General features: G+C 36.0%; 3 protein-coding genes across 7 annotated transcripts; all 3 read left to right on the top strand.

Moving 5' to 3' along the window:
• Positions 1-605: 605 nt before the first annotated feature.
• Positions 606-23,963, top strand: LOC146163267 (serine/threonine-protein kinase 10-like). Of its 5 annotated transcripts, XM_083383092.1 has the most exons (20): positions 606-836; positions 1,721-1,885; positions 2,804-2,852; positions 3,999-4,148; positions 4,755-4,864; positions 5,718-5,875; positions 7,464-7,665; positions 8,453-9,502; positions 10,969-11,112; positions 12,974-13,107; positions 13,785-13,908; positions 14,438-14,577; positions 15,226-15,358; positions 16,228-16,357; positions 17,152-17,276; positions 18,421-18,612; positions 19,235-19,374; positions 20,111-20,210; positions 21,333-21,680; positions 22,978-23,963. In XM_083383092.1, the coding sequence occupies exons 1-20, from the start codon at positions 690-692 to the stop codon at positions 23,149-23,151; spliced, it is 3,915 nt and encodes a 1,304-aa protein (XP_083239218.1). In that variant the 5' UTR covers positions 606-689; the 3' UTR covers positions 23,152-23,963. The 5 variants fall into 5 exon arrangements, with proteins under 5 accessions (XP_083239218.1, XP_083239220.1, XP_083239219.1 ...); XM_083383094.1 differs by lacking the exon at positions 21,333-21,680; XM_083383093.1 differs by lacking the exon at positions 10,969-11,112.
• A 5,976-nt stretch (positions 23,964-29,939) lies between these two features.
• Positions 29,940-44,799, top strand: LOC146163268 (uncharacterized). The gene is made up of 5 exons (XM_083382217.1): positions 29,940-30,294; positions 36,059-36,209; positions 37,688-37,858; positions 41,215-41,361; positions 42,154-44,799. Exons 1-5 carry the CDS (start codon positions 30,086-30,088, stop codon positions 42,856-42,858), a joined length of 1,383 nt encoding a protein of 460 aa, XP_083238343.1. The 5' UTR covers positions 29,940-30,085; the 3' UTR covers positions 42,859-44,799.
• A 3,275-nt stretch (positions 44,800-48,074) lies between these two features.
• Positions 48,075-53,288, top strand: LOC146163269 (C-type mannose receptor 2-like). The gene is made up of 4 exons (XM_083382805.1): positions 48,075-48,395; positions 50,701-50,955; positions 52,341-52,474; positions 52,836-53,288. The coding sequence occupies exons 1-4, from the start codon at positions 48,179-48,181 to the stop codon at positions 52,863-52,865; spliced, it is 636 nt and encodes a 211-aa protein (XP_083238931.1). The 5' UTR covers positions 48,075-48,178; the 3' UTR covers positions 52,866-53,288.
• The last annotated feature ends 11,456 nt before the right edge of the window (positions 53,289-64,744 follow it).

Raw genomic sequence — 64,744 nt, forward strand, 5'->3', positions numbered from 1 at the left:
ATAATTATAACTTTTTAGGTTTCAACAAAATATGTTTTATGCAATAAGATTTATTTTAATACCGATTAAAGGCGGTAATTTAATGTAGTATTTTAGACATTTGGTCCGGATATGTGAAACGATTGGGGTAATTGATAATAATTATTTCGGGGCTCGTCAAACTGGAATGTTCGAGTTCAACTCAATGTATTTGCCAGCGATGCCTTTTGTAAACTTTTATTCGAGCTAAGTGGCATTCAAGTACTATCATGATGGACATTTACGGTCATGTATGATAGTTTGAGGTTGTGATGTGGGTAACCAACTTAAAATCATTGAACTGTTATTAAACAAATTGAGTTGAACTGTTATTAAACTAACTTGTTGTTTTGAAGAATTGATAATATATTTTTTCAAAATTGATTAACGAAAGCATTAGGTTGATAATTAACCTGCTAGCCCTAACATAAACCATATTCAGCTGGGCGTGTCAAACAGTTTAAGTATCACGGTTTTTAAAGTTATTGCAGTGTTTTGTTTTTTAGAAATGGGAAATGTATCTTCAGGAATTATTTTATACCAGGAGTTAAATTAGGTAAAGTATACTTACATTCCTTTAGGTCATGTAGGAATCCAGACTAAGGTTACGCAAAAGTATGTAGATCAAACTAAAAAAATTGTAATTGATCGGATAAAACTGAAAGCGCAAAATGTCGTTTTTCAAGAAAATATTCAAGTTTCCACAAGAAGAAGCGAAGCCCAAAACTTTTTCGAATATTAAACGAGGCGAAAATCCGGAAAATCATTGGGAAAAAATCGGCGAACTTGGCGATGGAGCTTTTGGAATTGTTTACAAGGTAAAACAAAACAACTTTGTGAAAGGTTTCTATATAATTTTTTTTTGTAGGGACTATCAATGTTTTTTTATTGTAAGATTGATTTTGGTTAACCTAACAAGTATAATCACTAATATGTAGTTTACCAGTAAAATTTTGTATAGTTTGGAACCCTGTTTGCTGCGAGTCCATTTAAATCTGATTTACCAAATTGTGATTTAACTATAACTGTTTCCTGGTCTATATACTATTTTTCAATATAGGGTTTTTCAATTTATGATTTTGGCCGAAAATTTGTTGAATATTGTTGGTGGGCTTATGGACTACAGATAGGCATGTAACTTCCTACTAAAACTATATAAAAACAATTTATGGGGACTGTAAGCTTTGAAACATTTTGTTTTGTTGTTGGATTGTTCTGTATGTGTGAAAATAAGTTGCAAAACCGGATTTAGTCTTTTGAAACATATATATATATATATATATATATATATATATAATAGAATTTTTTTTTATTTGTGATACTTGGTATTTTCTTTGCTATAAAACTGATATAATATCATAAAAATATTCTAAGATTATATTTTGCCTTGGCTTTATTTCTGTTTTGTATTTTTTTAATATTCATTAATATTAAAAAAAGGCATACAGACAACCACGGGAGACTAAATTGCACACTAACCATTTAAAATACTTTATTATAGTGTTAACTAATATTGTGGTATGTAGCAACCTTTCGATTATTGTCAAATTTTGAATTTTATTGTATTAAATTTTTGCATATATATAATATATGTTTTTATGTGCGGCAAGCTAACAAAATTGAGAACCTGTTCTTTATGGCAATATGCTCTGTCATGCTGTAAATATCTGTAAGCAAATTAACTTAATGATTGAATGCCCAGGCACGCCACAAGCAAACTGGCCAGCTGGCTGCAGCGAAGATCATTGAATGCAGAACAGAAGAAGACCTTGCTGATTTTGCGGTTGAAATCAGCATCCTGGCTTCATGCGACCATTCCAACATCATAAAGCTTCTGGATGCTTACTACTTTGAAATGAACTTATGGGTGAGCAGTACATTTACAACAGTTATGCATGACCTTTTTACAAAGGTGCCTAGTTAGTAAGAAGTGAGCGGCGATCTTCTGTACTGACGCATCTCTCAGTGTGTCCAGCAAACATCTGTTGTGTGAAGTGAGCTGGAACACGGCGTAGTCGTCCAATGTGATACATGTTGGACCGCAAACATTTGGTTTTCTAAGTTTGCGTGTTTAAATCGCCAATTTATGGCGTAATCCCTAAATATTGCACGCAGACCCTGGCCCACAAGAACCTCAAATAGTTTTCTCTGTGCCCTAAATATTAAATTCAAGCAACTATGGCGATTGGCGACCTAATTTTTGACCATCAACTTTTTAAGCGAACAAAACTTAAGACATTAGCAAGTTTGAATTTAATTATTATTAGCCATGTCTTTGTGTTGCCTCTGCATTTTTTTTTAATTTTGGAGAAATTTTGCCAAGAACTAATTTCAACAAATTTCATGTGAACTATTTCAGTCGGCGACCCAACCAAATAATCTGCAAGTCAATATTTGGTCGGGTCCAAGTTGAGAAACACAGATTTACATTGACCCTTTACCAATACTCTACAATGTTAAGTTTAGTTGTAAATGTATTCATAAATTCCTATGGTTTATTTGTCTATAATATTAAATAAAAAACTTCTTTTTGTTGTATTTTAATGAGTGAATGTGTGCCTTCCGTGTATTGTAAAGCTGCCTAATTGTTCATTCGGTCAAATTATTCTATTGTCATTTGTGGAATCAAAATAGCCTTGTAGTTAAGTGTAGAATTACCTAAGTGTATAATGACATAGATATTTCTTCAATTTTATGTTAAAACTTTTGTTTTTTTGAACATAATCCTGCCTTGAGTCAAAAAAACAAATAGTAAAATCATTAAATACCCAAACCTTGTTTTCAGGTCCTAATTGAGTTTTGTGATGGAGGCGCTCTTGACTCAATAATGGTCGGTAAGTTAAACTACTTAAAAGCCTTGCCACAGAATGTTTTAGAAGGTCAGACATGAACCCTATTTGCTAAGCGCCTGTAGCATGCAAACAATACATTTTACTGCAAGTCACAGTACTGTGCACTTGGGGCTCCCATTGGTCGGATTTTAAACTATCAGAGCTTAATAGTAAACTTTTAAAAAGGCATTTCTTTTGAGTGGAAGTTGTTAATGTGAAACTCTTGTCGTAATACCGTTTGGTTTTCCATTCCACTTTCAAAATATATATTGGCTAAAAGTTGATTTGTTTCAGAAACAGTGTTTAAAATTGTAACTTACGTATTTTAAATATATATATATATATATATCTATATCTATATATATATATATACATACAATATACTGCTTTAAATCACTTTTTTATAAGTCTGTTTTATACATCTGAATATAAATAGCAGTACCTACTCTAAGTATTGGTTTTGGTATAAATCTGTGTTTAAGAACATTGGAATTTTGTGACACATATATATTGGGTTTAATGACATATATACTTAGTTACAATAATGGGGACATCAAGCTATGTATAATATGTTTGTTTATATACATCTCAAATATGTAATACATCTGAAATTTCGAAGTGGTACAATATACTGCTTTAAATCACCTTTTTATACGTCTGTTTTATACAATTGAATATTATAATAGCAGTACCTACCCTAAGTATTAATTTTGGTAGAAATGTATTTTATGACTTGCTTTGTAACATATAGAGAAGTAGGTACCATTTTGAATGCTTCAAATAACTCTTTATTCATTATTCATTTTCAAGATGTACAACATGCCAAACAAGTATTAATTGTTTAACGATTGACATCCCTAATGCAGGAAATAGATTTTATTCTATTGTCATATGGTGCTAACTGAAATGAATTTTCAGTATGTTTTATTAATGTTCAAGATTTGTGAATATCCCATAATAATTTGTTATCTGATACGATGTAATATTTTTGGCCATCCCTAACTCAAACCATGACATTAAATAATCCCCTAAAATAATTAGGTCAAGTCAAATGATACCTAATTTTGTATGGCCTTTGATATTCATACTACGGCCTACAACCATTATGTTCCCAAATATGTAAATTGTAAAATGTATTACATTTTTTAGAATTGGAGCGCGGCCTAAACGAAGAACAGATTAAAATCGTTTGCAAGGAAACGTGCATTGCCCTGCAGTATTTACACCGCAACAAAATCATCCACCGCGATTTGAAGGCAGGAAATATATTGCTCACCATGAGTGGTGGAGTGAAGCTAGGTACGACCCTTTGTATGCTTTGTTGAGTGATGTTATTGATTTTCGGATTTAACTTTCGGATAGATAACGGAGCGATATGTTACACCAATTGTTCATCACATGATGTAGCATATGCAGTGTGAATTATAATTTTAAGTTCGCTATTTATTTTTATAACTACTTTCTGATTCTATGTAGAAATGTTTTCATTATATATATATATATATATATTAAAATTTACAATTCTAATATATTTGTGCATACTTAATAAAGGGACTTTTATTATTAACCTATATATTTCTGTTACTATCATTAATGCATTTAAATATGCGACCTGCAAGTTAAAAATTAAAATAGGCAGCCTTTCATTTTAATTTGGCATTTAAAAATAGGCTCTCCGTTTCAACTAAAGTTAGACTTTTTTATATATAAATATATAATGATTGTATTTATAGAATGGTAACACTTTTTTTTAAGACCCGAATTAATTTTTATAGAATTATTTTTTCTGTGCTAAAATGTGTTGTATAGTTGGCATTAAACCAAACTTTTTGTTCACATATTTTGTCCGTAGTTTATTTCACTGCATATGTAGACATTTCATTAATGTTTTTTTGTTTCTTGCAGCTGACTTTGGGGTGTCAGCTCAAAACGACAAAACTTTTCAAAAGAGAGACACCTTCATTGGAACACCCTACTGGATGGCTCCAGAAGTCATCATGTGCGAAACCTTTAAGGTACATTTAGTCTCGGTAGTAATCAGTGTTGTAGACAAGTCAAAATTGAATTGAAGTCCCAATCAAGTCTTTTTTAAATGACAAGTGGAGTTCCAGTCCAGTTTGTCATTTGCTCAAGTCAAGGCCCAGTCAAGTCAATTTACAAGTCATATTGACATTAAAGTAAACTTTTAAACTATTGGTAAACTTGTCTGATTATGAGCAAAAACTCTTAAAACTAAAAAAATAACAAAAATCCGACATATATCAAGCTAATAGTTTTACTTGCAAATATTGAGATGAATAACCCAATTTTGTAAACAAAATGTAAAATGAAATCACTCAATTTCAATTCAAGTCATTTGACTTGATAACTTAAATCATGTCAAAGTCATTACAACACTGGTAGTAATAGTAGCAAATTTCCAATAGTAGTAATGTCTCTTTGTATAGATTTATATAATGTCTGGAATGTCGATTTATGGCCAAATCAGTATAGCAAATCTCCATATAGAACAGTGATCTCAATGAAACAAAGGTTTTGTTTGATTATGCCAAATATTTGTCTGATCCTAAACCTGTCAATATGTCGTTGCAATCATTTACCAATGAAGGCGATTTGTACTGTACAAGCTGTTTGCCTTATCCAAACACAAAATGGTATCTTAAGTGGCCGTTTTTATATCATAATGAAATGTCTAAATAGTATTTGTGTTAATATTTTTAGATGTAGTCGAATATACTTTAGACAGCTCAATTACTACTTGTTATGTCACCACCATAGTATGTAGAATGATGTAGAATAGTCGTGCCCACTGCCGCTTACACATTGGCTGCTGTTTGTTTATTTACGCATTTGCCTCTTATTTCACAGGATACGCCGTACACCTACGCAGCTGATGTCTGGTCCCTTGGAATAACTTTAATCGAACTGGCACAAATTGAGCCTCCAAACCACGATTTAAATCCAGTTCGTGTACTGCTCAGGATTACCAAGTCAAGTCCACCAACATTGGATGCACCACACCGATGGTATGTCGAAATTCCACAGTGCATTAAACGGTTTTCTGTGAATTTGCGGCTATAGTGTATGCAGTTAATCTTGAGACTTAATTTAAGCCGAAAAAGCCCAAGTGAATTCCACTTCTATCATAGGGAAATAAAATTTGTTTCAAGACCTTTTCTGGAATGACTTTCATTTGGTTTTTGTTCGGTATGAAGATCAACTGCTTGCGATTTGGTCACATATATTTTTAAATGGCATACTGATTTGATTTTGATTACCATATAGCTTGATACACTGCTGGGAGATTTTTGTAATTGTAATATTGAGTTGGCAACACTTGAGCACCAATCAGATATTTTTGTCATGTTAAATGATATTAAATACAAGAATAGTTTTCTAAACCCTCACTGGATTACACGTTTCTAGATTTTTTTAAATTTAACCTTGGAAAACAGCTTTGGTTAATAAGACACTAATGACTTATAAAAGTTACTCAGTTTGCGTTGCACATGGTCATGTAATCATGACAGTTGGATCTCATAAATAGATTGTATTACAGTCTATACGTCACTAAACACAAGTTAATAAATCACTTGTGATTAATATTACTACAGTCTGGCTGTATACTAGACATGGTGTAATGGGATATGGGCCAAAAAAGAGCATTAAATGCAAAATAAACTAAAACCAAACCTATAAATAGGGTATTTTATGTTTGCAAATGTAATACTAATTAATTGGATTATAAATAGGTGCTAATTGGTTCTCACTTCATTAATTAGAATCATTTAATAATTAATTAGCCATGCTTGTTGTCATTTTTCCATGCAATTTAGATACCCTTGATTATACACTTGTTTAAATTGATGTAAATCAGTAGCTACTTTTTGGTGGTAACTTTGTACAACTAAATGATTTTTGTGGCGAACAAGGATTTTTGAATATTCTAAGCAGTTACAATCATTATCTAATCAAACCTACTGAGTAATCAGTATCAGTTCTTGGTATAAAGTAAATGTTTAACTTGACACTTAATTAACAAGGCTGTGCTTGCAATTAGTCTGCTGTGTTAAAGTCAAAACTGCATGATTAGCAATCAGATTGCTTTGCCTATTTGTGTATCACAGAATTAAAAAAAATATTAGTAAAAAAAAACAATAGTTGAAATAAAAAAAATTCTCTAAAACACAAATCTGCATGCTTTTTTGTCTTTTCGCAGTTTTTAACTTTTTTTTACATTTAAAAAAAACAAGTAAAGAGTGATTTATTTATCCGATCACAGCTGTACTTTTTGCACTCCGGTCAAAAAAAGTGTTATGTTTTTTAAAACAAAATAAAAATTAAAAACTTGAAATAAAAAATAGGCCCCTTAAAACAAATTGCATGCTTTTTAGTTTTTATACTGTTTTTGACTTTTTTTTTCACATTTAAAAAAATTAAGTAAAGAGTGATTGTTTATCTGATCACAACTGTATTCTTTAGCAAAATTAAAAAAAGTTCATGTAAAACATGATTTGTATATATACAATCACAACTGTATTATTTAGCAAAATGAAAAAAAAAATGTATGGAGTGATTTGGTTATGCGGTCACAACTTTACTTTTTTCACTCAGGTCGAAAGAATTCAATGATTTTATCAGTCGCTGTTTGGTGAAGTCGCCGGACAAGCGTGCCACTTTAGTGGAGTTGCTTGCCCATCCCTTCATTGCTTCAGTGGACATCAAAGAAGGGACGAGAAAACATCCACTCTCGGTTCTCGCAGCCGAGGCAAAAGCCGATGTAATTGAAGAAGAAGAGGAAGATGAACACAACAGCGTGAGTTTTTTTTGAGTTTTTTCTAATTTTTTTCCAGTTTTTTTTTAAATATATTGTCTTTGTAAGGTTTATCATACAAGGCTAATATTTTGTAAAACAAGTTCGATTCATGTTTTGTTATAAGGATATTTTTGTTGAATGCAAAAAAATCACATTAAGGCGGTTGGTGCTTTATTGCTTAGCTGCGACATGGTTAAGTTAAGGTAAAGAGAGTTAGCACAAGCACAAACACGCAGTTATAAATGTACAATTGCGAAATGGGAAAAAAGGCGATCTGCACCCTTAGATAAAGGTGGATGCACATCGGTAGGTTCGCTACAACATCATGTTTGTTTAATGTTAGCATACTGTAAAAATGCATTGAGACATTTGTTTTAAACAATTTAACTAGTAATTAGTCAATTGTTAGCTTCACGTATATTTGACCAATATTAAAATGTGTTGTTTATTCAGAGCAGATATTTAACTTTATTTTAAGGTATGATGTTCGGCTCACTTCCTCAATCAGAAAAAAACAGGACTTAATAAATTTGTTTTCAAAATTATATTTGAGGATTTTATATTTTTATGAATATATAAATTCAATATAGGTTAAGAGAAACAAACTACTGTTTAAGAATAGAAGAAAAATGTGTATTATCTGTTGTGATAAACTTTATGACTTTGGGATCATACGATTCTACTAAATTTATTGATGTTTTATATAATATGCATTGCTTTGATTAAAGATCATGTATTATGAGATAGTTTGCTTTTAGTAAACCTGAAAACTTGTTTTTTTTTTCAGGATGGAAATCTAACCCCTCTTCTCGATCGTCGTGCATCACCGGCTCCCAGCGAGGAGAGCACCGATTCAAAAGTAAAATCCGACACTGCGTCCATTAAGAGCAACCACATTCAAAGCGACGTATCTTCTGTGAAATCTGAGGAAATAAAACCTACCCCAGTGAAAACTTCAAACGGCAACGCTGTGCAAATCCCAGCAAAATCGAGTTCACCTTTGCTAACAAAAACTACTGTCGAAGAACCTTTCTCCGACGAGGGCATCGGCGAACCGAGCAAAAACGAACCCATCCCCGCAATCATTTCCCCAAAACCGGAAGAGTCGTCTTCGAAGGCGGCAAGCACCGATAGCGGCAATGTTGCCGATGGCGATAACAAATCGCTGTCGGTCGGCGATTTCGATGCGGACAACGTTAGTATGAACAGCGACATCGGGCATGACGAAGAAAAAACTGACCGACTGGGCGAGCTTCCGACTATCGCCGCTGTCTCTCCGGCGCATGTCAGTACTGACACGACTACCACTAGTAACAACCCTGCTTTTGTTCCTTCCGTTAAACCCTTGGTTAACCTTAGCGAGAAAGAGTCCAGCTTAGATCAGATTCCCAGCGGTGTAGTGAAAGAGCGAACAAGCAGTTTTAAAAAGTCCGAGAAAGAGTCAGAAAACACAAACAATAACAGCAGAGAGGCTGAATTAGAGGAAAGCGTTGTCCCCAAAAAGCCAATGCCTAAAGGCACCTCTTTTCACTCCCTTAACAAACTTCCTTCGGAACTCTCCGGAGTGAAGCGCGTTGACAGCAAGTCTGTTTTTAATCGTTCTGTTTCGGCGCCCGCTGTTAGTTCGATGGAGAAAAACGCTCTGCAACACGAAGAGGACGTAGCTCTCGGAATGCTCGATGACGTTTTGAGCTCTCCGCTTGCAGAAGAGGAAGATGAAATAAAACATGTTGCTGTTAGCAACGACGTTCCAAAAATAATGAGAACGTCTGTTTCGTCCGACGGCTCTGAGGATCGTGGCAATGGCACAATCTCAAGAAAATCCGGTGGATCCGAGGTACATAACATGGCACTTCTTGTGTTGAGTGATTGTAGAGCTGTAATTGACACCCATATTTAGAGACCAACTGGTAAATCATTGACAAGTAATTTCACTAGCGTGACGTCAAACCTGACTGGGCGTAAACCCATTGTCAATAGAGCTGACTAAACCATGTTTTATGATGCAGCCATACCAAAATAGCAGTTTGACACACCCATGTTTCCCAGCAAATTTTTACAAAATGTCATAATTTTAGAAGGTTAAATTGCCTGTAACAACTTCTCAAATTATTTTAGCTAAAAACTAAATTTTCTATCTCATTATTTTTGTAAAAGCAAAATACTATTTTTCAATTTTTTTTGTTTTTAGCCATTTCAAATTAAATCAATTAAAAAGTTCTAAAAAAAATCGCTAAAAATATTTAAATTAATAGGCCATGTTATGTTGTTTTGCAATATGTAATATAACACTTGGGCACAAACTGCTACTTTGTATGTCTCTATTTTAGATTAGATAATCAACAAATAATTGTTTCATTTAGCAATCATGTAGCTTAGTGTAGTTGGTATTTAATTGTGTGCTGCAAAAGCGAAACTTTAAATTGTTTTGTTTGGGAACACCAAGCACAATCACATTGCACTGTACAAACTGCGAATCACCTATTGTGAATCTATAATTTGGAAGAAGTTTTAAGCGTTACGCTACTGACGTTTCCATGGTGACGCTCAGCCTACACTTCCTGGTTTTATGTGTGGGATGATGCTCTGTATAATTGAGCGCTCTGGGCAGTTCCACTTCCATTTAAGCCATTGCTGTTTTTGTCTTTTCAAGAATAGATGTCCGGTGATTATAATTGGCCATTTTTAAAGCTTCTTTCCAATGAAGTCATTCTATTTAAGCCATTAAGTGTAATTTGCATAACTTCCTGCCTTCAGTTCTGAAGCCTACTGTACACTAGGATTTTAGTGCCAAGTTGAACAACCTTCAGTTTTTTTTAAGTTTAATCCAAAGGCCTTAAAAGTATTTAATTGGTCTGCTATATTTTGTTTATGCAATATTTTTGGTTATATATATATATATATATAAACATCTGTTTGTTTCACAGCAAATTTCATTTTCACCTATTTTTTAGTTTTATGCCCATATAAAAGTAAAACTATTGTATTTAGTACGGCACTTGTCTTTAAACTTCATCATCAATTTTATGTTTTTTTAGCAATTTTTTATATTTTTTTTGCCATGAAGCTTCCAGTAAAATAAAACTATTAGGTACCTGTCTTAAACCTCACCGGTAGTTTTATATATTCATTTTTTTGCCAAGAAGCTATGATTAAAGTAAAACTATTAGGTACCTGTCTTAAACTTCACCGGCAATTTTATATATTCATTTTTTTTGCCTTGAATCTACCATTAAGATAAAACTATAAGGTACTTAAAGTTTCACCGGCAAATTTTTATATTCGTTCTTTTTTGCCATGAAGCTACCGCCGTCTCCTTCGCTAAATTCGATAATATCGACCTCGTCACAATTTTCCCAAGACCTTAGCTTGCTGTCCCCGTTTGAGCGATCACCGAGCCGTCGCAGCTTCACTGATTCACTGAGAGGAAAATTCAACTCTCTTAGGGTAACGGCCCGGGGCATGGAACGATACCTTCCACACAATTCATGGCTTGAGCTCCCCCTTTGATAAGCTTTTTGCACTCGCCACACATGTCTTGCTTGCAAGTTTCTCGGCAATATTATTACTTCATTTGAGTTTTTTCAAAAGGCCCTTTTTACTAACTCCTGAGTGTATTCTTTTTACTGACTTTTTTTTTTTTGAGTTATGATTATCCATAGTGTTGCTGAAATACATTACAAAAATTCCTAATTAATTTTTTTTGCAAAAGGGAATGTATACGCCACTTATATCTGTGCAAATTTGTGCCAAAAATATATCATTTTTTGACTCTTGTATTGCAAACCAAGGGATATATCCCACATTTATCAAAGGTTATGTAGCGCATTTTGGGTAAATTAAAAGGAATTTCTGTTTCACCCAGTTTATTAATTTTCCGCTTTATTACACTATTTATATAAGTACACAATGTTTGCAAGATTCTTTGTAAGATTAGGCCCATGTGAGTCCTAACTTTTAACCATAGCTTTTCAAGTGCCAACCTTATAAAAATCAGTTTAAAACTACTGATTTTTACAACAAATTCACTTAACAACAAATTGCTCCATCCTCTGGGTGCATTGCCAACATTCTTGCAAGCAAATCATAAAGTTGCATTTGTTTGCCAAATCTCTGACAATAATCGGCTGTTGTGTTCTCCGTGTTGTACCAACTCGCATCTGTTGCATGCGCTGTTCATGCATAATATTTTTTAGGTAAATACAAATTTGTTGTTCGTTTTTTGTGACAAATGCACAATCACTGTTCTTGTAATGTGCTTTATTGAATTGTAATTTGTTATGTGAAGAGAATTATCCCCATTCAATTTTTATACCAAATTTTCTGGTATTTTTTGCCATATCTGATCACATATTCTGGTTTGTTTTTTAAAATGTAACACAAAATCTTCAATTTTTGCACATACGTCTACACTTGTACACTTGCATACATGTATGTTCACTGTGAAAATCTCATTTAAAACATCACATTTATTTACAGGTTCTGTAGCTATTTCTAGCGATTTTAGCACATTGTGATATTTTGTTTACATCCTTTAGAATAGTTTTGTCTTAGGATTACTATTGCAGTGTTCAAATGAGTGCAAGGCAATATAGTTTATTATTGTCAGCTATGAGTCTACAGCTAATTATAAACTGAGATTAGAGTTATTTGAGGTCAGTGAACATTCAAGAAGAAAAATAGCAACTGAGTAAAGCAAGAAAGCCTGTTAGCATTCTTCTGAATTAATTTTCTTTAAACATTTGCCTTTCTTTGAATTTAATTTTCTTTAGTTTGAAAGTTTTGTTAATTATTTATCCGATAACTGCAATTATTTGTCCTTGACGTATCGCAGCCTAACTTGAGTTGAAATAATTGCATGTTTTTTATCACAATTTTACTAACCTACATTTTTCGCATGGCATGTTCAGTAACAAATAGATGGATTATCATTCATTTTAATGTAGAATTCGGAAACAAGTAAGCTAGTGTATATGTATATATGTAAATACCTGTAAATCATAAAGGTTTTAACTTTTTTTTATGTCTTGTATTTTGTACATTTTCTGGATAAAAGTGTCATAAACACAAAATAGCAGAGAATTTGAACCTGTAAATTTAAACAAATCTGTTTCATTAGTACAAGCCTGTGTGGCTAGTTCAGATGGGCGTCGCCTGTAACTTGTTATTATTATTGAACATTCCAAATTTAAATTCTTATAGCAACATTTATAAATGGTTCCAATTTTCAAAAAAGCCGTCTAGACTTTTCAAGAGTTGTTAACTTAATGCCCTTGAATTTGTTGACTAATGGTGTCTTGAAATATAGAAAAACCGGCAAGCGAAAAAAACAATGAAGAAAACACGTCGGTATATTATTGATGGTGTGGAAGTGACCTCTACCACACACAAGGTCATTGACAACTTTGACCTTGAAAACCAGAAGGAGAAAAGGGTGCTGAGGTATGCTTTTACATTTCTCAATTCTATTATATACGAGGAGGTTTTAGGTTTATATATTCAAGAGAAGTATTTGGTAAAACGTATTTTTTATTTTTTTATTTAATGTCACTGGTGGCAGACTTGCTGAGCTCCCCAAGTTTTTGTTGGGGGTTCCCGGAGCCATTGTTGTGATGTTTTAATCAATGACTTGACAAGACTTTACTCTTATAAATGACTTGACTTGACTATTTTAGATAAATTAACTTGGGTTAAAAGAAAGTGTTTTCAAAAGGCAATTTTTATTAAAATCAGGTTATTTATCTCAATTTTTTTACATTTACCAACTTGCTTGCTGTATGTTGCATTTTTGTTTTTTTAATTCTATTTAATGCTCATGATTGGACGAGTTTACAATTAGTTTGATGTTTAATTTAATAGCAATGGTTTGACTTGAAATTGACTTACTCTAATAATGACTAGACTTTTGCAACCGAAAGCCATTGCAGTAGACTTTTGCAACTGATGACTTGGACTGGGACTTGACTTAATTTAAGAAAAGACTTGAGTTGGACTTAAGTTATTTTACAAATGACTTGAATAGGACTTGAGTCATTTCAAAATGACTTATTTACAACACTGCTCAGAACACCCTCAGCCCCCCAAACCCGTTGTTCATAACCTCTGATATGTATTCGCAGGCGTCAGGAGATGCAGGAGTTGCGCAAGCTGCATCAAGATGAGAAGAGACAACTGGGCAACCTCACCACTAAGCTGTCCATGCAGTGGGACCAGATGGTGGTGCGCTTCGAACAGGATATGGCTGTAAGTGTCACTTCACACTGCTCTGCCTTCAATATAATAACCTGTTGCAGCCAACATCTAACCCTTAAGTTTTGTCAGTAATTTCTGACACCAAATTAAAAGATAACGTTAGGTTAAAACTGTGTATTTTTTGAACCTATGTTTTTTTTTCCTGTTTCAAACAGTTTTCTGTTCTGAGATATGTGGCCAAGTTTCTTTTAAGAAACTTTTTCAACCAATTAGCTGGATTTTTAATCTATTAGCTGGTCTGTAAAACTGATGAAAGCTGATTCCAATATATTTTGCTTATTTAGTAAATTTATCGTTTGTATTTTATTATTTTTACAACAACATCAAATTAATTTCAATAAATGTCGTTTTATTTCTCACCCAAAATCAAAATAGTAGATTATATTTGGGTAGTTGTAATTCGTTGATGTTTTGTGTTGTTCCTATTTGATTTCTTACCAATGTTTATAAAGTTGATGTCAATACTTAATGCGTGCAAAGCTGTGGATTTATTTCATGTTGACCTGTTTTTTTTTATCAGGCCCTGAAACGGCGTTACCAGACTGACCTTGAGCAACTGGAAAGGTCGCAGAAGGTCAAGCTTGAGAAAATGGAACAGAAACAGGAAAGTGATCGGAAGGATGTTATTTATACAATGAAGAAAGAGCAGGATAAAGAAAGGTGGAAATTCAATTTGTTACCTTTGAAACTTTTTTGTATGCAATATCTCCATTTACAGTGAACCTACCAAAATAGTTTTATTTAACGTGGGAAATAAAGTTTGGCAGTTAGTCCAAATATTACTGCAAGGGTCTTGCATTAAATTGTTTGTCGATTTTTTGTTAACAAAACAAAGCCATCCCATGATTAGGATGAAAAAAAGTGGAAATTCGTTTAGTTACTTTATAAAAAAACTTATATGCAATATGTCCATTGGACGGTGGCATTAAACCTGCCAAAATTTTTTTTTTAATATCAAAAAGAAAGTTTTGAAATGTGTCCAAATAATACTGCAACAGTCTTGCATTAATTTTTTTTGATTTTTTTGTTAAAATAACAAAGCCACCCCATAAGTGTTATACACACACTTATTACTTAATGCTCAAATTTTCCTAGAAGTGTTATACACTCACTTATTATTTAACGCTCAAATTTTCCTAGAAGTGTTATACACACACTTATTACTTAATGCTCAAATTTTGAAATGCTCAAATTTTGAGTTTTAGACTCTGGTATCATTAGAAAAAAATCCATATGAATATAAGTTGGTTTTGCCTTCTTTATTAGCGCTCTGTTTGTAAGTTTTAACTTCAATTAATTTCCTATTAGGAAACACTTCCTTGAGCACCAGAAGCAGCAGCAGAAAGAACTCAAGTCTCAGCTCGAACAACTTCCAAAACAAAAGAAGAAGGAAATGGCCAAGACCAGGAAAGAGGAGCTTGAAGTCCACCAAAGAGAGGAAGTAAGTACGGGGTTGTGGGTGAAAATAGGGTTTAACTTTTCTTTTTAAGCTTGATTTCGCCATGCGTTTGTGCTTCGTACATAAGGCATCACTCAGTCAATAATTTTATGTGCTAGTGGGGCAAACCTAGAAAAAGGACACGAGTTTGACAATGTTTTGCAAAACCAAAAAGGTCGAGTAGATCGACATCACCTTGATTAAAACGTTTTGATACCAAATTTTGTTTGGTATCGAAACGTCTTAATCAATTTTTTTTTTTTTTACAACAATTGAGTCCCACTTTTTTGTACGTCATGCTTTGTTTTACTTCGCAGTAACATTTACTAAAGATAATGCAATTTTTTATTTCATCACATTAACTGAAGATAATTCAAGCTCATATTTATTAACAATGAAATTATTAAATACTATAAAAGTTGAATATATCTTACTCTTCTAAACTCACATTTTTAGCGGCGGGCATTTATATTTAGCAGAAAAAAAATTGAGAACCCCTGTGAAAAAACAAGTCGACGTCTATGTGTAGCAGAGATAATCTTGCTAGTATGGCAATTATTATTTTTCCTTAAAAAATCAGTAATAATCCTACGCATGTGTTTTATAAAAATGGCTCCAGCTCTGGTTCCAGCGATAATGTTAGTAATGTTATAGCCATGCTGAAATACTGGCCTTTTGAAAGCTTTGAATATCTCTTTATTTATTTTCAACGTGTAGGTCTTGAAAATAAATATGAATAAAGAGATATATTAGAAACGCTCAATATGCCTCCTCCTCCTTCTATATGGATGTCTCTAAAAACTAATTCTGAGCCAAAATGTTTTTGATTAGTAATAAACATCGCATATATAGCAATACTTTTTGCTTCCCAGGAGAGCCGCTTCTACCAGAAGCAAGCGGACACCCTCCACACCGCCATTAAGGACCTCATGGAGAGGCATCGGAGGGATATTGCTGGCACCGAGAAGATGTGTCTGCTCACCAAGCAAGATCTGCAGAGGAGTAAGTTAAAGTTTTTCTATTGCACTTAACGGACTTCCATTTCACTGATACATATTTGTTGTACGACTAAAACGTCTGATATTTTTAAAGTATATAAGAAAGAAAAACGAGGTATCTTTAATTGTTTATTTCTAGTTTTGAGCACGGTAAGGGTGCCAACGGGGCTAAAATACATTTTTAGGACCAGAATAACGTAACATATATTAGACATAAAACAATTACAATCGATGACTGAGGCATCAACAGAAAGATTTTGTATTATCTAGTACTTCTCAGGCTATTTATTCCTAAACTTTTTGTTTGGGTTGGCCAGCCCTTTGTGGACAGTTTTATACTGAAATTTATTTGTTGTCAATTTTAACCTAAAATTTGCAATTAGTCAAACGTGGATGTCTCTTCGATCGAACTGAGAATAAACTGAAACGATTTCTTTCTGTAGGTCGATTCAATTTTAGGTCTTCGAAAAGCCATAAATAAGTATATGAACGTCTTTTAAATTTTTTTGCATAAAAGTTTGTGGCGACTCTATAATCAGCCAAACGGGACCCTTGCAAGTTTTTAATTTACTTTTTTTATTCATAAGGACACAACGAAACAACTGCAACAGAAAATAGGCAAGATAAGCTACGATTTAGCAGAAAGGCATTAGAAGACAGATGGGCATTAGGGCTTACTTGTACTGGGCTTCAAAAGATCCCTGCCGAGAAAGTTGTTCATTTTATGATTCTTAGTTGGGACAAGACGTTCTATTTGGCTATAATAAGGGACACGTTTAAATTCGTGACCTTTTGCAGGTCGAGAATGTGAGATCTGGACGCTTGAAGAGCGCCACCTACAGGAGAGATACCAGACTTGCAAGCAGCAAGTAAAGGACCAGTATCACCTGCAACGACACCAGCTGGTGCTCAGGCACGACAAGGTAAGACCGACATTGCTTGATCTGTGTAGACTCAACAAAGATTTCTCCGTATATATCCGATATTTTAGTTTCACCGGTACATTTTGTATTGGTAAATTTGTACCTCTATTTTACTTTAAACTATTATCAAGCGCTTTTTTTAAACAGCAAATTTCATAATTTTTGAACTTCGTTTTTTTGGCAGACTAATTTAATGATGGGTTTACTATTTTAATCAAGTTAATGTATAAATAAAAGTTAAATAAAATTTGCATTATACGATCATAAAAATAAATTGGTTACACTTATCAGTATAACGTATCGGTTGGCAAAACTGTAAATAGGTTTTCAGTATCGGTCGAAAAAGTGATTTAAGTAAATATCTAGAATTAAAACACATTAAAATCAATCAAAAATGAATATAGGTGAAATAGTGAATCAATATTAGAACAATTGTGAATCAGGCCTTGGATATTTTTCGCACTTAAAACGTGTTTAATTTCATTTACAAAGGCAGCAAAGCGTTGACACAAAGCGGATGAAAAGTGTAATAAAACTACTTTGAGGGACGCGATAACAAGTTAATCTAGCTCAGTGTTTGTTAACTGTTTCAAGTCAAGGCGCACCTGGCGAGCGAAGCGAGCGCGATTTTTTTTGGAAGACCAGTATTTCGTTTAAATTTTTTGTTTTTTATGGCATTGCCGAAAATAGAAAATGTTAAAAAATATATATCCAATATTTTTTAATAGTTTTTCCCATTATGCGAAACGCACTTGCTTGGCAGCCTTCCACGGCGCAACGGTAAAGAATCGCTGATCTAGTTTAAAAGGCATCGTCTATACGTAAACAAACCGGACGTACAATGAACATTCGCGCTAAGCGCGAAATTTTTTCGCAATTACGTAATTAAAATAGTCAAAAAGTATGTCAAATAGACTCGTGTCTAATTTGTCAAAGAGGCAGCGGGCCGGATGAAATAAATCGGCGGGCCGTAGGTTGCCGACCCCTGCACTAGAATAACAACTTCCTAGCTATACATAAATTCAATCAGTATCAAAATTAGCAGCTTATCACTATAATTGTCGTATTAAACACCAAATATTACTTTAGTTGTTTAAATCTGAGTTTTAACTGTTTTGATTCAAAATTCCACTCGATTGTCCAGGAACAAGAGCAGATGTTACGTCACAACAGGCGGCTTGAGGACGAGCTATTGTCGCGTCACAGAGAGGAGAAGATGCGCTTGCCGAAAATCCAGCGTACTGAGGGCAAAGCAAGGATGTCGATGTTTAAGAAAAGTCTGCGCATTCAGACGCCACAAGGGGCGCAAGTGAGCGAGAAGGAAAAGATCAGACAGGTGGGTGTTTGTTATTTTGTGTTTGTTTTTTATTTGTGCTTGTTTTTTTTCTGTTTTTTTAAGGGTGTTTGAAGGGCCTATGTCACCCCCTTTTTTACACAAAACGGTGAAATAATGTTGCTAGTCATCAAACGCGAGACGAATAGCAAGGTTACCGGCGCCTATATGATGCACAAATGTTTAAACACAGGATTGGGATACTGAGTGTTTCTAATTTAATTCCTTATGTATAATTACTAACGGCAGTAGTCGGTAAACTTTTTTTCTGCGGCCCAAAATACTCTTTACATATAGCTAGAAAAGGCCCACTACGTAAAACCACTACGACAACAGAGAAAAATCCAGGATTTTTTAGGCCTGGGGGCATGCAAATTTTTAGTATGACGTCGCAAAGTTACGGCCCACACACTAATTTTTAATTTAGTGAAATAAATGTACGGTTATCAGTTACGCGGGCCACAACTACATAATAAAACTAAACTATTAAAAAATCTCGCGGCCCACCAAAAATGGCTCTGCGGCCCACATTTGGGCCGTGGCCTACAGTTTTCCGACCACTGGCAAAGATGTTGCAAGGCCGCAGCATAAACGACAAGGCGAAGTAAAACTATATGTTTACCAGTTCACGGTGACGGAGACGAAACGTCAGCGCCAGGAAAAGATGAAGTTGCTTTACAAGCATGATGGTCAGATTAAAGAGCTTGAAGCAAGGTGTGAAGCGAACCTGAAGGAACTCACACAACTGCAGAACGAGAAGAGAAGGTCAGATTTGTTTTCATTCAAAATTTTTATTTTTCGATTGTTTTTGCCTGTTTTTTCTCTTCTACTGCACCAGAAGGCTAATTAAAGTACTAACCAAAATCATATCAATTATTCAGTTTATATTCACACTTATTTTTTCTTTAAAAGCTTGAAAACTGTGCTGTCCAAAATAAAGGGTAGAGCGTATGCTTGACCAGATCAAATGTGTGGTTTAATTTTATTCTAACTGAGCAGTAAGTCTAAAACATTTCAGAAAAAAAAATTGGACAATATTTCTACGAAAAAAAAACAATCATAGCTCGGCAATGACCCTTAATGCACTGTCGTAGAATAAAAAATACAAAGAAAAACCGGAAATGAATAGTGTGTATTTAAGTCTACCGTGCTCGCCCACATGGCGTTATGTATTGTATTTGTTTTCTTTTCAAATTACGAAAAGTTAGACTTGAATCTCTCGCTGCACTCTCCCAACTAGACAGGATAATTGTCAAGAGCTGTCAAACAAAAAATTATACTACAGCGCATGTCGGAATAGGGACTTAGGCATAGTCTTATGTATAGTCTTACAATTGCATGAGTCCTGAGTCCGACACCTACTCTACAGCCCTGGTTGTGATATCACCGTTACTTGCTGTATAACAACTGACCTGTGGCGAGGTTGAACTAGCGACTAAGCCACATTGTTCAACCAACTGAGCTTATCGGATATCTCTCTAACCGCATTCTCACATCACAGGTTGGTGGTCGAGCGTGAATCGGAGAAAATCAAGACCTTAGATGACGATTACAACGAGGAGCACAAAGTGTGGAAGGAGCATCTCAAACCAAGGAAGAAGGTGAGTTGTTACGTCACTATACGTTGTGCCTACTGTGACGTCATAGCACATTTTCGGTGACGCGGGTGGTTTTGTTGAAATAGACAATAACGCTTATTAGCATTTATTTTTTTTACTCCTTTAAGTAGCTTTAACTATAGCGGTTTCATTTTGTTTTTTCCTTAGAAAAGCTGTTTTATTTCTTCTGCTGTATGACAGATGTTGTATTTAGCGTTTCAGTCGGTATTAACAAACCCCCTTCGCTATGTTTGCCCCATATTTTAACGTATTATATTTTTTGTCGTGTTTTTTCATGGAAACCAACCTCCTTTTCACTTTGTAACCCACGCAGACGTATATATTCCAAATGTCAAGAACTTAAGTGAGTTTGAATCTTACTCAAACACTCTTTATGAGCGTTTGCTCAATTGCTCGACAGTCCTTATTGCCAAGGTGTCCCTTATAGTGTTATGTAGCTGCATAAGGCCCTAGGTGTATTTCGGTGACAGACAAAACAATTTAGGATTATGTTGATCTTGCGTGCTGCAAATAGAATATGTCGTAATTAATATTATAACCCTTTGACGAAATAAACCAGTTTAGTATTTCAATTTTTCTTTACATAAAATAAGCCGTAATGCAAATAGGGAAAACAAACTATTGTGATTCCTCGTTAATTGACTAAGATTAAAAACTTAAGTACAAAACTTAAAAATTGAAAATCTTTTAACCGGTAGTAACTCATAAAATTTAACTACATTTGCCTTGCGTATTTCTCGCTTATACATTTTGTTTTATCTTCAATACGAATCAGTCTTTAATAGATATGAAATTTTTTATCGTTTAAAATTTTGAAAACAAAACTGATTTTTAAAGTTTTTAAGTTTTGTACTTATTTTGAGTTAAATTTCTTTTTTTCTTTGTCGGGATATCATGTTAACTTCGAGAAAGCAAAAGCCCTCATTTATTAAATAAATATATTTTAGCAAATAAATGTCCTTACATAAAAACGAAACTGTTAAGTATTCCAGTTTTGTACTTACTTTAAGTTAAAAAATTTTTTCGCGGTTTGGATATTATATAAACTCCGAGCACGCAAAGGCCCCCATTTAGCAAATAAATATCCCCATATACGCCATCTAGCGGCTCGAGGAGGATCTGAAACGCGAATCGGACGAACTGTCTATGTCCTCGTCCGCCATCACGCGGCCGGCGAAAACTTTCGCTCCGGCCACTGGGGGGCAGTTTATCGATCCCGACTCTCCCGATGGCTCGGACAACGACGAAACCAACGACGATGCGAGCGTGGCTAGCTCGCCGGGGCGCACGTTATTCAAAATGACGTCATCGATGCCAGATTTGAATGCCAGCGTTCCGCGAATGAGATCGGGCGTGAAATCGGCGTCGGATTTGATCGAAGAAGGCTCGCCTAAAGAATCGTCCTTCTCCTCCAAACACAGACGTCAAGCCTCGGAGCCAGTTTCGACTAAGGTGGAGTCCCCTGGCCAGTGTGTGTCTGAAACCCATAATTTTCACCACGATTCGATCGAAATCCTTGGTTGGGCGGCGCCGGTCCGCGTGAGAATGTTTTCGGTCTAATTTGCACCGGTATTTTGAACGCAACAAATCGGTTGCCGGAGCTTTCACTTAGTTTTGAAACTTAATTTGTTGCCGCCGAGTTATTTTGAAGCTCACCCTGGGGATTCCCCTAGAATCTCGTGTTGGAATCGTGGAGGAATGAGATTTTTTGTTGGAATTCTTGGTCTCTGTCAAGAACGTTGAGTTTTGTTTTCAGTTCTATAGACCAATCGTCCCATTTTGCATGCCGCGATTTTTGCAATTGATATTTACTTTGTTAACTTTATTATTTGAGTGCTGCCTAATTATTTTTAGCAGGTAAGTTGAGAAATATAATTGCAAAAAATTGTTTGAAATATGATTTAGTTTTGGGCTGCTGTTTTACTTTAACTAAAGCTTTATAAAGCCTTTGGTGCAAAAGGTTTTATTCAGCATTTTAGTTTTGTATATGATTACAAATGTTTTATCAGAAAAAATGTAAATGCTTTTTACGTCTGTTTTTAGCATATTTTTTTATCAACCGTTTGCATCCTAATTATGATTTATAGTGCCAACAATGATTTTATGTTGGAGATTTAATCTGGTTTTAAACAAACACGCTCTAGCCATGCTATTCCACGCTTACACTATCTGCCGTAGAGTATGCAACGTCCGTAGCTGCAATTACCTAATGTAGAGCGCTTTAAATTACCTTATTTGATATAAAACACAGGCGCCATTTCATAACGTTTAGAAATAGTTGGAAAGTTCTTTTTCAGTAAACTACTTCAAAACGTGCTGTCTAATTAGGATTTTAAAGCATACCACTCACACGTCAATTAAATATTTAAAGAAGTAATAAGCTGATATTTCTTTGTCGGTCAATAATCTGCCAAAAAACTATTATATTCCCTTTATCTTGATAAACAATGTTTGGAATTTTTTGGTCAGAGAAAGAAAGGTTGTGTTACCAACTAACATTATTCACATGTTAATTGAATATTTAAGTAAGTAATAATATTTTTAGTCAAACTTCTGCCCAAAAAAGTGTTGTTGTCCCTTTGGGTGATAATCACCCAAGCTTAAAAAAACACTACCCCTCTAGAAAACCAAACTCAGCATTATCTCGATAAACAATGTTTGTAGTTTTTCAACCACAGGCGAAAAGCTGGGTTCATAATATCCCTTATATTTCTTAATTTTATATCCCTTATATTTCTCAATGTAATAGGCCTTGGAAGACTCCTTCAGTCGTACGATCGAACAGCACAGCCAGTTCTACAGGGGCTCGCTGGAGGCGCCAGAGAGCGGCGAGCACCCGCCTTCCCATAGCGACAACGAATCGCTAACGAGCGGGAGTGAAATTTCCGCCGGGAACAGCACGACGAAAATTTACAAGTTGTGAAAAAAATTGGATTTTTCTTTTATTTTTGCATTGGCTTTTTTCGAACGAAAAATTTACCGAGTTTTTTGCTAATTTTTTAATTTACCAAGTTTTTTTGCTAATTTTTTTAATAGAAGTAAGCCACATTAAATGTTGTGTGTTATTTAAGCCAGACAAACGTTAATTTAAATGACCGTTACTTTATTCCTCCCTAAACGCGTCAATTTCTATTTTATTTTCTCAGCTTTTGGTTCTCACTTTTTAAAATTGCGATAAAAAACTCTATTAATGGTTTCTGTATCCCCGAATTGTTTGTAATGCCGCGACTTTTTCCCGCGCTAGGTTTTCCGCTACCCCCTTTTATTCTGTACATATAGCCAAAATAGCACCTGCCTTTATCTGCGTAGTTAATGTTTGTGTCTCAGAACCTTAGTTAGTTTTGTTGAATTTTGTTAAGGGCCGAAACATAACCGCGATCTTAGAATTTTACTTAAATTCGTTCACCAATCGGAATCTAAAGACTGACAAAACACAACCCACATAAAAGTATGTTTAATTGGGATTTCCGTAATCCTTTAAATTTTGAATTTAGGACTCTTTAGACAATGTCAAACCTTTATGGCTAACGCAATGACCCAATGATCTTCAAACTGCCACCATGAGCTGACACTTGACAGTTGATTTTTTTTAATTTTTCGGGCTAGAACATCGGTAATATCCTTCGCTGGAAGCATGAAGGCATGATTTCTGTATGCCGCTTCAAAATCGCATAACCGGATAGTTAACGCCAATGCAAGGATAGCAATAAATTACCAATTAAAGGTGACATGTTTGTCAGTGCGTCTAGCAATTATTGTGTATCGCCCTTTCATTTAGGTTTACTGATAAACATAATCTAGTTCCCTGTACAAAAATAATGCCATAAACGAAATAAAACTGCTAATAAGGCCTCACCAACTAAGCCGCCCCCCATCCTGTGTAGTTAACTAGATAATTCGTTGACCGCCAACTCCTAATAAACCATTTATTTTGCTGCTAAGCCTGTGCAATAATTTGCTCAAGGTAAGCCAACAAGCGAATCGCAATTGAATTCTCACTTTTGTGAAACTTAGTTTGTCACTTTTGCTGATGTTGTAGCATTTGAAAGTCAGTAGTTCATTAGTTTGTTGGTTGTGGTAGCGAATATCACATTTACGTTTTCGTGTGTATTCTCTGTTCCACGCATATTTTTACTAATTTATTAAAGACTTGTGTGGTTTATTTTATGGCGAGGCATCAAGAAAGTTGTATTTGTAACACTCAAACACCTTGCTTTTGCTTTTTTTTTAACTCGATTGATTTTTATTTTTGTTTAAATCAATATCATTATGACGTCACACCACTGTATTCATTTGTTGACCTATATACCGACTATTATACGCCCAAATTATATCTCAAACCTTTCCTACGCGTCGCTTCTGCTTCGTGTGACGTCATTTTTTGTTGGTGACGTCATTGTCACGCGCTGGTGATCTAAGTTGTTGTTTTATTTGCTACTGTGTAGTTTTATTTCATATCGCGAAGATAGTTCTTTCATATTTTCATCTCTTAAGCTGTAATTTCATTCTTAACTCTTTCGAGAAACAATCGAGGTTATTACTATTATTATCGAACAAGTGTGCGCTTGTGACGTCGATCGCGTCATCTTTTTTTCTCGCTTAGCTTACTTTTTTTGTGTTGACGTCATGTAATTTGGCTTAATTTGACCGTGATTTCGTCCGTCCTTTTGATTTGAACCGTTGTGAATAATCTTGGCGTTTTGCAAATAGTAAAACATCTATTAATTGAACAAATATTTCCTGCTGTTTAGTTATATCCAGCAATATGGATTTTCGTTTTTATCTATTCAGCGCTACGTAAAATGTATATCAATGGTTAGGGTAAGTAAAAAAATAACTGTCATGCTTTTAAATGTGGTTTCCCTAACTTTTCATAAAATTAAAGAATTTTTATATTTTTAAACGTGCAACGGAAATTACTGCTGCTAGAAACATCCTTAAAACAGTGTTGATTTGGTTAAATGTTTTGGCTTTTATTTATTTACTTTTTCATTGGAGAGAAAACCGGGGTATTATTTTTTGTTCAATTCAAAAAGTGGGTGTGTTTTAAATTTTATTCAGTGTTGGTCTTGACGTTGACAAACTCGATTTACATGACAATTTTTGTCATAGCAAAAGCTCCTGTTATTTATCCGTTTTAAAACCACACTTTAAGTATTTCACCAGATTAGAACAAGTTATTACGATACAGGGGTCAACCAACTTTTTTCACAAAGTGCCAGACAGTACTGAAGACTCGATCGCGGGTCGAATAACTCTTAAAGATAAATGATTGCAGACCGGAAATAGAATTGTGTATTGACTTGATTATTAATATACGAAGCGAGCATATCAAACTTATTTATTGAAAAATAGGAAGTTTGTTTTAAGTTGTTGTTTGGTTTAAAATTGCATCAAAATATAGTTTAGATTTTTCGAGGACATAGCCTACGTCCCGTTATTAACGTTGGATTGACACTGTATTTCGGATTTTCTTCAAGGAAATACACCGCGTCAGGAACAATTAAGCTGGCGGGCCGATTCTGGTCCTGGACGAGCAGTTGTTACTGGCAAATTGTCTCAAAGGGGCGCTTTCGTGCAACTGTTGAAACAATGCTTTTGCAGATTCGTACAACAGCGGGGCGATATCGTATCTCCGTGTTTTTATGCATTCAAAATAATTCGCAGTAAGCACTTAATGTTTTTTGTGTGATCCTTGACACTCTCATGGTTTCCAATGAAAACACAGTATAGCCTGAACAAAAGTATTTAGGGCGGTGAAATTGTAAAAGTTAGAGACGTGGTGTGCGCGATTGCTAGATTCCTAAATTAAAGGTTTTGCAATGCAATATGTCCCTAACTACAGTACTCTCAATTCATTCCCTTAGAATTAACTAGTTCGTTAACTACTTTGCTATTTTTTTATTGCCTTGTATTACACGAGGCCTAGTTTTTAAGCCCATATACTCAACCTAATTCTAAGTGCAGCCCTACATGCGAAACCAATAAGCCTAGGTATGGTAAGCGGCTTATTTGGCAGAAGTACACCCCCTTAGCTAAAAACTTAAAGCCTGCTTGCATTTAAATCCTCAGCCGGAATTAATTCGACTACCCCCAAACGTCTCACGGATGTAGCTATCTATGCGTGTGTCACTATCATTGGTCTGCAATTTCATTGGGACAACTTGGAGTAGGTCGCCTGTACGTATACCAATTAAAGTTTTTATCAAAGCAGTTTGTAAAAAAAGTCAGATGCTTTGGCTCTAATCCAAGATTGTGTATCATGAAATCTTTTATGGAAAGTCATCCAGTGTCGTCTTGTAAGCTACACACGGATTTCAATTGTGTACGCTCGTGCATGCTACAGCTCGCCTTTGAATTTGCTGAATTTCAAACCACAACAGGCCAATTGACGGGGTCACACTGCGCACTGTGATGTCACACACGCTGGTGTGTGGTGCAGTTGTGGAGTTATAGTTATCTGTTTAGCGAACAATCTGTCGCTTGTTCGTCTCTAACCGCGCCACTTCCGTCTTCGCGCCCAGCGCTTTGTGACGCGTGTGTGCGCCATTATGACGTGTGTGTGCGTGCGCCCGACCGGCGTGACAGGAATCATATTGCAAGACATGCGACTGCCAGCCTGGTCACGTGACTACTGACAGTCTGTTGTTTGTTTTTAAAATGTTCGCGGCTAAATTTGATTTTGAGCTCGTTTAGGAGACCGAAAGTTTTACAAACCTAAAAATGGATTAGGTTTTTGCGGTTTGGGTTTCTAACTTTATCGCAATGTATTGGCTACTACGTTATGAAAGATTAATATAACTTTAATATACTTCTGACCTGATGAATATCGCACCCACTTTATGTCCTAACATAAAACTTCAGGAAAACAAAATTGGAGGCATGGGAAATAAATGGAAATGTAATTATCTACTTTTCGGTTAATAAAATTTCGGGAACGATTATTTTGAGTTCTATATTAAACCCTGTATTGACGCTGATGCGTATTGATCTACTCTGAAGATGTATTGAATGTGACGTAAAAGGCCTTTGAGCCAGCTATGTTTCAAAAACAAACAACCTAAATCGAATAAATGATAGCGAATAGTTATATGGAATACATTTATATAAGATATGCACTTGTGTAATACTTTTTTACCAGCAGACAACGATCAATAAATTTGTTTTCGTGTTGAATTAGATTTACAGAAATACCAAGAAATGCTGTCATTCCTAATGCTGATACACATTTCATTTACTATAGGCATAATAGCGAAATATCAATAAATGATACCGCAACTTTCACAACGCGAATATAACTTTACCATATATCCTATATGTTCTGAACGTCTATATTCCAAGAAATATATCTAAGGCGCTCATAAAGATCCACCAGTGACTCCGGTCATGTTTGCAAATCACATTATCGCGCCTCGAAAGCCGAAAACGCGACCGCCTTTAAACTTCGCCGCCACTCCCCCCGAAAAGGTGACGTAATCCTTCCGCAAGCACCCCCTGCGCACACGTCCACTACGCCGCGCAGGCCTCCCCTGTCTGTCGCGCACCCCCGCCTAAGCCAGGCGACATGCGACACTGAGGCGGATGTTAGGCCGGGGGTGGGGATTTCTTCTTGGAGCCAAAGTCAGACTGACTGTATAAAAGACGATTAAGTTCAAGTCGATTGGTATATTCAGTCAAGTCGGTTCAACTCGGTTATCGAATTAAAGAGTTTGTAGCATAGTTTTAATTTAAAAGTAGGCTATAGGTATTAAGGTACAGTTTATCTGACTGTATAAAAGACGAAGCAGTTAAAGTTGACTGGTATATTCAGTCAAGTCGGTTCAACTTGGTTATCAAAGCGAAGAGTTTGTGGCATAGTTCAAATTTGAAAGTATAGGTATTGATGTACAGTTTGTCTGTTTTGTATTCTAACATGCAAGGCTGTACATACGGTAAATTGCGTGGCACAGCAATACAAGTTTGTGGCATAATTTTAATTTAAAGGAAAAGTATAGATATTCGGTAAGTCTTCCTACGGACTGTATTAGGCTTTGTTATTCAAGTAATATGGTTATCAGCCGCAAATATTGTCCTGGACAGGCCACGTAAGCTTTACAGACTGCGCTGACACATCGCGGGTTAGATATTCTTGTGCGTTTTTCGCAGGCGGACTTTTCGAATAGCTTTCCGTCCTGCCTTAACGTCTGTTAAGCGGCAGAAAAGCAGCCGGTTAGGCTTGAGGATATTGGCTCCTTCCGATGATAAACCAAACGCTGACGCTAATACCGAATCGCGGCTTTCTAGGAGCCAATTGTACTTTGTTCGCCAATTCCATATGGAAATCCGTAGGCTGGTTTATTTGGTAAATGATTAAAGCTATTTTGATAGAGCAGTATTAAGCAATGTGCTACCTAAATGGGGTTCAGTCAAGTAATTAATTTTGACGTTGAAAGCTGGTAAAGTTTTATCAGAAACGTTCACAAAATGCTAACTACTTACATATGTCTTTTGATATTCATTCTACGTCTAACTACAACCTCCATCTATTATCCTAAGGTTTATTCGAAATGTTCACAAAATACTACCTAACCTTCTGTATGCGTTTGATATTCATTCTACTTCAAACTACAACCTACATCTATTATCTTAAGGTTAATTCCAAACGTTAAAAAAATTCTACATACTACAACCTGCGATCATTATCTTAAGATTGTTTAGAAGCGTTCACTTTACCCTACCTATTTGTGTTTGAGCTTTAAAATTGATTCTACGTCCAAGTATTGTTTTTCATCAATCATATTAGAACCATACGGCAAACGCTAATTGTATTGCATTTTTATTTGTTGTTAAGGTTATGGACTTTTTCAATTCGGGCTTTAAAGGACATCGGTTAAATTGGCAGGGTCAGTCATTCACGGCCCCCAAAAGTCGAAGGGAATAGTTTCCTTTGGCCTCAACATGTACAATACTACCCTCAACGGCTTCATTAAACATTAATATATTGAATAAGTCAATCTTCATGAAAATCATTATGCCAAATCTTATCCAAACCCTTCCCACTCAAATCCATTGTTTCATCACGAAGGGTGTTTGTTCTGAAACGCAAATGCGAGCAGGTCACGTGGGTTTGAGCAAGGCTACGACTTTTGATGTGTGTGAGAGTTAGGTCAGTGTTTCTCAGCCTTTTATGGCTAGCGGCGCCCCTCTGAAATAATGAATAGATTGCGGCACCCCTAAAATAGATTTTCGTAGGTAATTCACTAGAATGTCACAATAAACGGAACTGGAACAACACACGTCAACTCTTACACAACGTAGGACGTTATAATTCGATTTGTTTCACTCAAAAAAATTGTAGGCCTAAGAGTTGATCAAAAATCATATTCTTAAGGATTCTCAAATATCTCTCGGCACCCTTGAGCATTAGAAATCGCACCCCAGGGTGCCGCGCCACCCCGGTTGAGAACCACTGAGTTAGGTGTTTGATTGATTCAGTCGGCTCTTGCAGTTATGTTTGATATACTATTGGGTTATGGCTTGAATGTATACGCAGCCAGTAGCACTTGCCTTCTGTTCATGTCAGTGCTACTGGCTGCTGTGGCCTTTTTTCTCGCGTTTCCGTTATACCGGTCTGTAGTAGACTTCTAGCTTGTGAAGTCGCTTGCCCTGGCATATACTCAGATATACAGTTGGCTGTTGGGTTGCAAGAGCCCCCAGAGAAGCATTTGTATAACCGGCGCGTGTTTTTTGCTGTTTCGTCGAAAAGGAAGGAAACTAGAGACAATTTTGCTTTTTTCGTGTGTGTGCTTCGATTAACTGCTGTAAAAAACAAAGATTGCAAGAAAAACCTGAAGAATTTTACCTGCAAAAGTCAAGCCATGGCGTCCACAATGGCAATACCGCAGTTCTACAACTTTCCCGGGGCCATCCCAGGACCCCTACCCGGCCCCATGCCTGGACCCCTGCCCCACATTCCCATAACAACGGCGTACGGAGGACCCCATAGCAACGGAATCCCTACCTTTCAAAACATCCCGATTCAGATGCAAGTTCCAATTGTACCAGTGGGCGGAGGCTGCTACAATGAGTAAGTCGATTATTTGTGACTTATTTTTTATAAATGTATGTTTTAAATATATTTAGGAACTTCCCAATAAGGTGCAGAATCGACTGTTTTAAATTGCAATGACAGGCAAAGTATAGTGTTCACTGTTAGCGGTTGAATAATAAAAAGTGTATTGAGGTGACTTTGATTGCTCGTAGTTACTGGTTTACTCAATATTTAATATTTAATATAATAACTTTAAACTTTTTTCGAAAAGGTCAAAACGTTTCATAACTTTAAATCGGTAATGGTTAAACGTTTAAAGAAGATTTTACCACATTGGTAAAACGTTTGGAACACAATGCACGTTTTTTTAGTAATTTCAATAAGAATTCTAAATCCATTATATTTCCATCCATCGAATATAATGGGCTAATGGCTTAAGCGTTTTCATTGAAATTAGCAAAACGTTGCATATCAAATCCTAATCGGGAGGTCGTGGTAAAATAAAGTGATATAACGGCACCATTTAACGTGAAAGAGTGGTTGGTGTCTATTTGGCGTGTACCGTTACTTTTCCTTGAAACGCCGAAATGTAATCCTACAGCTTGACAAGCGAAACAAACTCCACAGTTAAATAAGTCGTAAATGCAAGAGTTGCCAATACCCGGCGTTTTGGTAATTTGTTATTGATATAGAACACACAAGTAAGTACATAACGAAAAATGTTATTTTTACTGTAGTAAAACTTAAAGCTTTAGATTTTTTTTGATAAATTAACCAAACTGTCGTTGGGTCAATTCACTTTGTTTAAAGTATTGTGAAATATCGGCGTTAGTGTTCTAATGGCTTTGATAATGTTTTACCCAGTGACATTGTGCCACGTGTACATTTCCCTGTTTAATGCAAATTACACGGGGATCCACCTTTCTCCAGTTTAATGTGAACTTATAGTCCAATACAAATTAAACAAGGTAAATGTGTCCCATGATACACAACGGACCGTTCTAATACTAAACTTTTAGTGATTTCAAAGTGCACTTTTTGACATTTTAAAGTAAACTGTTTTTTTTTTTTTTGTAACCAATATTTTAGTTTAAAACTGTTCGACTAAAGTTCAATAAAATTGTAAAATGAATTGCTTTTTTGCGTTTAAGTTAGATAAACCATCAACAAAAAAGATGACAAAAATCTAGTCGGCCCTCATTTTGCATATTTAAATGGCGTACAATCGAAATGGAAAATCGAGATTTTTATAAGTAAACTGGTTAAGGTGTAAAATCATATCGTAAAAAATACAGCTTTTTTGGTCATAGAAACTGGTCAAAACACGGCCTACTTTAACGTCACAGCTTTTGTCATAAGTTGCAGCATTAGCGTCGTCCATTGTTTTTGCCTTGTGCAATCTTTTGCGACACAAAGGCCGACGATGCTTATTCATTTTGCGCAATATCTCGCGACTGCCTGTATGACGATTTAGTGACGAATATCGGCAACGAAGAGGCTTCCACGCAAACGTTAAAAGACGCGCGTCGATTAGTTTTGCGTTAAGTCAAATACGACCTCCGGTCAATGCAGAACAGCTTACGTGTTGTAAGTGTTGACAATTTGGCAACTTTAAACCATAAAAGTAACTTTTGGGTATAGAAAAAAAAGGCAAACCAACTAATCCCGCCCGTAGAATTTGAAAAAATATTTTTAAAACTATTTAATCCTGCAAACTTATCGAATGTAATTAAAGTGATAATGATTGATTAATAAAAACAGACATTATCCCCTCATTAAAAGTTACACCTTAAGTATGTTAGTTTTGTATTGGATACATCTTTATTTGGGTCTTAAAAAAGTGTGCAAATTCCATGTTTCAGCTAAATTTTCTCTTTTTCTAAGCGATGCACACAATTAACTTTAGAAAATCCGTAAAGTACACTTGGCTAAACCTTTCAAACAATTAGAAAAAAACAGCCACAACCAGCAAAGTCATGACTTTGAAAGAGTGCGTGCCAATACAACATCAAGCAGCTAACTGCAGACAAATTTTTATCAGTAAAAAATGCAGACGAAAAGTGCACGTGGCAAATATTTTAAACATTTAATAAAAAAACAGCCAATACTGTCAAAGTTATGGCTATACTAGAGGACGTGGCAATACCGCATCGCCATAAGCTAGCTCCAGACAAAAAATTATCAGAAACTAATGCAGACGTAAAGTGTACGACTGCACGTGGCAAAAATCTTTAAACAATTAATCAAAAAAAACAGCCAATATTGTCAAAATCACGACTTTAAAAGAGGGCGTGCCAATACAGCATCCAAAGAAGGTATAGCAGCAGATGTTATCTGTCGCGCCGTACAAGCACGCTTCTATTGTCTTGGCCGGCGCCGCATCATCACCAACCTTTGGTAAGAAGGCAGGCAGGCGAACAGGCGAGCGAGCGGAGGGCTAAAGGCGGTCGTTCGATGATAGTAGGAGCTGCCTGCCTGTCTGCCTGCTTGCTTGGTGCTAAGTGCGGAAGTAGCAGACAGGAAGCCTGAAGGATAGTTTCCTCTTCGTTTCGACAGCAGCAGTGCTACTATAGCAGCAGTGCTAGGAGCTATAGGAGGCGCTCTCTATACGCAAGCGTTCATTTATTTTGGGCGCATAAGGACCGGCTTGACGTATGGAAGATGCGACGTTGTGTTTTGCCGCTTTTGCCGCTCGACGGCTTGATTTGGACAATGGTGGGGGAGAGGGGGGGGACCTATATTAGCCTGTGTTCTATTTATTTGAAGATAACGGTGCATTTGACTGAACAACAGTTACAGTCCCTACATTAATTCCGAATCAATTCTTAGGACAAACTTTTAGTTATACATACATACAAGTGCAATAAAACTGCTGATTTACAACCTTTTTTAGACTTTTGAAATAGCCTTACCCATGGGAAGAACATAATGGATTTCAATTCCCCCACATTTTTGTACTCCACGCCTTGCAATCCTTTCATGATTAAACAGCACTAGGAAACGAACTTTAAATTCTGAATTAAACGATCATTAAATATGTACACATATGAAAGACAGGACCTTCTTTTTGTCATTAGGAGGCCAAAGAAGGTTATTTTCTTTCCAAAACCTTAATTTTTTGACATATCAATTTAGGGTTGAAATGGCACAAATAAATGCACTTTAAATGTTCAAAAAGGCCTTTAAGCGGTTGCATTAGATAGTTTACCTCGACAAACTTATATTTTGTAAAAGCCTACGTTCTTTCCGACTGAAGCCATTGCACAACCACCTGAGTTTAAAATCACTGCCGAAAACCTTGTGAAAATATTGTCACTGTTTTTTTTTAATAGAAAATTAAACATTGCAAGGTACCTAGTTTTTAGCTTGCGCGTTTTGTAGCCGCATTTAAACGTACAGTTTACGGATGCGAAATTAACGTCACTATCCTACAAGGAGGTGGACATTATCATATTGTTCTGTTGTGCGTTTAGGCAGCAATGCTTAATTAGGCATAAGTAAATCGTGCAGATTTCCTTTAATTGTACATAAAAAAACAATTCTACCCATCAGTCATCACTAATCCTGTATAGTTTAATTTGTTATCTGTAGAAAACAACTCAGTACGCACCCATGTTGTCAATTGGTGCCCAAACAAACAATGTGCGCCTTTCAGCCGTTGAAATATTTTTAATTAATCAGAATACTTGTCTATTTGTATAGCTGTGAACCAAACAAAATTCACAGACAAAAATAGCCGTTTTTTGCAATTATTAGCAACGTAAAATTCATTAATTTAGCCTTCATTTCATAAATACATAAATACATATTCGCAATAATCGTTGTTATCCCGTGTTATCCATTTGTGCAAAAAGTTAGCGTAATTAATCTAAAAGATGTGAATTAAAACTGTTTCAAAACATTTTTTAAATCTTTCTATAAAATAGAATTAAAGAAATCCTAAAAAGGCTTCATCATAGGTTACTTAAATATGGCAGTTAAAAGAACAACATTTCCCATCTGTGGTTGGCTTCAGGAAATTTCTATTTTAAGGGCCACTGCTGTTTTTGACAAACTTAAAATAGCTTACGCGCTATCACCAAAGCGAAACTGCAATATAGGGAAGCATTGACATATCTGCTTCAATAGAGGACTGCGGACGAAATTCCATTTATATGTTTGACCAGTTGATGCGTTGTCTGACTCTTTGTAGCTAAATTAAGTACTACAAGACCTAACCTCAGCGTTGTTCTATTTATGTACTGCCTATTGGCGCGTCCTCTGTACGTTTTCCATGGAGCGTTCGACGAAAATCGTTATATAAGCAGCCAACGAAATTAAACGTTAATTGAAAAACGTATTTTGAGCGCAAAATTTTGGGACTGTGTATAGTCTTTCGACGTGTCTAATTAAATTTTCGCGCACAAGCAATAAATTTGTGCACGGGTGTTTCCATAAGCAGTAATAGCGCTTTGTTCAAAATCCGTTGGTTCTATTTTTTTGCATCTAAATGAAGTGCATAATTGGTGTTAGGCACATACAGTTAGGCAATATGAGACAGAAATTAAAATGTTGTTTACTCCGACTGCGCTGTGTTTTTGTCAAAACTCATACTATATGCTAATAAAAGCAGGGAGTCGAACCGTTTGACTTTTCCGGTTCAGGTTTGGTTCGGGTTCAAAGATTTTTCGGAATCCGGTTCAGCCCCGGTTTTGGTTTAAAGCAATTTAAAAGTTCCGGTTCAGCTCCGGTTCGGATACAATACAAGTTGCGTTAAATCTCAAAATGTGGGTCGATAAATATAGAGAATAATCTTTGAATTGAAAGTCATTTAATCTAAGTTACGTGACGTATGAAAAAAATAGCAACTCATTATTGAAATATCTAAAAATTAAAAAAAATCAACGTTTTATTTATTCAATATTCATATATTTTTCATAAAATTTCGAACATGGCGTAAGAGTTGTGACGTCATGCTGGAGCGAACCGCTTATATTTACAGGTTCGTGTTCGGTTCAGGTTCAGGTACTTTCAAAATTTTGGGTTCAGTTCCGGTTCGGCTCCTTAAAATCTTACAAAATCCGGTTCAGGTTCGGTTACGGTTCGGACAAAATTGACCCAAAACCGGTTCATAAAGTTCCGGTTCGGTTCCGGTTCGACTACCTGGATAAAAGTGATATTATGCTATTTGTAAAATTTTGTTTGTTTCCATTCTGATATTCCTGACAATTGGACTGCTTCGTAAAGCATTCAACCTAATTGAATGGTTAGGTCCATACCATTCGATCCAATCCTTCTAATGTTTCCTCTTATTAAAAATGATTAGTAACTCCTATTTTTGGAAACTTGTATTACTTACTTGTTTCTAAGCTGCAAAGTTTCGATTGTCTCTTATATCAGCAACTATGACGTCGTTAATCTTGATTGTTTTACTAAAGAACGTTTACATAATGTGGTACTGGCGTGTGCATTGAATTGATATCTATAAGTGCTCTTTGACCTGCGGCACACCGAGAAAAATGTAATATATTAGCGGCACACTTCCAACAAAATAGAAATAATATAACCTAATAAACGCTCCTAATACATGACAAATGTATAGGTGAATACCATAATATAATAAGTTTGATATAGGATAGAGTGCATTTTAACCTTGCGTTGTCAAGTTACACTTTAGATCTCTCTGGGCACTCTGATGTACCCCTGTACACGGTTTGAGAATTACTCATAAATATAATTTTGTAGTATAGGCTGCCATTTTCGGTCTGTATTACACACCATTCTAACCGTGTCTGTTTGTAACTCTGTGTGTCTGTCGCAGCGGCATGGAGGTGGTTTGGCACGGGGAGTTCAGTCGTCTCTTCAGCAGCTTTTACCCCCCGCACGTCTGGTACCTCACCATCACCAACTCGGCGCCTCCCCTCAAATGGAAGTTTCACCGGGACAGCGCTAAAGTCCGCTTCTGCTGCCAGGTAAGCGACTGATTTATATGGTTTTCATTTCTTATAGTTTTGAGGCGTGCAAAAATAAGTGATAACTGTCTGCTGTAGCCATACAGAGGTAGACCATATTTTGAGAGAATGTTGGAGAAATTTAGAAGCCATGATATGTGTTAATACCTGTAAGAGTCCATTCATAGATTTTTTTCTTTTTTTTATGCAATTAAATGATGTAGTTGAATAAATTTAGGCTGTCTGATAGCGCTTGACAAACCCATTTTTTATTTCTTACGTTAACCTATTTGCGTATGTATAAACAACGCTATATATAATTTTATCTTTTTCGCAATGCATGGTGTTTTCAAAATAATGCTAAATGTCTTTGTCTGACTTTATTTAGTAGCTTTTGTGTGGATCTTCTTACATATTATAACAAATAAAACACGTTAAGGCGTACCTACCTACAGTAGGGCGTACCTACCTACGATATACATCACATAATACAGGCAACGGCGCGACTTATATTATGACTCGTTACACGACATAGACTAGCGTTGCGGACATGCTGCTTGCAGTCATCGGACATACATTGTTTTTTTTCAAGGGTTTTTTAAACTATCTATATGTATTAATTTTCGCTTTTTACTCCAATTTTATCAGACGCCTTGTTTCAAACTTGGTCCTTTGCTGTCCCATAGCAATACATGTATTTTTGTTAATTTTAAATAACATTAAAACAGTAGTATTTACTTCGACTATTTAAATTATTAGGAGTCGTTCAAGCATTTGTTTTCGTAGCCTTAAATGTCTCACATATTTTTTTGTTATTTTGCTTAACTAATGTTGAGTTGTTTATTGGGCCACGTATTTTATAAGCGGCCACAAAATATCGGGCTCGATTCGAGATTTTTGTAAATAATTGCGTATTTTGCTAGCCGCTATGAGACTCTTTACAATTTGTAAGAATTCCTGTGTTACATAAAAAGGTGTAGGGTTGTTTATGTCATCATTGTTTGATTATATAATGCTTTTAATAGCAGCAAAGGACAATATGCTTTTACCTACACACTTTACAAGAAGCCCTTGTCTCCCGCATTGAACTTATAGAGGCGTTTAACAGCACACTTTTAATGAATTGTGTGTTTTAATAACTGTTGTAGAACTGTCCAATTTTACCAATTTTCCTTTTTATTAATAAGGGCAAAAAATATGTGTTTTTGACCCCACATGTATTCAACAATTGTGTTGTTCATTGCACTACTTCAACATATGAATTCTTAAAAAAAAACGCAAACAAAAAAATACTTTCGCAGTTTTTAAGGAATTGTCTATTTGATTTACACCCATTCAGCCAAATTAGCCTATCTGACCTGAATTGCTAGTTGCTGTTTTTGATCAGGATTAAGGTTGGCATTTATCTTGCAAGGGTCGAAGTGATTCTATTATCACATGTTCAGTGTAACTACCAACAGTAGTACAAGAATACAATTGTAACACCCTATCCCCTCTAGGACTGTGGCAACGGGTGGACATCTATGAAGGGACGAGTGACCTTCTGGTTTCACCTTGATTACGCCACCAACAGCGGTTACGTTCAGTTCAAGCTTTACGGTCAGCAGTGCAAGAAGTGCAATTCTGGAAAGTTCGAATACGTAATGTGGTACCCGGAAGAGGTATCAAAAGTAAGTAAACAGAGAAACAGTTTTATTAACTACATTTTTTTAGAATATTCAGGGTTAATCACTTTTATTATTTGTAGTTGATTTTCATACAAAACCACATCGTTTGTAATAAGCATAGCTTGGTTAAAATTTGCTAAATTATTGGAATGGTTTTTGGTAGGAAAAGCGTTTCAAAAATGGCGCAACTGTTCGGCGAAAAAAAAAGAAAATGGTACTACGTGGAAATCAAACATTGCTGTAAAGTTTACTGCGCAAAAAAACTACAAAAAGTTTAAAACTACTGCTGGAAAGAAACTTAAAACACTATGTGATAATTATAATGCGCTTCCTGCATAAAACTATATAGTTAACAGTGTTTTCCTAAACAATTTATGTGTGGATGCGGGGGTGTTTAAATATCCAAACCAAGCAAAAAACGCTGGCCATCGAGCAAATAGCTTCGAGCCTCCAGCAGTCCATATGCTTCCTGCCAATAAGTTCATTCGGGACTTATATGCGCTGCTCTTTGCATGAGAATTTCTCGCCGATTCGCCTGCTCACTGCACGTTCTAGTCCCGGCATCCGCAAAAGGCCTCTATTCAAACGCTCTGCCGCTCCGACCGGGCGTGTTCGCAAAACTGAAACAACAAAATCTCGCAAAAACTGGGAACTCGTTCGCTTCCCAACCTCTCTACTGTATATGTCGGTTCGGTCGGGTTTATTCGCTGCTAAAGCCAGAAACACCCCCATACGCTACTGTGACTTAATTTAATTTAAAAAGTGATTTTTACAGTAAAGTTACCCGATAGTTGACAATTTATTCCTATACAGGTTCCCTGATATTTTGGATACCAATTATTGCGCTTCGATACGAAATGACGTCATTACTATGCTCGAACCAATAAAAATAGAAAAAATTAAAGCTTTAGAATCTTATTTTTTCGAATTATAAGGACGGCCTGCTTTAGCTTTAAGTTATTCAGTTACTCCACCTGTTAAGCATATACTTTTATTTAACTTTTCACATTATAATCGCTGCGTTGTATCGCAAATCCTGCCTGAAATTTTTGTATAGTTTTGGTATCGGATCGGCACCGATACCACCCTAGTATCGGACGAGAACCGATACTAACACTTGGAATCGGGTATCGACACCGATCCGATATTATCGGATATCCACATTTTACACTCGAAGGGGATATTTGTCCTTGTCTCTTGCGTTAAACCCTATAACTGTGACTGTAAAACTCTTTTTTGTCAAATATTGTAGGACACATTTAAATAAAAAAAAAGCTAAATTTAAAATTAAGAGCACAATAAACAATCTAACATTCAAATCTCTACTTAACCAACAATACAGTATAGGCTCTCAAGAATATTTGTTATATTTTTGAGATCCAATAAGAAGGGTGTACTCCAGGTAACGTAGTTTAACACTTAAACGTAGGATGTGGTGTCGAAAAAACGTTTAAAAAACCTATACAAAGGGAAAACCAACGAAAAACACTTAAAAAAGTACAATTATTTATATCATTTTGGACAATCAGCTCCGAATGATAACAATTGCGTTTCACCTTTTATAAGTGAGGTGTTACGTGTTCATCAACACTTAAACACCTAAATTAATTAATTGCCATAAGCCAAATCTTAGAGTTCATTAAGTGATTTTAGGATGTGATAAATAGGGTTTTAGATTTCGCGTTTCAGCTTTCGTTTGCCAAATATGTTCTTCAGTTACATAATATCATATTTGATGATGCAAAGTTTTCCGTATTGTTGTGTGTAAAATTCCTGAATTTCCTGCTTCAGTTCGCCTCGTTTCAAACTTGACATGAGGTTTGAATTGATTTCAGTCACATTAACGATTATGATACAAGTGCGAATCGAAACGAAAAAACTTGATGTCATTTTACCCGACCTATTTGGATTTGTCATTCATTTCCAAGCTCTATTACAGATCCTTGCATATAGTGTACCCCAGATCGGTTACTTTCGTTACATTCAGGCGTAATGCTCCCCAATTGGACTAGAAGTATTTTTGCGGGCTGCACAATCCGATTACATTCAACAAACCAGTGACAATACTTAACCTTAAATGCCGCAACCCGCAATTGACCTGTTCGATATATTTTGCAAACCGTATAGTTGAACGAATTTTTTTAACAAATCAATTCGACTGGTTCACATTTTAATGCACGGCGCGTTACCGGTGTATAGTTCGGCAAATACGCCGCTGCTGACTGGGACCTTGTTTTAACCAGGCTGTTTCCTGTCAAAACAACAAGCGCGATTTTCCGTGGGACAAACACCGTTTGTTTCCCAGCAATGTTCCGTCACAGACAGCCACGCACCTTTTGTTTACGATTAAAAATCCGCAGCTGTACACTGGGTCTGCCGTTAGGGTTTCAATCGGTTTCATGAATTTAAAACCAAGCCATTTTTCGCTGTTGCAAACTTATGTAGAACAAAGGACAATTTGTAATGAATGATTTGCACAGTGTTGTGGTTTAATTGCGCGCTGAAAGATTAATTAATTATAGATAACAGTCTTTTTTGTGGTAATATCGGCGTCGTTTGCTGACTTTCTGCAGACGCGCAATTATAGGCTGATTAAGTGACTTGTAAAGGGAAAAGGAAATTGACGAAAACGATCGATCATCATTTTGAAAGTAAACAGATACACAAGTTCCCGTTTGGTGTAACAAAGACAATTGTCAAGTTCCTATTTATATGTAATGAAATTAACTCAACGTAAGCGGTGTTAGCAATAGTACGTTTTCTGTTTGCACTTTAAACCTTTTGACATGGCTGCTAATTAGACTGCCATAATATAAAACAACAAACATTGTAAAATAAAACATTAAACCAGTGTGTTGTAACATCATAATAGATAGGTAATAACTAGTCTTTTGTAGCCCCTTGTCTGATGTCACCGTTTTGCACAACTCATAACAACCCATCATATTTATCTTTCTTTTGTGATAAGTTTGTTTTAATTGACGTCGGTTCTCATATAGTCGTAAATTTAAGCAGGAATCGTATCTTAAACTTGATTAATTCTTATCACCAAAACAAACTTCAAAATAACGGCAAAGTCAATGTTTATGAAGCATTTGTGCAACCTATAATGCATTTGTTTTTGTGATATGTTGAAGTTATAATAAGGACAACTTATAGTTATAAATTCCATCGGATAATGTTTAACATATGGGCCATAATAGAAATAAAAGTTTGATTTCTCAGACCCTAAACGTTAAACCCAGACCCTAAACGTTAAATGTATAATAAAAGTAACTGGATGAAAAATGAAATGAAAACTCCATCTGCTGCTAAATCACCAAGTTGTTCAAACGCTTTTAACGCCTATTTTTCTTAAGGTGATGTGCAACGTGTACAACAAGGTGGGCCAGACCTACTACGGCTTCCTTCAACCACCGATTCGTATTGACAGGCGTCCAGGCCGACCCAGGAACCAGCATAACTCGGACCTATGCCAGGCGTGCAGAGACGGCGAATGCGATCAGGTAAGCAGCTATATATATAAATAAATGCAACTGAAACATTCATATACAATAATCCAACAAAACCTCTAGCCATTACGCTCCAAAATTATATTTTTTGCGTTTACAATAAAAAGTAAAATTCTTATTTCTCCACAACGTCAAATATATTTTAGTGCAGTTACTGGCGATCCTTGGTTGATCAAAATGTTCTAACGTAAAAAACTGTTTTTTGGGTTGAGTATAAAATTCCCGTGCTATAAGAGGAGACTGGAATAACAGTAAACAAAGCTAATGGAAGTTCGTAAACCTGATGGTTCTGTGTCTCTGTTTTGCTGGAGTTTGCTGGGTGCTTCGTTCCGTCAATACTTCTTATCAATTCGTTAACTCGCCTGAAAATTATAACGTATACCAGTAGACTCATTAACACTCAACGCGGATGTGATAAGAGAGGATCCCTTTAAGCTAAAACACTTGGCGATAGATTATTGATTATGCCATCATAAATGTAAACTATAAGTGAAGATAAAACCGATCTTCTTTTTTGTGATTCAAATTGATTCATGTTTACTTCGTTTTACTGTGGCATGAGGATTTCAGCGTTCAAAAAATGGAAAACCATGTCACTTTTATCGAATTCCCTGGCTTTAATGTTTTTATTAAAATTCCTTCGAACACCCGTTTATTATGTTTCCGAGTCCTATTGTCATTAATAGAATTGCACTCTCTTTTCATAACAAAATACATTCTTACCTTATCCTTGCATCTCTTTCCAAATTAAACTGCATTCTCACATATTCAACTTTCGTATTCCAGGCTCGGCCCATCAAGTCCCTCTACAACCTTACCGGAATGATCCAGGCTCCACTGGCCATCCCTGCGCCACCGGTTCCAGACAGCGTCGACTCCATCGCCACCAGCGGTTCCAGTCCCATCCCCGGTCCTGTGGTCAGTTTCAGCAGCAGTCCAGTTCCACAGGAGGTCGTAGTCAATTCGTCTTCATCGTCGTCTCCGCCGCCAGAGCCAGTCTCAAGCCGCAACATTATTACGTCACCAATTACCCTAACCGGGGGGGTACAGCCGATCCTGACCTACTCGATCATGAGCGCGCCCCCCAAGACCGCCACCGTGACCTCCACCCCCCACTTTATCACCCCTAATCACCCCCCACAGCCCCCGCCCCCAAACGGCCACTTTGTCTATCATTCGAGCGGTTTTCCGCTGATTAACGGAGCGATTCCGGGTTTTCCGCCGCCATCAATGCTCAAACCGCCGTCAGTGGCACCCGCCAACCTGCCACTGGCACCCGCCACCCTGTCACTAGCACCTGTCACGCTGCCAGCCAAGCAGCTTGAAGACGAAGCCGATGACATCAAAGTTGTGATAAACAAGACATCCGAGCTGCGATTAAGCGACAAAAAGGTGGAACCCGAGTCCGCGCTTTCCGGGAAAAAGCCGGAATCGCTTCCGCAAAATGCGGAACAGGTGAACGGTGCTGTTCCGCATGAGCTTCCAGCTTAAGACTCCGCTTTTCACCGGCCTGTGAATGGCAAACCAGCTTGGAATGACATTATCGCTTTCGTTTGCTTCAACTAGTTGGGTTTAATACAGCCTGAATCGAATTCTGAGTGATCCTGAACGCAGGAACATAAACTATTTTAATTGATACCAGCAAAATCTATTATGCAATTATTTAGGTGAATCAACATTTCAGTGTTTTTCATCTGTTTTTGATCACACTGAGCTTAAGAGTTATTTTGGGAAGTTTCTATTTTAAAATATTCGAAAGCCTCTTTTTTAAATATTCTTATGAAATTGCCTGAATAACCTTTGCTGACGCTTAGTGGTCGACATTTTACCAAGTGTTCACGACTTTCAAGTGATTTTCTCCCCAAAAAACAACCCTTACCCCCCTGGTAGGACATTTTGCCGCTTTTTTGTTTATTTTTAAACATGACTTCCCTCCTCGGCTTGTCGCCTGCGCCGCAGCGCCCCCAAGCGGGCGAAACTTGCTTTTTTACCGTCGAATAATAATCGGAATTTTCTATGCTCCCCTGAAACAGGTGCTAAAGCTCACACTTTTGGGAAAATCCCTAGCCATCCTATATAGCAAGTATATCTTTGCCCTTATTGCAGCTATAGTCCGGCTTGAAAAGCGCAAACCGGCGTTAACCCTGTGAAATACATAGTACAAGGCCCACTGCGAATTTGTCAAAAAACTTGTTTGATTAAAACGAAACTTATCGTGCTCTTTGAATGTTTCTTGTCGATATTATACCGCCCGTATTGTGCTGTTAAGCTTGCCCTTTTAATTTCTTATGAATCATGTTTTTGGTTAAACGCCTAATAACAATACCTTGTTTAAACCCTCTTACGCCACCTTGCAGGTTGTTGAGTTGGTTAACTTCCAACGCGAGATGACGGCAAAGAGACTGCAAAGCGACCGACAAACTTCTGTCGCGTTTTCCGTTTTTGATCGTGTTCGTAAAACTTTTGGTTTTAAATAGTGGAAAAAACTATTATATATATTTTCTTGTTTTTAGAGTTACTATTATAGATATCTAAAATAGTTTAAGCTTGTTGTTTTATTAAAAATAAAATCTAATTATGTGTTTCTTTTACAATATTGTACCGTTTTTCCTTGTCGTTGTGTGTTATGTTGTATATATGTTTTTAGTGTTGCTTTTCAACGTGTTGTTCAACATTTTCCCGCGGAAAAAACATTTTTAATTCGCAAAAGATTATAAAAATTATCCCAAATAGTATTTTAATCACAAGGATCATCAAACTTATTACCCAAATAGTGTTTTAATGAAGAATATTTTGTCTAAAACGTTCTTAAGTTTTTAGCTGTCCAAGCCTAACCAAAAGCATTTACAGCGTGCCTTTCTATTTACCCGTGTGTTTTTGTTGTGGTTATTATTGTTGTTTGTTTTTTTGTGTGTGTGCTGTGTGCGTGTGTGTGTTTTTATTTTCCTTTTTCAGCCCGACCACCAAATGTTCTTCAATTGTTGCGTCACACCGAAGCGTGGACCAAACAATTTTGTTTTTATTCTATTTCTATTGAATTGTGTCTGTGACGAAATACCTTCCCTTGTTGTTGAAGCGTGTTACGTCATAATCGACATATTCAAAGCCAGTTCGATTTCAAGTTCCCTCCAAATCGTTGCTGCCCCCTATTTAACTTTTTTTGCCACGGGGCGTTTAGCATCTGTAAATATCCTTGTCTGTATATATTTGATGTTTGCATTTCTATTTCCTATTGAAACAACAACAAAAAAGTTAGCTGATTTAATAACAGCCCAGCAGGGCACATACTTTTTGCGGTACCGATCATTTACCTGACAACATAAATGCACATACAATCTTGTACTGACAGCTAAATTTTTCGAACAATAAAACTTCTTTTGGCTTGAAATTTTCTGTTCTTCAGTGTAGGTCGTTTTGTAGCGTTGGCAGAAAGTCTAAATAATTCATTCATAGTGCAGTAAATATATTATCATTAAGCATACTTTTGCACCTCATTGTTTGTGCATTATTTTGTATGCTTAGTTTTTCTGAGCTAATTGAAATGTTAGAAAAAACGTATTGATTTAAAAATAAAACTTGCAGTCTTGTTGACAAATGGTAAAACATTATATTTTATAACACAAGTTAATGGTCCATATTTTTATACAAGGCTACCGAACAGTTTGCAAACGTACATTGCAGTTAAAATTAATTGATGCCTACAGCTTTGAAAAGCGCTAAAAACAAATCCAAAAGCGTGGAATCAATTATTACTTAATTACTTCATTCGCATTACTAGTTGAGGCTGTAAGTAAAGCTTCTCAAATACTTAATAGTAAAATTTGAACTATAGGGAGTGATTGGTGCTTTATGGTTTTTAAAGCTTTTAAACTTTGTTAGATGGTTACATGTTAAGAATTCAGCTTAATTGGGCTAATATCAATGAAAGTATACTGCCTTAAAAGTTGGATATTATCTTCTACTAAATCTCAGTTAAAGAGGTTATAAATAAACTGAACAGGTATTGAGGAAAAATTACCAAGAAATCTTTCTTTTTAACGATTTTTTTTATAATTTCTACAAAAAAATCTGATGTACCAAAACCTAAAACTTAAAATGACGTAGTATACTGCTGGCAATTTAGAACTGAAAAAAGTATCGCAATATAAACTGACTTTTTTGATTTTACCAACCTGCAGGGTTTTGTCATATTGCTTAATGTAATATTGTTTAAAAACTTTTTTCCAACTATGATGTCGTCATGTTGCGAAAATGCATAGAAGACAACTAAAGAGACAAAACTTAGAGCTGAGAACGACGAAAATTGATAAAGAATAACACAGTAAGCTGCACCGTGTTTTATTATGTTTCATTTAGTCTAAATTTACTATACTAAATAGAAAACACTGCGTTAGATCAGTGGTTTCCAACCGCGGTGCCATTTCTAATACTCAAGGATGCCGAGAGATATTGCCAATTATTTTGGACTCCGAAGTTTGGCTCTATTATAGTGATTCTTTTTTTGTGTACGATTAGAGAGTTTCAGTCCAGTTTATTGCGATTTTACAATAAATGGGTAAATCCTAGTAAAGGTGCAGCAAAATATTCGTATTTTAAAGTTGGGAACATGGAAAAGCTGGGAACCGGGAACCACTGCGTTACGTTAATTACCAGGGTTAAAATTGCACACTTAAATTAAGTATTAGATCATACAAACGTATTCAACTAATAGCTATTACAAATCCAATCTCGCTTTACCGAAAGCATTATATTTCGGTTAGTTTCAATCTCCGGAACCATCAAAACACACACGAATATAACGTTTAAAACAGCCACTGTATTTGAACTATATTTATAAAAAGCACATAACGTACAAGGCAACGTTTTTCTCTAGTAGCTTTTTGTCTCGAATTTCGTGTTGACCGACAAATTTGTTATGTGGTTTCGCTTTCCTTGTCAAAACCGAAGTGATCCATCACTATAGTTAACCAACTGTTTTGCTGCAGCGTGTTACGCAGCGTGTTACGCAGCGTGTTACGCAGCGTTTCTCAAATTGCGTGCCTCGCAGGATTAAGTTCATACGGAATAACTATTACTTGTCAAACTATACCCACAATTTGTGTCCGTCAAAATTTCACGCCAAAAACTGTTGCCAACTTCTGCAATGTGTACGCCAGAAACGCTTTTTTCATTGTAACACAGTGATTTTTACCTTAAATTGCGTCACAAGCGTGGTTTTGGGCAGAATTTCACGTCAAAGATGTTTGCGGAGGTCACCAGAATGCTATCGGGCTGATAAGTCGCCAACTCGACCAACATGTCAATAAGGGCGCACTACCCATACGATTTCTAGTCATGACTTCGTCAATTTTTTATAAGTTACATTTAGAATCAATTGTGTTAATTTTAACACATAACATAGGCAAAGCTTCTGAACTACTTCCAAAAACTTAATAAACACAATATGTAGCCTTAACCAATTTATATTCATCACAAAAAGGCTATAATAATTAAGCAGCGCGATAATAATTGTTTAAGTAAGAATGGAAACATTCCTGCTTTAACTTGACTACCTATTATCAAATATTTCTAATGATTTTTTTTAACCAACAACTTTATTGAAATGTGGCGCCATAAGCCAGTGGTTGGTCACCACCGGGTCGCAAAGGAAAAAAGTGTCAAGGTTTTCATTGCAGTTGTAATAAATTTCCACTTCTGAATATTGTTGTTTTTGAACCTGATAAAAGTTCAGGTTGAAACCGGTCCGCAGTAATAAAAAGGTTGCTAACTCCTGCCAAAAACGACCCTCATCAAAACCCCTTTTCCAGCTGTAGCGAGTGTTTAGTACATTGGTTCTTAACTGGGGTGCAGCGGCCTCCTGGTGTGATACAAATATTTGTGTACTATAGAGGCCATTATATTAAATGACATTTTCCTACATGTTTTAGGCTGGTTTTTGTTGTTCAAGTTCTATTTATAGTGACATTTCAGTAAAATACCGCCGAAATTGTGTTTATTATTTTTGAGGGTTTCCATGATCCATAAACGCTTGAGAATCACTGGCTTTAGTATATCTTAACTATAGACAGCGAATATTCAAACGAAAGCCTATGTCACCAAAAAGGAAGTTTGCGTGTTTTTGTCTTTGGTCTTTGTTCATTCTGAAACGAATCAAGGACGAAAAACTCCGTATACGCGCGTAACTGAGCAACTGACGGCACGTACATCCGTAACAGAGAAGCCGATATAATCAACATCAATCTCTTGATGACGTATGTTCGTGATCGGGTGAGACTTAAAACGTAGCAGTCGTATAATATTCGTATATACAATTGTATCAGTTCTTTGAAACATGTATTAGTATAGATAGATGTGTCAGACTAATGTGTCTATTTTGTTGTTGGGCAAACTTGTTAGGGTTTTATTTCTTTTAGTATGTGTTGTTTCTATGTGTAAATTATGTCTTAAATGGGCATATTTTTGGTTTGTAATTATCCCTGGAAAATTAGTTGTCTTTAAACGCTGGAAAATTAACTATTACTCGAATGTGACTTTTTTTGTCCATTGACATGTAAAAATACAATTATCAATTTAAATTTAAGTTTTGTACGATTCATGGCTTGTTTAGTGCTTGAGAATTGCTATTAATTACAGTCAATCATTAGGAACCAAGTTTTATACTTTATTATAAACACAAAATTTATCATTTTTTGTGCTTCTAGGACAATTTTGCTGAAAAACGACTTGCTGGAATCCTAAGGACACAGTAACATTGTCCTGACACGCAGCACCCAACTGTACTGTACCGGACAATATCTTGTAGAATTGTACAATGAAGTTGACATTATGCTTAATTTGTTGCTTAATGCTGGAGTTTGTTCGGAGCGAATGGGTTTCATTTTACGGGCGTGATTACTTTCTCGAACTCAATACTAAGGGAAGCCGCTATTACGCAGAGAGGAAATGTAGAGAGATGAACTCCACTCTGGCAACTATGAAACATCTGGCCACCAGAAAACTGCTGACGGATTTCGCCTACGAGGCCTCAAGTAAGATTTATAGCTGTGTGCTCGCTAAGTAGGAGTGTATACCTTAAAAGGTAGAGTTTAAAACTCTGCCATCTATAGGAATGGAGAATGTTTATCCAATATAAACAGTTTTCGTCTGATATACATTAGCACCTATTTTTTTAATTTTAACTTGTTTATTTACTTCGGCTAGGATAAGACGTATTATCCTGATCTAAAATGTTCTTCACTGTTATTTTTTTTTTAAGTCACAAATTTTTTTATGAAATAATTGTCAATAGGCATTAACAACAGTCTAGTCATATCATGCAAAAAAAGGAAAAAAGTTTGCTTGACCAAATTTGTTTTAAAAGCAAAAAAAAATAAAAATAAAAATTTGTTGTTTCAGTTATAAAAAGTTTTACCTTAATTGGTTCCTTATCGTCAATTTTTACATTAAACTTCGTACCAACCAAATGAAAAAAATTCGTCCAGTATTTAATGCTGAAAGCCTAGAAAATACTTTCAGAATCGGTCGAGGCAATAACCGTCGCCTTTGCCAAATCGCAATATACGTGAGCTAATGACATCACGCGTGTATATCGCTAAAAAGTTGGTGGGGTTGATTAATATCGATCTCTGGCGTGCTGGTGCAAAGTTATTGACTAAGTTGCGACACAAACTGTCGCGTCGTGTATTTTTAAACTTTGTCCTGCGACCAGCGATCTATTTTATAAAATGGACATAGACCATTCCTTATAATTGTTTGAATATTTCAACTTCGTAAAGAAAATTAGTTGAGCGCCTCGCGCATACATCTTGTTCCTGCATCGAATGTAATATCCAGTTAGAATCGTTTTCAATTGCAAAAAATCCGAGTTTTATCCATGATTAATAGTCGTTGCGGTTGTTATAATAAGATGCGTAAAGTCTACACAGTTCAAATTTCAGAAAACCTTTCTGAGTTTGGTTTTGGCCCGCGACTAGAAAAAAGTTGCCCACACCTGGTCTAAAGTGAAATATGCACTAGACTAATTGTACAAGTCGGTTTTAGCTAAGCATTTCAACGACTACCTTAAAAGGTCAACTGCAATGTCGGCCACAATTTGTCAGTCAAGCAAATGTGTGCGTTAGTTAATCGTTGTGCGGTATATTGTAAGGGAACCGTTTGTCAGACACGTTACATCAGCGCATAAACATAGCAACCGGCTTCAATGTTTCATGTTGTTTTCGCGTGACGATTAACAGTTTATGCTTCTCACGTTTTAGTTCGCGCACGACATGAAAATTGAAATATGTTAGAGGCACAGCATTTTTGACAAAACTACAAAACTGATGTTGAAACTAAATAAAGAATTCTTATTCGAAACGTTCAAAATGCTACCAACTTTTGTATGGGATTTTATATTTTTACTACATCCTCCAACCACTGTAATGTTCCAAATAAAAATAAAATTTGATCAAGGTTTTTTTCTCGTAATATGCGGACATAGGTAAATACCATTAAATTATTAGTTGCCCAGAAAATAGGTTTCATTTAAACCTTGCTTGTAAGCTTACTGGCCTATGAATAAAGTAAATGGTTTGTTTTTCGAAATTATAAAAAGTTTCGCGGCACATCGACTAATCTCTTGGAACACACTAAAGCAGGAGTTCTTAAAAGGAGGCAAGAAATTATTAAAAATGACGTCATGAATTGAAGTCACAATTAAATAGCCTGTCAGAAATATGCTAATGGTTTAAGTAAAAAGGAGTCTAACGTTCAGTGGTAAAACGTTTTATTTTTAATTAAATTCTTCTTTTTAATTTGATTACTTTTCAAACGTACACTAACATTTCAATTTGGCCTTCATGGACCCCCTGAAATTAGTTCACGGACCCCAGTTTAAGAACCCCTGCACTAAAGGAACGGAGCATACAGCGAATTTAAAGAGTAAAAATCTGCCTTTTCATCGTGTTATGTGCTCCTTTGAACATCGATTTCCAGTATGCAAAACTTGCCAATGTGAACTAAATCGTTACCAATGACGCTTTCACCAAAATCATGTTGGGCTGATTTCTTGTCTGTCGGATAAATAATCGTGGTGTTTGTAAATTTTATGAATGGGAAGTTGCATGTCCATAACCACATTTTATCACATAACCACATTTTATCTTGGTACATAACCACATTTTATCTTGGCAAAGCCTTATTGTTTCTACTTCGGCATTGGATCGGATCGCGATGCTTTAGGTCAAAAATATCGGTTATCGATATCGAAAAAAAGACAATTAATCATCGGACAACCCTATTGTAGTTTAAACAAATATTAAAAACAAATTGTTTACCATCTTGCTTTTATCGCAGAGGAAAAGCCGTACTGTTACTACTTCGGCCTTAGTCGCATTCCAGGCACCAAAAAGTTCCAGTGGGTTGACGGATCCGTTCTGAACATGAGCAACTCGAACTGGGCGCCACGGGAGCCGAACAACAAGCGCTACATGGAACCAGACAACGTCGACTGTGTTGTGATGGGAAGACCATCGCGCAAACAGCTCGGCTTTCCTTGGTACGACATGGGCTGTATGCAGACCTGCGGCTTCTTTTGTCAACGGATCTTAGGTGCGTATAACTATTTGAAAGTTGATGTCGAAGTCAGTCAACAGTCAATGAACACAATGATGGTTACAACAACCTGGTTCTTTAACTCGAATGAATCAAATAAACAAAGGTTACCAACCATATCAATCGACACAAAATAAATACAAAACTCAAATTAGCACCGCAACAAAAGTAACTGGTAAAACCAACAAAGGCACGTCTCAAATGAATGACACAAAAAAGACACGTTTCTGTTCTACTCGGAGCAGTGTGTAATTATAATAAAACACTAAAATGTTAACAGCTATGACCTAAGCCAGTGGTTCTCAACCGGGGTACCGCGGCCCTGGGGTGCAATTTCTAATGTTCCAAGGGTGCCGAGAGAAATATGAGGATCTTTAAGAATCTGATTTTTTGCTCGACTCTATAACTTTTTTGTAAAGATTAAAGTGCAATAAATCCAATTATAACTTCCTAGGTTCTGTAAGAGTTTATGTGTGCTGTTGTAGTTCCGTTAATTGTGACGTTCTAGTCAATTCCCTACGGAAAATTCCAGTCGGGATGCCTCCAACCCTAAAAGGTTGAGAAACACTGACCTAAGTAGTACATGAATTAGATATTTGCATGCAAATGGCCAGGTTGGAAGGTTTAGCGGTGAGGTTCAAACTTGAAAACGCCGCCATACGTATAAATGATTTGATTTAAAATATAAAGGCCACAGCATTCGGTAAGATCGACATATAATTCTTTTTCAAACGAGTTAGGAGTAGTGATATCCGCTAATGTCTGATCAGAGCCGATACCCGATGCCAAGTGTTAGTATCAGTGCTCGTTCGATACTAGGGTGGCATCGGTGCTGATCCGCTATTAAATCAACATAGGAATTTTAGGCGTGATTTGTGATTTAACGTAGCCATGCTACATGTTTGCTAAACATTTATATTTTGAAATGACTGAAGCTTAGTTTGTTTTTAACTAATATCAAGTCGAATTCGAGTCCAATTTTTGCCAAAGCAAGTCACGCCTAAGAGGAGTCGGTTGACAACCAGTCATCTGAATAGTCAAGATAAAAAGTTTAAATTAAGCTACCATAATTTATAAACAGCGTTTTTTGTGCATAAAGACAACGATATAAAATCTTTTTTTTTTTTTTATATTTCAGGTCATTTGTTATGGATTGAGTCATTTTATTGTGGCCTAGATCTTTTTATTGCCTAACTTTTTTACGGCTTCAATCTTTGTTATGGATTAGGTCTTTTTTATGGCCTAGGTTTTTTATGGCTTAGATCATTTTTATGGTGTAATCATTTTTATGGCTTCATCATTTTTTTATGGCCATTACAACCTTTGATTTGCCAATGCTAACTGTCGGTTGTAAAGCTCATATTTTTTACCCATTGTTGCAGAGGATGTTGATACTGGCAAGCTATCGTCTCGCATCTACGATCCTTTCGTGAGAAACGTGATCATTGGGGTTGTGATGGGAATCATTGCACTTCTGGTCATTGTTACTGTCTTCTCAGTATACTACTACAAAAAGGTGAGTGAGGTTTTTTTTATCGTCAGGTGAAACATTCGAGTTACGATTTTGGCCGAACTGCAACATTCTGCCTTTTATTAAAATTGTTTTAGATCTTTTATGTTTTTTTAACTTTGTGGTTCTTTTAGATGTTATGACATGGAATAAAAATACAACAACTGACAGTGTTGGGAACAGGTTAAATCTATATATTATCCTAAACATATTAGCAGTATTATTGTTTTAACTTTACCCAATCCGTGGTAAAAGTTTTAAAGAGTTATGAAATAATCTTTGTCGACCATTAACCAAAGTGAATATGCAAGCCTATGTTTTCGACTTCCAAGACTTGTGTATAAACACCATTACATGTTTTCTGCAGACTCGAAAGGAGTACAAAGTCAATCAATAGCAGCAAGAGCAACGCAAGAGAAGATGTTTAATTTTTCCTACTTTTTATGCCGTTTTTAACCGTGCTTTACGTAGGACAAAGATTTTAAACAAATTCAGCCTAAAATACCGGACCTGTAATTCCCTAGGTAGTAAGTTCGAATCTCACCATACCCCCTTTATTTTACACTTGTTGGAATGTGGATGTCGGGTGGTATTTAATTAATGCTAACGGTATCCTATTTTTTTAAAGTCCAGTGTAACCATTTGGGAACTGTGTAAACCCTTAGGAGCATAACATGCGGTTCCATTTTGAATACACTCTAAAAAACGTTCTTTTTCATGAACACTGTTCTTTAAATAACGACGGATTTAGGGAACTCCGAAATAAATGTTTATCGGTTTCCAAAGTGGAAACATTCGAATAATTTTGGTTTACATGTTGCAATTCCTTTGTTTTTCTTTCAGTGTATCATATTAGCGTTATGCAATTTAGTATTTGCCTTTAGGTGTACATCTTCATTGTTTTATTGTGTGATTTATTGCAAATATACAACGTAGCCAAACATATTGTAGGTTTGTCTGACAATAGCAGGCCCCATAAAGCTATAAAAATGTATATGAATATACATACTGAACTGTAAGGCTATTTGTTATCGGCTTCTTGGTCAAGGTCGTAAGTTCGAACCTCACCGCAGCCTAGAATATTCGAGCCATGTCCTGCCGGTATTATAACACTAACTGGGCTGGTTGGTTTCGGTAACTTGTTTTATGCAAACCGGGTAACGTTTACCAATTATTGTCGTTGGAAATACTGGGGCTAAAATGTCAAAATTAGGCATGTATTTCTTTAAAAGCCAGCTTTTTTGGATTTTCCGCATTTTTTTATCAACTTTTGTTGCGATTTATAGAAAGGCAAATCATGGGTTTTCTTTTATAATATACATAAATGTAATTTTCTTCAAGTGTACTATTAAACGATAAAGTATTTTTACAAAAAGATTTCCCTTTGCTTTAAAATTGTGCGTTTGTATAGACACAAAACAAATCTTTGCAATCCATACCTAATTACCTTCTATATTTATCGTTAAATCTGTTTTACCTTAGTGTTTTCTTAACGTCCTAAGACCACAGCTTTGGTAATAGTATCCAAGCTGGTGCGCATTACTACAACCCATTCATAATGCAGTGAAAGTCACCACCCTTCCACCGTAAATCATATTTATCTTATCTGGACAATATTTAAATCGGGCTAGTTCGGTTCTCACGTTCAATGTGCGTCAATGGTTTTCGAGGCAACATTGCTGGTAAATAACAAGCAAAGGTAATGTAAGCATACGAAAACAGTTATTTCGGATGTACAGATTTAAGAAAGGTTCTCGAAGGACTTGTCACAAACAAGATACAATAACAGTGTTAGAAAAGGACAATTTAAGTTCTGTGTTTTTTCGCTTGCATTCGTTTTAATGAACAAGTTAGGCAAACGATAAATAAGCTTTTTTTTAACTGGTTGTATTTATTTTGCTCTAGAATTCTACACGGCTACAAACTAGTTAAACAGGAAAAACACAGGCGTTAAACTTAATTCACATATAATTTACGGACATCAACAAATTTCTACTCGGAATTCACTTATACTGCCCGAAGTATTTTGTTTTTATAGGTTGCCACTTTTGAACCGACAAAATCAGTGCCTAACCTTTGGCGGTCAATACGAAAACAAAAATGTACTTACGAATAGTTCTTTTTGTAAAGTATCTTGTTTCGTTTTCGTTTTCTTTTTTTTCTTGTAAAAATGCTTAGCCGTTCCCTGAAATCTACGGACGGTTTTATAGGTTTTGCATATAGGCCTATATACTGTTGTGCCGAAACACCTTCAAATCTATTTAACTATCCTTCCACAGTAGGCTCGCTGCGTACCAGTAAAAAGTTTTCAAATGTAACGCTAATTGTGTTTAATATAATGTATTTGGTTTTGTATTTACGAATAGTCTTTTTGTTGTAGCCTATCTTGATTCGTATTGCTTTCTTTTATATGAAAAAATAATGAACTTGAATTGAATCACAGCCAGGGGGCAGCTGACTAGATGACTTAACAGTCTTTCGCCGCCCCCTGGGAACTACGGACGCTTCTTTATTATTTCAAATTTTGCATGCATGGTACCGGTACCGTTGTTCCGAAATAAGTTTAAATCTATCTATCTATCTGATGTGCCAGTCAGGGCTGGATCGAAGCTTTTTGTTTGAGGTGGATTGCAGGGCGGAAATACAATTTCGTATTAAACTATATTAACTTGATGATCGTTCAACGAAGTAAATGCAACATAAACTGTATACTATGCTTAAACAAAATGTCGTACAATTAAATATTTTATAAAAAATTTAGTTTGAAATTGCACCCGGCAAGATTTCAACTGAACTTGTCTTCATTAGGAATAAAGTTATAGGGATGGTAGAATTAACTCTGTGGGCTGTAGTTCGTTGTCCCCTGGTCTAATTTAACAGTAATTGCGCTTCCCAGAGTATGAGCCACCCGGCGCAATGTGTAATATTCCTTACTCCATGTGTCAATATAACTCATATTTTACCAAATTTTATCAACCAAAACCTCTGATTTATACTTGATAATAATGAATTTAAATAGCCGAAAATGGAAGAATTTTCATTGTTAAAATGCGATTGAAAATCCAAGGTTATGCCTACCAAACTAACATTATAAAACGCCCTTTTTACTAATGTGACGCGATTACGTATGCTGTGCATGGCAGACATTGTCTATGACGCATTAGTGTACTTCCCCCATAAGAGTTGCCAAATAGCGCAATATAGGCGGTACGATTCATGGAATTAGAAATGTGCGTGATAACTTTGCGGTATGACGCAAAACATTATCCTGCTTTCTACTAAAGTGTTTAACTGACCTTTTGCAAGTTCGAAATATTATTTCCTTGATTCATTGAAAACGAACAACTGTTGAGCACGTTACTAAAAACATTGTAGGAAATTTTGTCATCATTGACGAACTTCATCCTGGCGGACTAACAAATGCGATTTTAGGTAAATAAACTATTCTCGTACGTTCCAATATTTTAATATATTTCATTGCTTTTGCGATACAACAGTTTAGCAAACTATTGAAAAATTAGTTCATGAAAACGTCGCAAGAAATATGTAGCAGTCCTAAACCCTTACCAAAACTGCCTTTTGCCTTTGGCAAACCTTAGTGTTATGAATCGCTTCATGGTGGTGGTTGTCAAAGTTTTATGGCTTGTGGCACACTGAGCAAATAAAACCAAGTAAACGCAGCATACTTTCTACAAAAACGCACACTTATGAATTGACCCTCATCCTATCTACCCGACAAGCAGGGACTGTACGAAGTGAGGGTACGGAGATCGTTTTTAGTATGTCATTTTGATAAATCTGTTTCAGCCCGAAGGTTGCATGCGTCCTCTGCACCTTTGAAAATTACAATTTTGGAAACTAAACGATGGAGGCGTTTTTTTGGTTTGCACGAATTGACACATCTTTGTGATATAAAGCTTTTGTATTAAAAGTAATATTTCTCCAACCTAGAAATTTACAAATGAACGAACTGTGTGGTGTTCAAAGATTATTTCTTTATGACGTCACGTTCAGAATAACTTTGCGACATCACGGTTCGACGTAAGTCTGTGACGTCATCTCTAAATAAATAATCATGCTCCCCTCAAATAAAAATTCTAGATCCGAACCTAGTATTGGTAAATATCATGAATTTATCAGCAGTACACTTTAACATCTCTAGCAAAAAAAGTTAAAAACGGATTGCCAAATGACAATTTTCATATCCGAGTGTTTGTATAGCCTTTGGCTTTTTTTTGGCTTGTTTTTTCCTTTTTGTTGTTGTCTGGGTGGTGTTAGCAACCCTGTCGTTAGTTTGCGGTAACATGATGGTGTTGTGTGAACGTGAGTTTCATGCAAATAACCTTATTATTACTGGAAAATCATCAACAACTACGTCAACATCTCATAGAAAGGAAGTTGTCATAAGCCCGTTTACTAGATGCGAGAGTATCGAAGTATAATGACTTGCCAAAAAACACGATTTTTCGGCTTTGCTAATTGCACAAGGGCTGCTATCACTATTTAACACCGTTTGGGTGTATAGACTGCGCAGTATAATTGGTCGTAAACGTGCTGTGCGATAAATCACGTCTATGCGTGGGTTGCAGTAACAAGACGTCGGCATTTACAACTTGCTGCGTGTATATGCTTTTAAAAAAATCTTGGCCGTGCTTTGAGTCTTCACTCGTGTTTATGGTTTCTAGTCGGCGACGAAACAAAATTTAATAATTGGTACAGAAAAAAAAGTTTAGGTGGACGTAACGCACATTTATTGTCAGTAAAAAAATAGTTTTCCTTCGAAAATTACCTCGATAGTCTAATTGTAAGACCATGTATACTATTTTAGATTTTTAAACCTTAGCCTTGGGTTTTAGTAAGATTACAAAATACGACATACAACAGTTTAAAGTACACTGTTCTGAAAGAACAAAAGCAGAATTAACATAGTTTTAAGTTGCTTTTTGGAAGTTTTTCGTTTGATAGGCGTGCAATTAATGAGATGACATTTGGGCATAACATAGAAAGTTTGTCAGCACTGGTATAAGTTAACCAAAAAAAGCGATTTTTTTTCATGTCTGATGCTGGTTTTAATCGGGTTTTTAAACTTCGTTTTTTGTTTGATTCCGCAGAACAGTGATCGACAAACAGAAACATATAAGGTATAGCCTTGTACTGGACACTTACACTATTTATTCTTGGTTATTACAGAGAGGAAACAAACAAATATTCAATCCTCTTTACAATCAATAACGTATAAAGCAAAACAAAGTTTTATAAACCATTCACCATGAAATGTATTCCTGTTGTACTTTGCCTTTTGCTTCCAATCGGCAAATCCGATTGGATTTCCTTTGAAGGGGCTGATTACTTCTTCGATTTCGAGACAATAGGCGATCACAGTTTTGTCTTGGACCGATGTGCCGCCATTAACTCGTCACTTGCTTATGTGACAGACGACAAAATCCAAGAGTTTCTTGCTGGATTAGCTAACCAGCATGCAAGTAAGTGTCGCTTTAATTCTATACAGGGTTACAGAATGGCAACAGATATATTTGGTGCGAATTTTCAGAAGCATCTCAATCATCAGTAGGCCCACCCAATTCTCAGGGTGGGGTCGGCACTGGGTTTGATATTTTAGAAGTATCTGTTTCGCTCCGATACCCGATTTGTCAAACAATTTTGGACATAATAGTTTTAATTTCTCAGAAAGTAATACGAAGCATATAATGCTCAATATTATAGTTAAAGTGTTATTTCTTTAGATTTCTTTAGAGGTTTTAGATTTAGTTATTTTGGGTATGCCATAATTGTTTCCAAAATTATACGGTATCGATATCTCAAAAGAACCTAAATTACAAGGCATTTCCGTAGTGGAAATAATTTCTAATGAATACGCATGTCCCTTAAAAACAATTAACAAAAAAGTAATACTATCGCATAGCTATAGTATATAGCACAAACGTGGATATAACTGTCATATTTCGGCAAAATATGATTGCAGACAAACCGTATTGCTTCTACATCGGTCTGACGAGAACCGGGAACACTCCGTGGTTTCATTGGTCGAACGGCGCTAACCTCTCAGCAGCCTTGTCACATTGGGACGTACATGAACCCAACAACAAGTTTTTCAAGCATACCGGGAACGAAAATTGCGTCATAATGGGAAAACCGGCAGTCAAAGAAACCGACTTTCTTTGGCATGACGTCACATGCAAAAAACACTGCAGCTATTTTTGCGGAGGAGGTGCATTTCCTAGATATTAAGTACAAAATTGACTATAATTTCATAGTGTATATAGATGTTGGGATTCTTAAGGTTTAAGAACATAGAAACATAAGGTGTATATGGCGTTAATATTAGAATAAAGAAATATAAATGTGAGGGTTATTTTTTCAAATAACTTACCGATACCGTGTTTTAAACCTATCTTTTTTGAAGTGGCTCCACAAATTCAACCCGAACTATCGAGTGTTAATAGCACTACGGAAGAGATGCAAACTACGCAAGAAAGTAGCACGCAAACTTCTCAGGAAACGACACAAGAAAGTAAGATTTAATGCCCTTATCACCCAAATCCAGTAGTTATTTCTCGCAATTAATTCATCCAAACTACAGGATTTTTGTGTTAAAAGTGGATTAAAATTACCCTATTTCGCGCTATTAATGTGATACAATATTTTCATCTTTGACGAAATGCTCACATTATAGTCTCTAGACTTTCGCCAACCAAAGTCAGTGATTTCTAAGTTGTTAGGAGAAATTTATTTCGCCATAAAATGAAAACTAAACAAAACAAGGCAAACACATAAACTGGTTGATAGCAAAAAAGTAAAACACAATAGAGCTAAAAGCAACAATAGTGGCATGAGTAAATGTACAGGTTAACAATTATATGCCGACATTATAATTGTTTTTTTACACAGCATCAAGCCAATATCCTGCAACTACGAGTAGTGCCCAGGCAGATTATGCAACCAGCACCCAGTCAACCCTACCAACAACTTATACACAAAACCAACCAATTACCAGAGAAACGAAACCAGTATCTTCCACTGTAGCACCTCCAGTCACTGGAGCAACGCAGAAACCAACCACGACAACAATGAACTCGGGTGAGGGTTAGACTTAGCATCTTACCATGTCAATTACTGTGGTCGATTTTGGTTCAATGTGCCTAAACAAAAATCTTAAAAATTAAATTTGTCTGTGGTGAATTATCAAAAAATGATAGATAAGCAGTGTTGCAAAGACTTAGTGTATTTAACTGTTTACAAATGACTTGATTTTATGTATTTGGACGAATGATTTGACTTGAACTTAAGGCTATGTTTCTAATGACTTGAATGAGATTGTTTAGCTTTATAGTACTGGAGATAAGTAGATCTAGCGAAATTAACCTGAAACAGGTACAGCTCTAAAAATTAGGCTATATGGTAGTTCGGACGGTAATACGATTATTTTTATACAGCATCAAGCCACAATCCTAGGACTACGAGCAGTGGTCAGGCCGATCACGGAACTAGCACCCAATCAACCCTACCAAGAACTTCGCCGCCAAACCAACCAATTACCACAGTCACGAAGCCAGTATCTTCCACTGTAGCACTTCCAGTCACTGAAGCAACGCAGAGGCCTGCCACGACAATGATCGATTCGAGCGCAAGTGAGACTCAACATCGTATGCTTTCCATTATTCTGGTCATTTTGGCCTAATTTGCCTGAATAATTCTCTATTATTCTTGAATAAAATTTGACTGTTGCGAATTACTAAAATCGAATAAATTTAAAGATGTGTTGTAATGGCTTAAGTTAATGGCTCAACTTAAGTGCACTTAACTGTTTTAAAATGAATTGACTGGACTTGTTTCGGAAAATGATGTTACTTGGATTTTAGTAAGTGGTTCAATTAACTCAGGTTGAAGTCTTGACTTGGGGAAACCGATGCCGTGAAAAAATGGCTTGCCTTGGACCCTAATTAATTTCAAAATGACTTGTTTACAACACAGATAAGTAGAGCTAAAATAGTTTTGCTTTTGATAAGAATCCGATTAAACGATTCTTTATATATACAGCATCAACCAGCAAACCCAAAACTACAAGCAATGCTAAGTTAAATAAAGGAACCAGCATCCAATCAACCATTTCAACAACTTCGCCGCAAAACCCCGCCTTCACAAGAGATACGAAACCAGCAGTTCCCACCAAAGCACAACCAATCTCCGGCTCGATGCACAAACCAGCCTCGACTGTAGTGGGTCGGGTGGAAGGTGATACTTTACATCTTAGTCTTTCCACTGTGGCCATTTTGCTTGTACTAGATACATATCTATATACAGGTCAAGAAATATTCTTGGTCGGATGTGTGTTTGAGTTTAAGATTTTGAACACTTCTGTGTCCGCTAAGTCTTTTTGAGATTGCAAATATTGCAATGTTTTGAAATATTTTGTATAGTGAGAAACGGTTTTGTTAGATTCTATGAAATAATGAATAAGGGTTATTGTTTAGTTCGGTTGTTTGTCTATACGGCAGTGGTAAAAGTCAACCTTTCTTTAAAAAACTCGCTTTGAGGTACTTTACGTCGGCAAAAATTGTTTTAGTATTGCCGGGCTGTGTCCTTTTGTCACCAGTCCAGTCCGTCATCCTCAAATGTATTTAAACTAGGTTTTTTGACTGTATATTTGTGCACTACACTGACCAATTACCTCAGGCTTCCTCAGGTTAATTGTTGTTGGTGCCCCTTTATGACAAAAGTTTGTGAAGTCATCTCTTAAAGTTTTCATGCCTTGCGGTAAATCGTCTTATCGTTCTAGTAAGAAAATTTTTCTACTTTTATCATATAGTGGCAAATTTTGGTGCCGAGTGTTCTGCTTGTGTTGGATCAAAGGTTAAATGGTATTCCTTTTCTCAGGTACAACAACGTCTCTTGCAACAAAAATCAGAGGCTCCATCGCTCTTTTTACAACTGGAATAATAGTCGGAACAATGGCACTCCTGTTGTAAAAATGCCGGATGTTCTTCCTTAAAATAAACTACTGTATTTCAAACTCAAACGACCAAAAAACGATTTTATTACTAACGAAATAATACAAGTGCATTTTTTTAGGACCGCAATCGAATAGGTATTTTATCGTTTACTTTAATTTTAAACATTACCTTGCACACAGTGTTATCGTTTCTTGCAGATATGTACTCTTTTGTATGTAGTTCTTCTTCTTTCAAAATTGAGGCCTTTGTTATTTACTTCTTAGCTAATATATGGGTTGATTTGTTTGTCGTTCATCTCGCTTGTTGATCGTTAACTGCGTTGTCTCTCTGCTTATTATACATTGCCCATGTACTAGACATGTTCGATTTTGCATTCATACCAAAAGTTTGGCCTAATATAGACACTGAAACCAGATATTTAGGCAAAAAATATCTCCATCCGATCCGATATTAAATGACGTCATTACGATGTTTAAATAAATAAAATAGTGCGATGCTTAACGACACAATATATTGTTTCCTGGGGTGTTATCAAAATTTTGCTTTATAGCGAGATAACCTATAGTTAGCTTCAATTTGTTAAATTAAAAAATATTCGTATAGTGGACAATGTTGAGCGTGAATTTCTCAACCAATGGGCAAATATAACAGCTGAGTATTGATACTTGACATCCCATATCGCCATTGATTAGACCTTCCCGAAAACCCCTTTAGTTCACCCCACAAGTTATACCATTGATCCCCAAACTGTGTTCCGCGGCAAACTAGTGTGCCTCGAGATATTGTGAAATGTGCCGCAAACTTTTCGTAATTTCGGAAATAAGAGTATTTGTATTTCCAATAAGCATACACGCAAGCATTTAAGACCTAAATATGCACTATTCAGTACAAATTAATAATTTTGAGACATTTACACATAGTTTGCCGTGTGTTAAGGGCGATTGTAAAATTACATTGTTATTCTGTTAAAAGTGTGCCGCGAAATAGTTAAGATTTTTTTAGTCTGCCGCGAGCCAAAAAAGTTTGGGAAACACTGAGTTATACACCCGTTGAAAGCTTTCCTTTACATTTTGAGATAAATAAAATAGAGGCAATAAATGTAAATGCTTCTACCAGGCATTACTCCGGTAAATACCTTTCCAAATACCAAACTTGTGAGTATGTGTGGTGCACTCACCTGCATAACCCAGATGACCGTTTGTAAAAAAAACAATACCAACACCACGCGCGATTTTTGTGAGAAAGCGTGGGGATGACAATGCATTTACCCGTCTATATTATATATAGCGGTATACGCGACAAACAATTGATGTGGAAAACTGGTTTGCAAAACTGCTATGTGGTAGTTTTGCAAAAACCGCACTTGCCGCTCAAAAACGCCGTGTGACAAACTGATAATCTGACTATTGCTGTATATCGGAAAATGGAGTAGAACAAAAATGAGAAAATCTAAGTAATTCACAGATAAGATTGGAAAAAGCGCCAAAGCGCTAATTAACCAACTAGAAATATCTATAGGTGTCGAAATCTATTTAACTTAACAACTAGCCTGTGGTGAGGTTCGAACTCACGACACCGGCTAAACCGGAATCACCGTTATATAAAATGACTTATACGCATGCTTAACGGGGGCTTAACAGAACTTTCGGTAATCCTTTTCCAAAGGCATCCTATGTGGCGCGATGGCCTGATGAAAATTGGACATGATTGTCACGTGTATATTTAACATCCATATACAAACATCATTTGCCGAGAGCAGTAACAATTAACTCATGAAAAAGAACATTATTTTCTCAGGTATACTGTGCACCTGCAAATTTCGTTGACTGACTTAGGTTCACCACTGAGTATGATTCATCTCAATCAACAGGGAAACCAAACAACTGCTCTTCACAAAGAACTACAACAGTAAAGGGTAATAATGTTTCATCGAGATAATTTGAAATACCCAAGTTTCGTAAAAAAACTCCCAAAAGCCCGAGAATATGGCAACCAAATATGCAGGTCTAGATTACGAATTTACTCTGATCCGTTACAATTACGTACATGTCAATCTATATCTGCCTATGACGCGTTAGTACACTTCCTGCGTTACTAAAGCTAATAGTGCATTAGGCAGCACACTACTTGGAAATGTACGTGAATACTCCTGCGAGTTCGCACTCCTTGACGCAAAACAAAATGCCCTTTCTACTAAAGAGCGTTATAAATCAACAAGGTTTTGTAAATAAGCAGGAAACTGCGAAAATCCTTTCCTTGGTTCATTGAAATGTAACGACGGTTTTCAAAGCACGTCAATATAAATGTCATCGGAAATTCTATGATCGGTAGTGAATTTAAAAACTTATACAGATACAACCGTGAAGCAAATATGATTGTTTTGTTTTCACTTCTTCTATTGCTTAGTTCGTCAAGTCAATATAGTTTAACTTTCAAACAAGCTAATATATAGTTTAAAATGTATGTGAAAAAATATAGCTCGGTTTATGAAATCAATGTTTTCCAAACCCATAACGATATGAGTAGTTTTGCCTTTAATAACACTGCATTTCGTCTCGGCTCAACTTAAAGTTTCAAATTGTTTTTGCCTATATTAAATTTCTGGTTAGTCTTTGTTTTAAATATGAGTAAATCTTGACAACTTTTAGTTTTATTTATCCTGCTTGTTATTTCAAAACTTCAACTCATTTTGCGGTTTTGTTTGAATGTGAACTCTACACATATCAACTTATCGTCGGTGGAAAATCGTCAACCTCGATGTTTACATCCCGTATAGAAGGGAAATTGTCATAAACCCGTTTTAGTTGATTCGAGCGGTTTAAAGTATAAGCGAACTGCGAACAAGTTCACGTTTTCAGAGTTGCTCCTTACAAAATCGGCTACCATAATAGACAGTTACCATGTTATACCGTATTGCTGCATAGACTGCAAAGTTATAGCTCATAAACGTAATCTACGGTTAATCGTGCTGTAGCAGCAATCGAGTCTGTATTTCAAGTTTTCTGCGTGTATGTTTACAAGAATATTTCAAATTACGCTCATGGTTGCTGTAATCATTGGTAAAGTCTTTCATTTTGTTTGCCGACAATTGAAAAAAGATGTATTGTTGAATTGTTGGCAAAAAACATATATTTTAAAAGTTAATGCTGAGGTTTTATAACTTTCATTGTTTATTTAATGAAAATGTTTTAACAGCATAATGCTGTTTTGACTCTGATTATACTGTTTTTATACTTTAGTACAAGATAGAACCGCGAAAGGAAGAATAAAGTATATATCATTAGCAGAAAGATGTTTAACTTTG

Source organism: Ascidiella aspersa, chromosome 2 (assembly GCF_963924565.1).
Source record: "Ascidiella aspersa chromosome 2, kaAscAspe10.2, whole genome shotgun sequence".
In the NCBI taxonomy this organism is placed as follows: domain Eukaryota; kingdom Metazoa; phylum Chordata; class Ascidiacea; order Phlebobranchia; family Ascidiidae; genus Ascidiella; species Ascidiella aspersa.

Coding starts and splice junctions, on each gene's coding strand:
- LOC146163269 (XM_083382805.1), top strand. CDS start 48,179: ATGAAGTTGACATTATGCTTAATTTGTTGCTTAATGCTGGAGTTTGTT. Junction 48,396..50,700: donor TTTCGCCTACGAGGCCTCAA/GTAAGATTTATA, acceptor CTTTTATCGCAG/AGGAAAAGCCGTACTGTTAC. Junction 50,956..52,340: donor CTTTTGTCAACGGATCTTAG/GTGCGTATAACT, acceptor CCATTGTTGCAG/AGGATGTTGATACTGGCAAG.
- LOC146163268 (XM_083382217.1), top strand. CDS start 30,086: ATGGCGTCCACAATGGCAATACCGCAGTTCTACAACTTTCCCGGGGCC. Junction 36,210..37,687: donor AAGTCCGCTTCTGCTGCCAG/GTAAGCGACTGA, acceptor TATCCCCTCTAG/GACTGTGGCAACGGGTGGAC. Junction 37,859..41,214: donor ACCCGGAAGAGGTATCAAAA/GTAAGTAAACAG, acceptor ATTTTTCTTAAG/GTGATGTGCAACGTGTACAA.
- LOC146163267 (XM_083383092.1), top strand. CDS start 690: ATGTCGTTTTTCAAGAAAATATTCAAGTTTCCACAAGAAGAAGCGAAG. Junction 9,503..10,968: donor GAAAATCCGGTGGATCCGAG/GTACATAACATG, acceptor TTTGCCATGAAG/CTACCGCCGTCTCCTTCGCT. Junction 16,358..17,151: donor CAAGCAAGATCTGCAGAGGA/GTAAGTTAAAGT, acceptor GACCTTTTGCAG/GTCGAGAATGTGAGATCTGG.